This window comes from Artibeus jamaicensis, unplaced genomic scaffold, assembly GCF_021234435.1.
Source record: "Artibeus jamaicensis isolate MK-2021 breed Jamaican fruit bat unplaced genomic scaffold, CSHL_Jam_final scaffold_537, whole genome shotgun sequence".
In the NCBI taxonomy this organism is placed as follows: domain Eukaryota; kingdom Metazoa; phylum Chordata; class Mammalia; order Chiroptera; family Phyllostomidae; genus Artibeus; species Artibeus jamaicensis.
This window is the reverse complement of record NW_026522047.1, coordinates 3,911,128-3,982,161: the sequence shown is the minus strand read 5'-3', so window position 1 is coordinate 3,982,161 and position 71,034 is coordinate 3,911,128. Positions and strand designations below refer to the sequence as shown.

The 71,034-nt window shown below is 52.1% G+C and overlaps 1 protein-coding gene across 1 annotated transcript; it reads left to right on the top strand.

Annotated features, from left to right (window-relative positions):
- Positions 1-37,219: 37,219 nt before the first annotated feature.
- On the top strand, positions 37,220-44,781 carry MAD2L1 (mitotic arrest deficient 2 like 1). The gene is made up of 6 exons (XM_037129956.2): positions 37,220-37,500; positions 37,841-38,147; positions 38,929-39,075; positions 41,484-41,604; positions 43,255-43,358; positions 43,979-44,781. The coding sequence occupies exons 2-6, from the start codon at positions 38,075-38,077 to the stop codon at positions 44,149-44,151; spliced, it is 618 nt and encodes a 205-aa protein (XP_036985851.1). The 5' UTR covers positions 37,220-37,500; positions 37,841-38,074; the 3' UTR covers positions 44,152-44,781.
- Positions 44,782-71,034: the final 26,253 nt, after the last annotated feature.

The window sequence follows — 71,034 nt, the reverse complement described above, 5'->3', positions numbered from 1 at the left end:
AGCCTCTCCAGACCTGTGTGCCCCTGTTTGATGATATAATGATAAACAATTTAAAAATACTTACATATTTTAATCCTTAGCAAACTATGTTTATTGCTTTTATACCCAAGGTAATGAATGGCAGTTGAAGAAAATGTTTAAAAGGAGTATAAAACAAAAACTGCAGTGATCCCCACCTGGAGATACACCTGCCGACACCCCGCCACTAAATGCACGCACTTCAGCAGACGGACACAGAACACGTTCAAGTCCATCCGCCTTCTGCCTGGCTCCGAGCGCTTCTCGAACTATGGCTGCCACAGGGCTTCAAAAAAAGACAAGTTCGTTTGGCTGTGCTTGGTTCTGCCCCCTTTAAAGGAGAGAAGAAAGGTGTCTGCGCTGCCAGAGCTGGGAGGTTGATGCAAGGAGCAGATGACACAGAGCTGGCGTCTCAGAGACAGACTCCCCCGCAGAAGCGCGTCCCGGCCTCCATTCTTCTTGGCCCGTGACATTAACCGTCCCCGAAGCGTCCTGAGTCCCATGATTCATGTTCACTGAGGACGGGCCGGGAAGGTGCCCGAAGCCGAGAAAGATGAGTTGCTCCCTGAGTTCACACCGACCCCAAGACCTCCAGCACTTGTTTTTCCGGTGTGAGTGCTGTAAAGACAGGTGTTGTGGGACACCTGTCAGGGACAGGGATGAAAACCGTAACAAAGCGTGTTATCAGAAACCGAGGACAACAGAATGAGCCGAGAGGTCATCTGCCCTGTTTAGTGGCCCCGCCGAGCGCTGTGCCTGAGTAGGGGCCTCTGCCCCGCCCGGAGATGAGGGCTCCTCCGTACTCCCCGGGAATCCAAATGGAGCCAGAGTCCGTCTTCAGCTCCGCCGTAGTGTACCCGCTGCTCTTCCAGTCTCAGGTCCGACCATAAAATATGTTTATTTCCCAAAGTCTCAGAGGCCTTCGCTGTCTGCTGGGAAGTAAGGAGACCAGGGAGAAGGGATGAGCTAACTCGGTGAGTAACGGGATTTTGGGACAAGACCTGCTGCGTCCTTGTCACCAATGCGTCATCCCCAGACACTGACATCATCTCTGTCTCTTTGTACCGGACGCTGTTGTGCTTTCGGCCCCTGTTCTCACTTAGCAGACACATTACTTATGCAGAAAACTGGAGGAAATTGGAACAACAGCAGTTTTCCATGCACCGAGTGGGGAGGAAGTCTGCACCCCCAGTAGCAGAGTCGCTGCCCCCGCGCAGGGACGTTGAGCCGCCTGGTGACCCACGGGTCGGCTTCCTGCCACACTCGGGAGAGCGCAGGTGCCCAGGGATGGAGGCGCAAAACAAGCAGCCAACACCTTCGCTGTTCAGTGTCTAAAAATGCTGAGGAGAAACTTTAACTGAGAAATGGGATGGACGAACTGCCTCCGGGGCAGTTTCCCTTCGCAGGAGAGGACGGTGAGTGGAAGCCACGCACGCACGTGCGGCTCTGTGCGTGCTCCGCCCAGTGAGGGGTCAGGTTCCAGAGACCCGGGGGCGCCGTCCCCACTGGTGCTGCAGAGGCTCCGGCTCCAGGCCTGGGCCGGGCAGAGCTCTGCTCCCACCAGCAGAGGCTGCCCCCAGCCCCGGCCCTGGCGCAACGAAAGACAATAAGAGAACGAGGACCACCCGTAACTCTGCCCTCGGGCTCAGTGACATCCTGGGCAGCCCTGTCATTTTGACGGCCCCTCACAAGTGTTACCAACACCCCAGGTTGTTCAGGTGGAGTAGAAGCCCCTGTTCCTGCAGACTGACGGGAAACCACAGTGGCCCCCAGACAGTGATGGGGACCAACCTGTATTTACTGAGTTGCCCACCAGACACCCAGGACCCTGCTCGGCCCTGCTGGGCAACCACAAAGCTATGGGGGGGGGTGTCCTTCCTCAAGAGCTTTTATTTACAAAGATGAAAATGCCAGCGTGCACGGGAATCGGCAGGTCTCCAGGATTTCAAAGATACATGTCTGCCGGGGAAGGACTGGACTCGAAGGCCGTTTCAGTTTGTATGAAAGGGAGAAAGCATCAGGCTGGGGTTGGGAGACTAGAGCGTGTTGTCTATCAAAAGTAATTGTAATATCAAAGAATTCTCATACTTAGGACACATTCGAAATCAGTGACAGCTCCCTTTGTATCCAATAAGGATGAACTTACAATCAATTACGCAGCAATGACTGATGTTGGGGTGAAAGGCCCGACATTGGCCTTGGGCCCCAGGCCACGGAGGACAGGCCAGAGTCTCTTCCCATCGGCAAGCCGCCCGCCACCTGCTGCCCACACTCTGTGCCGTGTCCAGCGCTTGGGTCGGTGTGTCATGACTGCGCACCACCGTCCTGTTCCTATTCTTACACGCTTGTCCTCCCCTCTTTTAGATTCTCAAAGAATCAGCAACATGAAGCTAAAATGGATTTCGTTTACATTGATGAAGATTTTGATTAGTTATTGAAAACCAATTCTGTGCAGGCGCCTGTACTGAAGGCCCCTCACTGTTCTGCCTCACGCTCTCTGCTCTCCGTTTGCTGTTCACATCTGCTGCGCAAAGCGAAGTTCAAAAGGAAAACGGAGGTGTTCTCACTTCCCTCTTCCCTGACCTTTGGGGTGCAGGGTTACGGGCATTAATCACCCAGAGTGGTTTATGAAATTCGGTCAGGGAAGAATATTTGCTCTCCTCCTAGGCGCACTTCAATTCCCAACACCGATGACATCTTGCCATTAACTACGAGAAGGAAAATACAGCAGTGATCCTAAGCGGAATTAAAAGTGCCCTCCAGGCCCAGCACGTCCGTGTGGATGGAAATGTGAAGGGATTAGGACGTGGCAAAGGCCTCCCCTTCCACCCTCCGGGCTCTCCTGGCTGGAGGGCGCGGCCGAGCCTTCTCAGACCTGGTGGGCTTCGTGCTGTTCTGTGTGGTGGTTTCGGTTCTTTTAATAAGTTAACTATCACCACCTCTAAAGCGTTAGGTGGTGCAAAATGCAAATACTTTAGGAAGTAAGTATGAACGTGCAAGTATATGGGCAGGAAAGTGTGTTTTATATTTCTATAAGTACACATATTTTTATAAAGTGGCCAAGATTAAACTTTCAGTTCCAAAATATAAGAATTCTAGTTTGTCACATGCCTTAATTAGACACAAAGATATTTCTTCTTAAAGTAATAAATTATTGTAAAAACACTATTTGGATGTCATCATGTTGGTTATGAATGGTGATCTGAGACGCATGAAAATTCGTTTTAGTTGGATGAGTAGTTTCTATTTTCTCAAGCAAGCTCTCCAGCATTTACCTCATAGTTACACCCCCATAGTTAGAGCTACCTACAGTTTAAAAAAACAAAAAATCCTACCATTTTGCTACATGCACAGAAAAACCGATGCCTCGCCCTTTTCCGTGCGAAGCTGCCAGTGCGTGGAACAGGCCACGCAGCCGCGTGGAGGACCTGGTCACCGAAACAAGGGCTGCTTAAACCAACGGGCGATGTGCCAAGTCTCAGAACAGACGTGAACAAACTGGACAAGGCCCATTTTAAGACAATCACATAAAATTAAAAATTCACGAAAGAAAGACCTACTTCTGCACACCCTGCTGGAACCAGGCAGGCCCCGGGCAGTTGCGTGCTCAGGGGCCACTAGAGTTCACTGTCTCGTGTGGATTCTGCAGGCCGAGTCCAGCTTTCCAAGCAGCTCAGGGAGTGGACATCTGAATGTCCAGGGACGACCCACACATTCCTCCAACAGTGCCCAGCACAGGAGACCCAGGGACAGCAGACGGGGAGGATGGCAATCCGAGGACAGAACAAACACCCTCCTAGAGCCACGAGTCCGAGTCACCTGCTTTCCAGACTCCGGGTGAGGCCCCGCAGCACCGGCGCAGAGGGACGGGCGGGGTTTGCCCACGCTCCCGCACCCTCGGGGGAACGCCTCTGTGGTGTGGGGACAGCCCCCTGTGTGAGGGAGAGACAGCGCCTGCTTCCAGCGAGCGCTTGTCTAGCTCACGACTGGCCACGAGTGTGTGCACAGATGTACACGTGTCAGCCTAGAAACTTGTGCGACGAAGTAGATGTGTCTCTGTCGACGGAGACCAGGAGCCTCTGCTCTCGACCCCTCACCGCAAGCACACAGCCCTCTGAGCCCGTCTGCTGCTGAAGTGGGGGCACCAAACCACTGCCCGTCTGACCCACCGCGTGCTTCTGAGAAAGTGAGAGCAGGAAGGACCTCGTGACCTGCGAGGGTCACACAGCACAGGAGGCATCTCAGATTCGACTTTCACGACAAGGCTCTGCAATGAGCAAGGGCTGCACGGTGAGCATTGCTCGCATGGGAAAATAGGTCCCAGGAGGCCAAGGGACTCATTTGGGGCCACTGAACGCATCAGGGCTGCTGCCAGGCCGGTGCCAGCCATTGCGTCCCCATCCCCAGCACCCCGTGCCCTCCCAGGCCACCCTCCTGCAGGTGGAGTTCACTTACACACAATTCGACCGTCGCCTCTGAAATAGGGAGCAAAGGAGCCTGACACGCACCGGCCTGTGCTTTGGACATGAACCTGAGTGAAAACCAGAGGCCGCCCTCACCTGCAGGGGGTGGTTTATCCGTCACATGGAAGCCTCGGCCATCGCCACTGGGCGGTCCCGTTTCAGGACCCCCCAGGTGGGAACGGGGGTGAGTCTCATGCTCACTCGCTTCCTTCTCTGCGGAGACGGCCCCACGCCGCCAGCTGGCAGACTCCCGAGTGCGGTTCGCACTCCAGCTCGCGCTCAGAGCCGGAGACGCTGCCGTCGCCGTCGCCGCCGCCACCACCCCAGGCTGCTTTGGACGGCTTCCTGGGCTCCAGGCCCGCCGTGCGTAGTGGCCCACAGGGACAGATGGAGGGCCATGGGCCCGCCTCTGACGTGACCTTGGGCCCCAGGTTTGGGTGTCCTGTCTGGGGAGAGAGGACAAGCATTTTATGCGCAAGTGTATGGTCACACCAATGTGTTTACGGGTCTCACGCGCACACACACAAATGTGGAATTTTTATTTTTCACTTCAGTCAGGAAAAAACGTTTGTTAACTGGGCCGGCTTTGCCCCAGGTCCCGAGAATCTGGGTTTCCTGTTCGGTGTGTCAGATGGTGCCGGATTTTCCTCCTGGCACTGGGACCTCGTCTCGGCAGGGCACGTTCTGTGCAGTTTGGGTTCCCAAGTTTCAGTTATTAAAAGTAAGAGACAGGGAAGCAGTGAGGGTGGCGGGCAGCTGGGGAAGATGGGGAAACCGTGGCCTGAACGCTGGAGGCGGGCCCTGGGTCCGTCCCTGAGCCGTGCTGACCCTGTGTGGGCCCAGTCTCGGCCTGGCCGTCGGACCCCACCGGGTCCCAGCCGCTCGGCTTTAACGTGGGGGATCGACAGACATCCGGTCCTGTCCGCCCTCACCGCACTCTGAGCCATGACGCAGTGCAGGCTCCACTAAGCAAACCCCACCGGGCACCGGCACCGGCGCTGTGCTGGGTGCTGGTGATGACCGCCGTGTCGAACAGACTAGGAAGCTAAGCCCGGAGACACCGGGAGTGACAGACTTAGCCTTCGGGTGGAGCTGCCGGGGCTGCCAGAACAAGACCCCCACGCGGGGGCCCTGAAGCGCTGAAGTCTGTCCTCTGCACGCAGCCCAAGGCCCAGGGGCCCGCGGGTGGGCTCCTGGCATCACCTCCCCTTCTGCCTTGGCCAGGCCACCTCTCACGGTGTGCACCCAGCGCCTGTCCCCGTGCACAGAGAGGGTGCTCTCCGGTCTCTCCCGCGCTCGGCTGCACGAGGTCAGGGGCACTGTCCTCACTGGGGACGCCTCGCTGCCCCAGACTGAGGGACCTCGGAGGAAGCGGGCAGCAGCGGCGAAGTCTCCTGTGACCCAGCCTACAGGTGTAAAGTCACGCCTGTCACTTCTGCCACATTCTGTTTCTCTTTCGAAAACAAGAGTGTCCAAGAACTTTTGGACACAGGACAACCAAATGACTCCTGGACAATAATCCACAACACATCATTCAGATGTACCAAGTTTGTGATAAGGAAAGTAAGGAGCAGGAGTGTCAGACGGACAGACAGCCTAGCTGCTGAGGTAGAACCTGGGTCAGAAGGGCCCGGTGAGAAAGGAAGGGAGCAGGGATGCCGTGCTATCGGAGAGGAGGTCCGGGCGTCCGGGAAGGAGAGGAGGAAGCAGAGAAGAGCCTGTAAGTGCACATTCACGTAAGACCCAGGGTTGGTGTTCTGCATGCCCGCGGCAGTGACCTTGCTGTGGTCCTGGCTGAAGACGAGAGTAGAGGCCGGAGTAGCTCCTTCTGCCAAGTGGACGTTCGGTGTCCTCTCTCTTCAGCCGAGACGCAGGGAGACAGGTAACAGCAGGTGGATCAGGGGCGTGCCCAGAGCCGCAGACACGGCACCGGAAATGCCGCCAGCACAGCACCACCCGCCCGCGGACGGTCGTACCAGGTGTGATGGCTTTGACGGGCGGGCTGGAGACGTGTGTCTGGGTTGCCCAGACACAGCAGGTCTGTGACAAAATCGAAAAGCAAAGCAAGATGTGTGGTGGTTAAAGTGGACTGTGGGTTCGAGAAAGAAAACTCCAGCACGCAAGACGGGGTGGTTGCGAAGGACACGTGTGCCCAGTCAGCCAGAAGTGAGGCTGTGACCCCACCGCCCGCCCACGCAGCGCGGACGGGGGTCCGACAGGCAGCGGGGGGCCGGCCTGGCGTGCACCTCATCTCCGTGACCTCAGAGCTTCTCCGTGAAGCAAACCGCCCAGAGTCTAAACTCCAAGGTAAAACTTTCTGCTGAAATTCCTGCCAGACAAACCAAAGGTTGTCAGACAAAAAATAAATAAATAAGAAACAACTTTTTCCAAATAAAACTCCGGCAGGACTGTGAATAAATAGGCTCCGTGGGCTTCCGTTTCGGAGACCAGGCCTCGCAGCCGGCAGGGGCCAGCAGGGTGGAAAATGACGGCACCTTATAAAGTTCCCCCAGTGCACGGCCCGGCTGGCACACACCTGTGACATTTTTAGTTTGGCTTCTCGGCAGCTAAAAGGACACTTTATTTTATACGTTTCTCCAGGCAAAAGGGTTCTGAGTATCTCACCCGTGGGTCTCGGTTCCGCTTGGTTCCTTAAGCAGCAGGGCCTGGCCCCAGGCCCCGAGACAGGCCGGGCCGCAGCCACGGCCTTCGAGAGAAGCCGCCTTCTTCCCACAAAGTGGCCTTGTGACGTCTGTCTGTCTGGGTTCCACGCAGCTTCAATCGCTTCTTTGAAACATAATGAAGCGACAGAGAATGGACCTGGTGACCCTGTTTCACAGTGTGGCACAGCACAAGAGAAGAATCGAGGGCATTCAAAAGGGAGCCCACACTTTATGGGTTTTCCTCCCGGACCCCAGACACCAGCATTGTCTGGGAGCCGGCTCCTTCAGGAGCCCCCCATTAACATGCAAATCAGGCGCAGAGGTCCCAGGGGCCTGGGTCCCGCACTGTCCCACGAACCGTTTTTGAATCTGAGCTGTTTATTCAGAACCATAAATATGTGTTTCACCCCGTGAACAAATTCTGTTTGCTCCCAGAGTTCGCACGCAGCGGACTGCGAGGTCGGCCAGAAGACAGCCGTGCTCTGGGATGGGCCCCTGAGCCAGCGTGCGTGTGAACGGACCAGACTCTCACCGCCGGGGTTTCTCTGGCACACCCCAGACGGCCAGGGTTTTTTAAATAATCATTTTAGGGTAGGTTTTGGGTTGAAGTAATTTACTTGCCTTTTAAAAATGGAAACATAAAAATAGTTTTAGTACACACTGTTTGCAAAATCATAAAAGCCACACTGTTGCCTCCTAATGGATCACTTCACGATAGTGCCGGGCAGAGAAATGGTTCTGGACACGTCCCAGGAGGAGACAGAATGGGGTCAATGTCTTCCAGGCCCCGCCCCCACCCCTGCCCCCAGGTGGAGAAAATTATAAAGAATCGACTCTCAAAACAATGTTAATTAACTTTTAAAGTAGTTTGAGCAAGCATCCCAGCCACCAGAGTGGTGTTTAGGCCACATTTCTGGTGTGGTTTCCCGCCCCCTCCCCCGCAGTCCCTAACTACCCCTCCCCACCCGGGTCACTGCTCCAGGGGGTGGACCCTGAATTCTCTCCATTCCACCCTCACCAGGGACAGGCAAACAAGGGGCAACCCCGGCACCCCTCCTCCTAGGAGCCCAGACCCGGGTCCACAAACATGGGTCTGTTTTTATAACAAATCAAAGCTGAAAAAAAATGCACAGAAAACGCTAAGACTCAAAAGGACACCGCAAAGCAACCCCCGGGGATCGTAGGAGGGGGAAGCTGCCATGAGCCGCCGCCACCAGCCAGGGTTCCTGCTGGGAAGGGGTAAGGAACCTTCCCTGGGACTGCGGGTCACACTGGGGACTTGATTCCCCACCTGAGATGAGGCCCTGCCCGCTCCGGCCTCCCTCCCAGTTCTCCTGCCCTCCCTCTTCCACAGCACAGGAGGGAGAAGTGGCGGTGGCTGGGGACCTGCCCCGCAGGCTCGGAGGGAGACTGGCCTCCTGGAAATCGCAGGGACGCCAAGACAGAGGACACTTGAGAGTTCAAGGCTCTGGTCCTCGCTGTGAACAGCACTGTTACATCAGAGAACTTAAGAACCCACAGGTTTCTGTCGCTTTCACTCTTATATTTCTTAGATGCGAATCCTGAACAATTATTCCGTCAGAAGCATGATGGAACTTTAAAATCTTTCTGAAGAGCTTCTCAGCATGTCTTAAATCTCTTAGGTCATGGTGCTGTATTAAAGGTGAATTTAGGGGCAAATAAATAATGTTTACATGCCTCCCCCAAACTACTCATTTGATCTAACTGAATAAAGTGCGAATACTTATGTTAATATAATACTATCACACTACTCATAAGATACTAGAAAATCCTATTTTCTTTTCTATGAGTTGTTAGTTTTAAGCAGCTGACAAAATCCATTAAGTCTGAAAAATTGAATGAAAGAAATAACACTACCAAAACTTATAAATACTAACATCTAAGACAGTCTCGTTTTACATAAAAAGGCAGTAAAGTTCTCTTTAAAAATAAAAGTGACATCTCAAGACATTGTGTGGAAACGGGTTCCTTGCGGAGGTGAGGAGAGGAGGGAGCCTGTCCCTCGGTCCAGGGGGACCGCAAACCAGCGGTCCTCAGGAAGGGGGCATTGTGGTTGCGAGTCAGGACTTCAGAGCCGAGAGACTCTTGACCAACATTACTTTTGTGAAATTGAATTCTGGGAGTATCGTCCGCACTTTTGTGAATTTCCAGGAGCTCCTAACATGCGTCTCTCGTCCCAGAAAACGGTTGGTGAGCAACTGAGTGTCACACGGGCGAGGGCCGGCGGGGGAAGGGAGGGGTGGAGCGGTCTCGCTTTGTTCCTCTTGGTGATTATTTCTATGAAGTTTCCAGGGAGGCCCAGCCCGAGAGCACCTGGGACACACCGACGTTGGAGAAACTTATTTGTCAAAATAAGCCTCCGGTTTGTTTCTTTTGACTTTTCTACGGTAATCACAGTGCAGAGCAATCTGAAAATGTGGCCACACTTTTTGAAAAATATAAACACTTCTTAAACGATTTTATTTTGCATTTAAACGTATAGGCCTAAAGAAGTGCGATATTCTTTTGGATGTTTACGGCCTCTGCTTAGGTAGGATGGTGTGCATTATCTCTGATTTTCCCCCCTCAGGCAGGGTTTTTCTTTAAGGCACTACTGCCATCTGCTGGAGACAGATAAAATTGAAGCCCTGGGATGACTGTTTCCTGTGTGACAAGCCCAACCAGGGGTCGCCTTGCTCCTTAAAAAACACTCGTTATTCTTCCAATGTACCCATAGTTTCAGCTAATGCTTCAGATGGGCACACTAGGAAACACAGTGAAAAGTCACCTTGGAGTAACTGCTCGCACAAGCAGCTTTCCAGGGCATGCACTACCCGACGGAACAAGCGTAGAGCGTTCGGGGGATGCAAGACGGACCCCGAGAGACCCCGAGAGCCGGCCCTCAACTCAATGGGAGTCCCGTGGGTCGGCCGGTTGGGACACACACAGTGAAATTAAAATGCTGCAACAGAACAATAGTTCCGTCATTCAAAGGTGTGAAATGGCTGGAATGATGTACTTACACAAAGAATAACAGAAAACATTTGTGCTGAGATTTTGTTTTTAGAGAAAGGGGAAGGGAGGGAGAAATGGAGAGAAACACTGAGTGGGGAGCGACTGCCTCCCCCCATCACCATCCCACCCCGTCCTGTCCCGTCCCCCCAACTGCGGACCTGGCCTGCAACCCAGGCGTGTGCCCTGACTGGGAATCGAACCAGCGACTCTTCCGTTTGCAGACCAGCACTCAGTCCACTGAGCCGCAGCACCCAGGGCTGCTCTGACATTGTGGACAACTGCCTGCGTTTGCAGCTGAGAAAACCGATACTAAGAGGTTAACGTCTGATTCGAGCCTGTTGCGGCCCCTGTGCCACAGCTGAGCCCGGGGCCCAGGCTGACGGACGCTCTTCTCCTGATGCCTCCTTCCTGTGTCATCACGTCTTACTGAAGGTTTTCACAGGGCGAAGGGAAAAATATTAGCAACAGTGAAGGCATGTGACATGCTGTAGAGAGAACACCTGAAAGACTGTGGGTCTCCGTGTGGGATGACCGGATGCCGCGCCGGCGCCTGGGCACCTCCTTGAACCAGATCGGCAGAAGAGGACGTCTGCCCGCGCGCCGGGGCAAGCCCAGTGAGGGTTCGCACACAGAGGGGGCTGAACGCAGTGTGAAAGGAGCACCTTAAGTGAGTGGGAGACGCGGACACCCACAGCAGCGAAGGACAGACGGACAGAGGATAGCCGACTGAGGGCAGCGAGCGTGACCACAAGAAGCGGATGTCCCGTGAAAATATCGAAGACGTTTGGAAAGGGAGGAACAGGCTAGGGAATGATTTTTAAATGCTTTAAATATATGGAAGATTATTATATGAAGAATACAGCCTGCTTTGCCATGATGCAGTAGTCCCTTTGGGAGAGGTGGATTTAAACATCCGTGAAATAGTTTGGTTACATGACAAATTATGAATTACTGAGGATGATGCTGGGTCAAGATACGCCATAAACAAAACGTCCACAGCATCTCTCCTCGGAAATCCATCAGCCTCGTGATGAGCCCTGTGACCCAGGCAGACGGCGCCCGAGAGGGAAGATCCAGACAAATGCAGTGAGGCACAGCTCCGGAGTTCTGGCCTCGTCCGCATCGGCCGCCTCCCCCGTCAGTGACACAGACACTCACCGGAGTCGTTCCCTTTTCATTGTTCATATGTTTTTGTAAGGGCGGCCACCTTGTTCCCGAAGGCACACGTGAGTATGAAACACCCTTCAACGATGGGTGGTTCTGGGGGTGCTGGCCACGGCCGCACAGCTCGGAAGCCCACCCATGACTGAGGGCTGCTGGAGACCCGCTGTTGATTCTCTGCTCACGCACGGTGGTCCGGAGTCTGGGGAGAAGACCTCAGGCTAAAAGCGACCCAAATTTTTAGTAAAAATACGTAGGTTTCCCCTGAGGATCTCCTCGTGCCCAGATAGTGTTTTCCCACAAAATAAGTGTGAATGTTATGCGAACTCCACAGTAAATGGTGGTCTATTGATTTCCTTTCAAGGGGATTCCAAGATGTTGGAAGTGACAGAAGTTTGCGGTTGGTTGATGGGTATGTTCCGAACAGTGTAGTAGGCATTTTATCCAGATGAGAGTCCCACAGAGTTTATTAAAAATCAACTCGGCCTGGCCTGCCGAGTTCCTTGGGAAGGCCCTGAATCACCACAGAAAAATTCTGTTTTCTTTTCTGAGGAAAGTTTGCATTTTCTACCTTTTGGCTTTGCTGCTGTTCAGTGGTTACACCATTATCCAAATGGAAGCTTGATAAAATTATGATTTGGACCCTGCTTTGCAAATGTAGAATATTTAAGTGTGGTTCTTCAGGGTAAGTTGCTTCCATTTTATCTAATTTGTGTGAAAATAATCTTGACATTTCTCTCTTTTTCATTTTATTGTTAGTTAATGTGCAATTGCTTATATTGGAGCTTAGTAGAATTGTAATTCTTAAGGTACTATTTTATATTTACCGATTATTGAAACATGACTTACGAATGCACTATTTTATTCCAATTCTAGACATGCAAATGCAGCACCTGGGTTTCAGTTTTCCTGAGTCCTTGATCACACAGGCAGTTCAGCAAACAGGGACAATTGAGACTCAAGGGTCACGTTCCTATCCTGTGGGCCGATTTCGCTCTCACAGGAGACAGGGCGAAGTCTCAGCTCGAGCTGCGCCTGGGAACCAACCGGCCCTTCCCGCCGCATCTCGCCGTCTCCCTGCGCCGCGAGGCACCGGTGCTGGTGCGGGTACAGTGGGCAGTCTGCGCCCTTGAAAAGTGACCACGTTCAACCGTCTAGTTAAAACTGAAGTTTAAAACTGACACACCACCCTCTGAGAGCGCCTGTCCAGCTTCCACTGTCCCACCCTGAGCGTCATCCACTTTTCCCGGTGACGCATGGCTCACGGTAGGGACGCGGGCAGGACAGTGTTTGGAGCGCGGGAGACGCTGGCACCTGGACAGGCCGCCGACACGCGCCCCCCCAACCTCGCGCGCCCCGCACTCGGCCTGTGTGCGCCTCAGTGCGGAGGCCTTTGGACAGCTCGCTTCGTCGTCGTGACGTTCCTCTGGGGCAGGTCGAACACCTGCCAATCATTTAAATGGGGGGGCAGCCGAGTCCTGGGGAGGCCGAGGAGCTCGTCCAGGGACTCACAGCTCCAGGCGACAGGGCTCAGATCCGCACTGGCTGGGATCCCGCCTCCGCCCACGTGCGCACTGTCCCGGGTGCGGTGCCTGGCAACCGCGGGGGGCGGGGGGTGGGGCACTGTCGTGAAACTCCTTACACACTCGCGGTCTGAATTCCGGTGGCTCCAGGTCGTTTCGTCCAGGCTCTGGTATCTGGCTGGTTGTCAACACCTGTGACGCAGAAATTTGTCACCGACTAGCAGTCGTTATTCGAGAAGTAACGGCCTGGGGTGGGGTCCTTACACAGTTCCTTCCCTCTGAGGGCGCATTCGTGTCCGCGGGCTCTTTGAGGTGCGATCCGGTGGTTTGCCTCCTAATGAAACCATTCCTCCAAAGTGCCCGCTGACCCTCCAAACACGAACTAAGTATCGCGAGGTGAGACAGGGCCTCTGACAAGGGATGAGGTGGCCCTCACAGAGAGGGACCATTCCATGACAACGGGGTGCCCAGGCCGGTGTGGCTCAGTGGGTTGAACGCCCGCCTGCAGAGTGAAAGGTCGCTGGTTGGCTTCTCAGCAGGGCACACCCCTGGGTTTCGGGCCAGGTGCCCAGCTGGGGATGTGCGAGAAGCAGCCCATCGATGTTTCTCTCCTTCTCCCTCCCTTTCCCTCTCTCTAAATAAAAGTAAAATCTTTAAAAACCATTTAAAAACAAAACACTATGTAATAAATATAAGAAAACTGGACTGCGGTTTTCACAGAGAGAGAATATCCAGAGCTTTTGTCCCTCGAAGGGACGGACGAGGCTGCCCACCCGGAGCCGTGCCGCTGCCCAGCCCCCGCGGAACCTGCCCCAGACACCGAGGCCCCCGCTTGTATCTGGCTTATGACAAACGACTGGCTAGTCCATAAATTCACAAAGCTTTAGCAACGTTTTTATAATTCTGTCAGCACTTAAGGCTGACCTGAGGGTGACCAGGGAGGCCCCAGCCTGGATGTCAGACCTGTTCCTGGGAGAGCAGGGGAGACAAGAAGACTTCCCGGCCCGCGCAGGTACACGGGGCAGGGGGCGGGGCCAGCACCGGCGCCTTTGGGGACACCCTCGAATCAGCCCTTATTCCCAGAAAAAAAAAGGTTCAGTGAGACAGCCTCACAACACAGCGATTCCACAAAGATCAAAAATAGAGTCGATGATACTGTACGGAACCAAAAGATATTACACGTGTTGATTTCAATTTAAGAATAAGGCCAATTAACATGAGGTCAGAGGTCAAAGAATTAGAGAGTGTCACTATTGTGATAATACTGGTGCTTCTGAAGTTAGAATGAACGCATTTAGTTAGGAAACAACATAAAAACATTAACCCTAAGACATTTTTTAATGACTTAAAGGCTAGAAAACAAATCTTACTGCTCTTTTTCTGCCTGCGCACTAAGGGGAAGGCCTTTCTCATGTTACGAAGGGGCCGGGGAGCCGGGAGACACACAGACCACCCTGCCGAATCATTCATGAGCTTCCAGACTAAGGATAAACCTGTCTATAGATAGATAGATAGATAGATAGATAGATAGATAGATAGATTATTCTAAGGGACAGGGTAGAAGTGGCTAGTAGTGAACCTCATAACTTCTAATAAATACTCCTCAAGATGCCCAGCCACAAAATGCTGATTTGAGCTCGTCACTCGTATAGATTAAACAGAAAACCTACACACATGTGTATTCACATATAAACATAGATGCATGCATGTACACGCATATGCACGCACCTGAAATCAGAGGCGTGCAGTAGAGAAAACCACCTGCCTTTGGGAGACAGAAGGGCCTTTGTTTAAACCCATTCTTTGCCCCTGGCTGGCTATAGGACATTTGCAAGTCGGTTACATCCTTTGAGAATTAACTCAATACTTTAGGATAAGAAAAATGAACAGGATACTTTGGAATAAAATAAACCCTTAACTCAGCAGATATTTTCCGATTTGATGGGGAAGACCCACCCGACAGCAGCACGGACGAGGTTCACCCCGGTGCTCAGGAAGGGCCCCCCCTTTCCATGCGGTCCTGACTGCGTTTGTGCGGAATCGGGCGTTTTCGGTAAACGGTAACTGAACCAAGTTCCACTGTCTCAAACCCATCAACCCCCTGAAACGTCCCTAACACATCGGGCGCCTGCACAGAGCACACACAGGCGTTCTGACGGGCTCCTCATCCATCAGCAGCTTTGCACCGGGCCAGACTCCTCGCCGCGGTGCCTCTGGGTCTTCAGATGACCTGTGGTCTCCTTAACGGGGCCTCGGCGCCCATCACAGTCCTCCACGGTTCCCCCGGTTAACAGCCTAGTGCACTTGGGAAACTCCCACAGTTCGTGTCTCTCCAAGTTTGTGGTTAAGTTAGTGTTTTGATGATCTTGGCGGGATAGAGATGAACTGCGTTCTTCTTCTCTTCAGTTAATGCTCACAGAACGTTGCAGAAAGCTCATTTCCCCTCTACTTGAAATATGGAAGCAGCCAAGGGCAGTGGCCTGGAACTGGGCCGAGAGGAAGCGACAACCAGACACGAATCCACGGGGAGCCGGGCACAGGGCTCTCCCGATGTCAGTGCCGAGCGCTGGGTCCTGGGGGCGCAGGCCGGGCAGCCGCGGTGCGTGCGTGCGGCTCGCTGAGTGAAGGGGCTCAACCCGCCTGCAGGGCTCGCGGCCCTGCTCACCGTCAGGGCGGGGGCAACCCCTTTGTAACTCCGACTTCCAGTTTCTTCTATGACATGCCGTGTGACACCTGCTTCACAAGAGTGTGCTGAGGACTCAGGGGACACCGTGCGGGGCGTACCTGGACGCACCCCGCTGACTACGCGTCCTCTCACTGTCTTGGATCTGGAAACTACTCAAATGATGACGATCAGGCTTAGAAACTGGTAAACACTTTTCACTGACTTATATAAATGTAGCAGCAATTTTACGTCACAGAGAACATGCGCAGGGAGATTCACTTTATATTTGTTCTCTGTATTTATACACTAAGAAACGAAGAACAAGTCAAGCCTTCTGACTATAAACTGATGACAGACACTCCAGGCTGCCCAAGGCCCCTGCCACCGCAGAGGGTTCAGCTCACCGAGACGCCGGGGAGGCCCTGAACCGGAGCCCGGAGGAGACAGTGGAGGGGTGGGGCCGAGGGCCCAGCCCCATGTGTCTCACTGGCTGCGCGACTGTGAAAAAGTCACCTACTTCTCTGATTTTCATCCGGGAAGGAGCAACAGTGTCAAGTCAGATAATAAATATATGCAGCAGGATAGCCCACAGCTGACACAGGGAGCCCTTGATAAACCCTGTCGATTAACATTATCGAGTGGTCTTTTTCCTCCAAGGTAACAATCAGAAGAAAAAAATAGTTGTCCTCACCAAATGTGTTCCAACATGCAGTCCTGAAACACATAGCAGTGCGGTGTCAAAATTACCAGTATCTGTAGGACTTTCAAGTGAATGAAAACTCATCTAAATTCTCATTGACTTGGTGCAAATTACACTCCGTGTTCAAAAAGCATAAATATAAGAGTGTAAGCTTTCATAAAACAGCAGTAAAAGATGACAGCAACACCCTTAAAAATGCTTTAGGTTCCTAAATCGAAATCAAGTCCGCGAAGCTAAATAATTAGTGCTGAAAAACCCTCCGATTTTTGAAGTGCTGCGTCAGTCAGCTTCACTGCAGAACGAACGCCCCCGATCCCAGTGGCTTCCTCGGCGCAGTCCCTTCCTGCCCGGTTCCCCTGTCGTGGCTGCGGGCCCCGGTGTGTCCCTCATCCGCACCCAGGTAGGGAAGCAGCCCGTGTGGCCGCATCACCTTCTCCCGGACCAAGGAAGCCGAACAGCCAGGGCCAAAGAACAGGGGAAGGGACGTCCCCGGCTCCCACGCGAGTGGGAAAGGGACTCGGTTATCTCTGCAACTGGAATTTTAGCTCCACGAGGGCAGGGCCACACTGGGGTGCTTCCCAGCTGCGCACTCCGTGGTTATTCCACAGATTGCGTGTCGTGTTTGCTAGAAACGTTTATTGAGTGTGTGGCAATGGGACTGAATACAAAATGGGGGCTCTCGTTACATAATTCTCATTACATAATGCCCTGGAGGGGAGCAGCAGCTTCCACACGGTTTCCTGAGGGAGGAAGAAGCGCCTCCCCCCCTCCCTCCCTCCGAGTTGGTCTGCCCTCTGCTGCCGGCCTCTCCCTGCCCGGCCGAGCCCTAAATGTCCTTCCCGAGTCTTTAGCACATCACGACCACCCACGACCAAATGGGTCCTTACATCCTAGCAGCTGGAGATTTTCAAGCCGTGTTGTGTGTTTGTGCGTGTGTGAGAGTGCACACACACACGTGTGTGTCCTGCGTCACTTAGGACATGATTATGTAAGAGAAAGAGATAAAACACAGGGTGATTGTATTTTCCTACGATTTGCAACCTGGGAGATATGGAGAAGGACGTCACTCCCCCGTGACCTCCCATGTGATGGGGCCGTGCGGGGGGCTGTGACGAGTCGTGCAAACGGGGACCCCCCCCACCTGTCGAGCACAGTGTCTGTTGGAACTTGCGCTTGCTCAGCTCTGAACGTGAAGTGCCGGGACGCGGTATGAGGGCCGTGGGGGCGTGAACCTGAGACCGCCAGCGTCTGCGGTGAGCACAGATGCAGAGCCAGGACCCTTCCCGTGTCACACTCACACGCGTGCCCTGACCGCTCACTGATGTGGCACTTCTGCATGACGCCTCGCACACACACTCAGTGTTCCGCTTCCCTGAAAACCTTCAACTGGCTGTGTTCCAGATAGTGCATTTTTAAATTAGCTTTGTTAAATTATAAATTCTATACAGTGACATTCACCAATTTTAAATGTACACTTCGATGACTTACAATGCAATTTCGACATAGTTTTCCTTCAAACTAGATTTGTGACTTTATAAAAAACATTACATGATACGAAATGGCCGAAATGGCCTTATCTTCTAAATTATTTCAGCATGTACTTACGTGGATACCTTTTTATTCCGTCTTATCCTGGAATATACATGTTGCATTTTCACATGTCAAAAACTCCTTTTTAAGTGAATTTTCAAAAGCATATAGGTCTTTCCCTATTGAGAGTTATACCTCAGAGAAGCAGTAGAAAGATTAGACACACAGAGTTGTTAAAAATTAAACACAAAGCGAACATTCTGTACTTAATGTCTAAGCCATGGATGGGAAATTATTCACCGTTCCTCAGAAATGATAACTTTTTATGTTATAATTCTCGCCTTGAGGAGAAGCATGGGGGTTTCTAACTCCAGTCCCCAGGACACTTTATCCGACTCATCAAGCCGGACCCTCCCCCACTGGACCTCCCGGCCCCCGGCCCAGCAGACCCCCATGTGCACCGGCACCCGGCAGGGCCCCTCTGGGACCGAGGGTAGAGGGACACGGTCCCCGTCCTGCCCACCACGGGCGCAGAGCCACTGCAGCGGGCACTTCTCTCTTCACCTCCTTCAGTTCTCCTAAACTGTTCCTGTTTTCTGATAGACGTGAGAGGCTTACAAATAGTGAAGCTGGGTTTTGACACCGGAAACTTTGCATGGAGATTTCTCTAACCCCTCTCTGGAGAGCGACATTGTCATCTCGGCATCGGCCAACATTTTGATCCCATTTAATGGTTTTTCTGTGCAGTTGCTGCAGAACCTTACTGAAGGCTCGGTCGGTCAGTCCCTGGGGACTGAGCCTTTGGGGCAGACCGTGGCCGCGGTCACCTCCCTCCAGGAGCCGGGGACAGAGGGGGTCGGAGAGCCCTCACTTCCTCAGCTTGCCTACATCTTCAGACATGTTTGTATGTTTTAAAGTGGTCTCCAGGAGCGAATATTACTTCTGTAATGTCAAACACCATGAACATGCAAAATACAAGTGAAACTTGGTCATGAAAAGTTTCACATAAAACCGTCAGTGGAAGAGAAAGGCGGGTGTCCTGCAAGAGAGGCAGGGAGGAGGAGCCGGAGAAGCGGAGGGGCCGCTCCGTGGCCAGCTGGAGTTTCCTATTTTCACAGATTCGCTTCAACACTGCTCCCACTTGAGTTTTCCGAGTGGTCACTTCCATGTGACCCTCCCCTCACCGAGGGGCCATAGCCCACCCACACGGTGCCGGGGAGTGGCCGGCTTGGCCGGGCTCGCAGCTGGCCAAGCAGCTGCCCACCTGCAGCTCCGGGTCCCAAGGCGCCGCCCAGGAAGCTGGGAGCGTGGGCTTCAGTGTCAGCCCCCGGGGCCTTCCTGGACCCTGCTGGCGGTCCGTCTGTCCATTTTGTCTGTGCTGCTTCTGCTCAGAGCACAACCTTAGCCTCCAGCATCACCCCGGGTTTTGCAGTCTGAGCTCCGATGAGGCTGAGGGGACCCCTGCGGTCAGGCCCCCGGGGCCCATGCGATGCCCGTCAGGGGTGACACTCCTGCCTTCACGCCTACTCGATGTTCACTGGCCATAGTCTGGGCTCATGGGGGGAGCGCAGAGACCCCCAGAGTCCCTGTCTGCAGGGTGCGAGTCGGGGTGTCTGCTGCCCCCTCTGAAAGGCCCACCAGCAGAGTGCGGACACCAGCCAGGCGGCGGGCCCGGGCCTCCCCAGTGGGTGGCACCCAGCGCTACGTGGGTGGTCTTCCCTGCTTCGTCTGTCACTTCCTCTGGCCCCCTCCCCATGTGAGAACATGTAACAAAGCCCTTATTTCCCTGGGGGCGCTCGCTCCCTCTCTCACTTTGAGCCCTGCCTGAGGGTGGCGCAGACCTCCCGGGGAAGGCTGGCGGCCCACGCTTCCGGGCCACGCTTCTCGGCCCACACCCGCAGCTGCTGACGGCAGGAGTGCCCCAGGGTGTCCCCGCAGCAGAGAGCCATGCTGCCACTCAGGTCTGTGTCAGCGACTGCTCCCCACAGCCCACTGAGACAGAGCCCAGTGCCGGCCCTTCCTGCTCTGTGATCAGGAAGCAAACACAACCGAGACAGTAAACTCCAGAAACTTCACCACGAGGAAAAGCCGGGCATGGTAACAGGAAGAGTCGAGCACAAGGAGGAGATGAGGGCTGTGCCCTGCCGAGGACCGCAGTGGGGCCCACGGAAACGACTGGGTGATCGACGGGGTGGTCTGCACCGCGGGCGAAAACCCGGACAAAAGACCAGCGCCAAGAGCACAGACGGTGCACGGGGCTCGGTGGTGTGCAACGTGGCAGGGGAAGGAGAAGGAGAAGACACAAGAAAGGAGCAGCTCGGCGACAGACGCACCAGCACCAAGGAGGCAGATGCTTTGCTGGGATGGGCAGAGCCCTGCGGGCGGGGCAGCAGGGCGGAGCTAACACCTGGGGGTCGTCCAAACAGTGGCATCACCTGGTGGCTACGCAAGGGGCGGCCTGGGCCACCAAACTGCAGGGTCTGCAGCTGGAGCAACCTGAACTGACTTTCTCTCAGGTCTGGAGGCTGTGAAGTCCAAAGTCAAGGTGAGGGCTCCTGGGGAGAGCTCTCTTCCTCGCTTGCCATGGCCACCTCCTCCCTGTCCTCTCAGGGCAGAGGGCGAGGAGGAGCCAGTGGTCTGGTGTCTCTCCTGCAAGGCCGCTGGTCCCACTGTGAGGCCTGCACGGCCTCACGTGAACCTGGTTGCCTCCCGAGGGCCCCACCCCCTACTAGCAGCCTAATGCAGGTCGGGGCTTCAACATGTGGATGGGGCGGATACACCCCACCCCTTCCCACATGCACAGATGCAGACACGCACATGGGCGCAGCCAGGGCGGGGCGGGGCGGGAAGGTATCTTCCCACCCTTGTCACCCAGGGGGGTGCGTCACCCCCCCCCTCTGCCTGTGCAGGTGTCCCCGCCTGCTGCAGGGGCGCAGGTGGGAGGGACTGTGGCAGCCCCTGGGGCACCGTCCCATCCAGTCAGTCACCAAAACAGTCGTGATGACCACTGAGGGGGAACCGGTCACCAGACAGAGGTTGGGAGCACGGCCAGTCTGCCCAGGGCGCAGGGGCGGGGCTGGCACTCGTTGTAAGGAAGTCATCAGACACGGGACAAAGAGTGACTCACCAGGATGCTCACAGAGGCATTACTTCAAATTGCAGGACGAGCCAAAAGAAAAGTTGGACTTGAACTGAAGAGCCCCGAGCAGGGGGTGGTTAAATAACATGGCCCGTGAAGCGGACGCCAGCCCTCGGGTTTGCAGAGGAGAGAGAAGTGGGAAAATGCTCGGGACGTTGAAAACGGGCCCAGCTGCACACACGGCGCATTTCAGATCAGCGTCGCACCTGCTGCGTCCACAGTGGGCCGAGGCCAGACCTGAGGAAAGGACTCGGGACGATGCCAAGGACTTTCCACCGTGTCCCGGGCCAGGTGGGGAGAGAGGCAGGAAGGACCCAAGGGCGGGGGGAAGAGAGCAATTTGCTAACAGACAATAGGGCTTATGTTCCTCCAGCCGAGGAAATGGTCTTCGGGTACAAAAACTGCAACAGACAATAAAGATGCAGGAATTCCCACCCAAAATGGGGACACAGGCTGGTGGATGAGCGAGATCAGGGGCGACGGGTGTACTCGGTTGGGCCGCCGAGTCTGCACCACCTGGCGCGGCAACACCTGAACACACGGGTATGGGAACCGAGACACAATCAGAAGGGGTGAGGAAAGGGCTCAAACTCGGAGCTATAACATCAACAAGTTCTGGAGCTCGGATGCACAGCATGGTGATTGTAGCTAATAATATCCTGTTATGTCCTGTAAAGACGCTGAGAGTAGACCTTCGACCGACGTCTCACCACGAAAAGAAATGGCAACAATGTGACGGGGAGGCGCCAGCTAAGACTACAGGGCTCATCATCTCGTGATATGTAAGCCTAATACATCAACACATCTTATACCTTAAGCTTATACCATGTTATATGCCAATGATATCTCAACAGAGCTGACAAATTGTAAATCAGCAGATTTTTCTACAGGATCCAGATATGCCACCGTAGTCCAGCTGGTTCTGAGTGTGCTCCGCTCCCGAGAACCGCCTCCTCTTACCTGCTTTGCACCGCGTGCCGAAGACTCATCAGAAAATGGAGCAGTTTCCCCAGGATGTTGCCACATCTCAGCACAATTCCAGAGCTTCAGTTTTCAGGATTCTCTGTTGAATAACAGGAAGTGTGATGTAGAAATATTTCTATCAGAAATAGTAAAAAAAAGAGTAATCAGGTTTTGCACTGAAATATCTATGCTTCAATTATCTGGGGAATTTTCTGACACAGGACAAATCTTTCTCGGCCAATTCTGGGAAAATGAGGTGCTGCGTATTAATTTAGAAATATTCAATCGCAGAGTCCATGTAGACAGTGGCGTGGCTGAGAGGCAGTTCCGGCTTCCTCTTCCGACTGGGGGATCAAAGAGATTTCTAAGAAAATAACAGCCATCAGCCACAGCAATGGTGAACACTGCAGACGCTGCGTGTTGGGGGCCACTCACCACGCCCACCGCCTTTCAGGAAAGATGCCAGTCGGCGTGGCAATCCTAAATATAAACTTACAGAGGGCTAAGCCCTCTTCCCAACGCACTTCAAAGCTCCCGGAGACGACTGGCTGCCCGTAATAAACAGGACAGGGTAGTTTACTTCTGGCCCACAGTCAGGCTTTGAAGTTCGAGTTTAAAGAACATGTTTGGAAGTCGTTCTCAGAAAGAATGTTATTTATGAGAATGAAAGGAAATACTACATCCTCGTGAATTTCATTTTTCAGTCTCTCTGACAAATGCCTTCGTGGCTCCTGTGATACGATTCATGTTACTCCTTCAGAAAACACAGCAACAACAAAACTGTCTTTAAAATGAGCCGTCCGAAAATTCCACCATCCCACAACCGGTATCCACCTCGGGGTCAGGAGACGCCAAGGCTTCTAAGGGTACAATTACGCAGGAAGCTTGGAGGAGAGTGTGAGCAGAACACCTTGGTTAAGGGGTTCCTGAAGCTTACACTCCAAGTCCAATCTTAAGAGATACTTTCGAAGCCCTGCAGGGCCACGATTTGCCCCCCGAGGCTGCCGGCTGCTGCCAGCAGTGCCGGGGATGGCTTGCTGTCCCCAGAGTGTGTTCCTGGTGGCTGACGCTCATTCTGCACGTTTTCACGCGCGTGGACACCCAGTGACAACCCCATCAAGGCCACCTCAAGACACCGCCCTTTTGCAGAGATGCTCAAGTGGGAAGAAAAATGTAAATGTTAGCATCCCAAGAGCTAAAATGTGGAGAAATCTGGCTGGCAGCTCTAGTTTTGTGTAGGCCGCTTGCAGCAGCGTGGCTGTTGGTCTGAGCTGGTCAACCTGGGGTCCCACAAAGTGTTAACCCCACTGTGGGGGCTACTTTGAGCTTTAAGAAGGGTCTGGCCCTGGCATCTCTACTGGTGACAGCAAACCATCAGTGTATTTGTTCTTAACACTGAACTCAACGCATCCTGTTTAACAGGACAAAAGCCCCTTTCTCAGGCCTCGCCCCCAGGGCTGGCTGCACCCCAGAAGACATGACCGAGCCTAATTGTTTGATGAGTCTTTTTCCTGAGGACCAGAAAATTACTGGAAGTGCCCTGAGGGTGCAGAGGTCCAGGAACTTCCCAACGGGCAGCCAGGCCGTACCCCACCCACCCGGATGCTGCGCCCAAAGATGACATCGGAACAAGCTGCAGCCTGCGGAGACAGTCTGCTCTTCAGCCGCCCGTCACTGGTGAAAGCTCCCAGCCCCCACCCCTCCGGGCTGGTGCAGGCACCCGACTCGGCCCCCAGCCCCGTCCTGGGGAAGGAAAATCAAGCTGCTCTTCATGATTTCTCTCACAGCCCCGTGAAAGTCCTCTGAACACAGATTTCCTTTTAAAGCGCTTGCTTCTCAAAGAGTATAAGTAAATCTGGGATGAAGACTTTCTTTTTTCCTGGGAAAATATTGTCTTCTTCTTTCGAGTTCATGGACTGATTTCCGGAGATGAGGGTCAGCCTCTCTGAGGCTATAAACGGGGGTCCAGCGCGCAGCCTTGAAGGGAAAGCCTGGGCGTCAGACCAGCGAGGCGGAGACCCGCCGTGCCCTCAGGAGGCTGACCCTTAGCCCGAGAACGGCGGCGGCGCGGTGCTAATGACAGACAGTGCGTGTGGTTGGCGTTCCACGGATGTCCTTGTCGTGGGCACCAAGGTCGTCCTAGCCTCGCAGAGTAGTTTGGGAAGCACTCACTGCCCTTCAGATTCAGGGAGAAGACACGCAACATCAGCATTAATTCTTCTGTAAATGCTTTGTAGAACTCACCAGTAAAGCCACCTGGGCAAGGTTTATGCTTTGTGGGAAGAGTTTTAACTACAAATCCAACTCCTTTTAGTAGATATTTGACTATTCAGGTTATCTGTTTCTCCTTGAATGAACTTCATCATTTCATTCAAGATGAAATGAACTTCATCTTTCCAGGAATTTGTCGATATCACTTAAGATCTCTTATTAGCAGGAAAGAGCACAAAATCGTCCCTCCCCTATTACCTTTTCTGATTAAAATAGAACCGGCATATGATATTGAATTAGATCGAGGTGGACCACAGAATCATCTGCTGCGCGTCCACACCATAAATTGTTGCCATGATACGCCTAGTTAACGTCCATTGCCACGGTCAGGTACAGTTATTTTTCTGGTGATGAGCACTCTGAAGATCGACTCTCAGTAAGAACTTCCAGACACGCACCATTGTCACCCACAGCCACCACGCTGCACATAGCCTCCCGGAGTCCATTTACCTGACGACCGGGAGTGCCTGCCTCCTGACCGCCTTCGTCCGCGTGGTCCTCCCCACCCCACCTGCGCCCCTCTTTCCCGCAGCCACCTCTCTGCTCCCTGTACCCACAAATTCCTTTTTCGTTTGTTTATCTGTTTTTTAGGTCCCACATGTACGTGAGATCATCAATATTTGTCTGACTTCTTTCACTTACCATGATGCCCCTGGGGCCCTCCCCACTCCGTGTTGGAGAGAGTGGCAAGGTTTCCTTGTCTTTGTGGCTGCCTAATATTCCCTTGCACGCATGCACTACGCGGGCCCTGTCCGTTCACCTGTCAGTGCACACGCGGTCTTTCAGCGTCTTCACTACCATAAACACTGCTGCTGTGAACCCACGGTGCGTCTATCTTTTCAAGTTAGTGCTTTCGTTTCCTTTGGACATATATCTAGAAGTGAAATTTCTGGGTTGTATGGCAGTTCTATTTTTAATTGTTAAAAAGATTTTATTTATTTATTCTTAGAGACAGGGGAAGGGAGGAGAAAAGAGAGGGAGAGGAACATCAATGTGTGGTTGCCTCTTGTGCGCCCCCTACTGGGGACCTGACCTGCAACCCAGGCATGTGCCCTAACTGGGAATCAAACCAGCGACCTTTTGGTTCACAGGCTGGCATTCAATCCACTGAGCCACACCAGCCAGGGCCTATTTTTAACTTTTTGAGGAAACTCCATAATGTTCCCTAAAATGGCTGCACCGATTTACGTCCCGCCAACCACGCACAGGACTCCCTTTTTTCCACACGCTCACCAACACCTGGTAGCTCTGGCCTTTTTGATGACAGCCCTTCTGACGGGAATGAGGTCACTGCGACTTTGACTCATGTTTCCCTGGTGACCAGCGAGGGCCAGCAAATTTCCAAGTATCTGTTGGCCGTCTGTCTGTCTCCTTCCCTGTTAGCTTCTTAAATATCGGTGTAATCTACAGTGACTTCATCTCTTACTCCTGATCGTTCCAACGTGAAATTCCTTTTTTTCCCTGATCAGCCTGAGTTTTATCAATATTATTGATATTCTGAAGGAATTCATTTTTCATCGACTTTTATCTATTATTTTCTTTGTTTGTTTGCTTTTTACTTCATGGGCTTTTGCTGGTGTTTTCATTACCTTCTTTCTTCTGCAAACTCTGGGTTTCATTTAATCCTAGTTTCTTAAGGTCACAGCTTACATCATGGATGATCTATTTTCCCTAAAATATGCATTTGGTGCCATAAATTTTCTCTGCGTACTGTTTAGCTGCACCCCATAAATTTTAACTGTTGTGTTTTAGTTTCATTAAGATCCAAATACTTTTCAATTGTCCTTTTCACTTTTTTCTCTGAACCATGGTTTATATAAAAGTGTGCTATTTGGTTTTCGAATATTAAAGATTTATCCTCTTGTCTTTCTACTACTAATTTATATTTTAATTCCCTCCTGGTCATAAAATCTCTGTCATATGATTTTAATCTTTTTAACGTCACTGAAACGTCTGTTGTGGCTTAGCGTGCAATCTACCTTGCTGAATACGTGTGCGCCGCGGGACCAAGTGTGTCACACTGTTGTCAGTTGGAAGGGGCTCTGAATGTCACCAGAGTCAAGCTGGTTGACAGTGTTGTTCATCCCTATAATCTTCCTGACACTCTGCCATCTTATTCTATTAATTCTGTGAAAAGTTGGTGTCGAAATTTTGAACTAGAATTTTGGATTTACCTGCTTCTCCCCACAGGTCTATGAGTGTTGGCTCATGTATCTGGATGTTCTCTTATGAAATACGCTGTTATTTAGGGTGGTTGTGTGGCGGCTGTTAACAAAAAGTGGGGGGCTGCTTTAACAAATGCCCGACGAAGTGAAAGTGGCTTTGAAACTCAGTAACGGGGAGAGGCTGGAGGAATTTTGTGGTGGGTGATGCAAGTGTAGACAACGAGGGTGGTTCGGAGGACTCGGGAAGAGAAGAGAAGCTGTAGCCAGAGTTCCAGGAGATGAGACCGAAGGTTTGGCTGAGAGGTGGCTAAGCCCGGTGATGAGGAGTGAGCGGCCTGACTCCTCCGAGTGCTCATGGCCAAAGGTCACAGGAGAGAGATCAGTGGAAGAGATGTCCTTAGTAGAAGGAGCCAGAACTCGAAGCTCTGGGAAAAATCTCAGCCCATCGATACTGCAAACGTGAGAAAGCTGTCTCTGAAGAGCAGATCCTTCCCGAGTCCAGGAGCCCTTGGACACGTTCCTCCTCCATCACAAAAAAGAACAGCGTCGAGGGCCGCCAGCGAGCCCCGACCGTGTGACTCCAGATCCCCTTTTTAATTAGTGATGGCTCGATCCGAGGCTGTGCGAATAAAAGTGACATCAAAACACAGCCTCTCGCTTTTTGAACTGTTAACGAATGCCCCGTGGATCGGTTTTTTAATTGCACAAGATCAGACAAGGAAATGCCTCCATAAACTTGTCCCTTCTCAGGGAAAAGTGTTAATGTTATGTAAATTAAAATCTGAAAGTCCCTGTAGCTGAAGTCAGCAACACGGAGAGTTGTGCTTCGGAAAACAACTCATCGGTTGGCAGAGCCCGCCAGCCTGCGGAGAGCCCTGCGTGTCCCTGGCTCAGCCGCCTCCCATGGGCGCTCTGGGCTCCTGTCTCGGAGGAAGCAGGGGTTCCGACCGACTTCACAGAACCTGAGAGCCTGGCAGGGGAAGGGGCGGGGGAGCCAAAGACAAACCTGATTTTCTCCTCGTGAAAATTCTGTAAATCCCTGCGGAATGAAAGTAACTGCATGTGCATCCCCTAAAAAATCTTCACTCAGTGTCATCCAAAAAGGTAAATACGGCTTTAAAAAAGAAATGGGGGGGAGGGTTATGTAGTTACAGACATTAAAATGTAAACTGCGTAGAATTACTATTCTTTTAATATTTAAACGTTCAAAAGGCAGTTATAACCCCTATCTTTTCCTCCTCCCTTAGCAGCTTCAGGCAAAAACTTGGTAAAAAATATTTACATGCAGTGAATTCATTTCATAGCACATTATGAAAAATGATGGCTGTTTGTAAACGTATTTAATCCAAGGTCTGGTAATTTTTTGAATTTACTGAGAGGACATTGGTTAACACGATCATACACATTTCCAGGGTACAGTTCTGCATGTTCAGGCAAACTCTTGGCCACGCCCCCCTCTAGCAGCACAGTTAGAAGAAACCAGTGATCGCAGAACCAGTACCTGGTCTATGCTTTGGCCTTAGCTGAGGGGAAGCCACCAGCCTTCCAACGGGGGGAGGCGCTTTGCTCCGTCAAGAATTAATAGCGTGTATTATAGATACTTAATTGGTTTGGGTGAACAGCTAGAGCACTGAAGAAAAAGTAAAAAGAATAGGAGTGTTTTACATAAAGAAATGCAAAACCAATAATTGAAGCTAAAAAATAACCTCCTTATTTACTTGGTGTAGCATTGGCTACACAGTATCGCTCAGCACTTTTCAGAAGTGCGCCCCGGTTTCGTCTCCTCGGGAAATGTTTCCAGAGCACCGGACACCTGCCCCCCTCTTTCCTCTCAGTGCCACGTGGTCTGCTCTCTCCCCGAAAGGAAGCAGGTACTTCTGTGGCCCCCAGAGTTCTGTGAGGTGTCATGGAGGAATTCCAACGATCAGATTTTGGAAAGTGCTTATCTAAAATAATGTACTGAGGCCTCGAGGTCTCTCTGTTACATCTCAGAACAGCCTAGACGAGAGTTCCGCCTGCATGTCGGTTAAAGCGTGCGGATCGAGGAACTGAGTCCTGTCATTAAGGAGCACACGTAATAAATGGGAAGACCATACACCCTAGCTTTAGACGTCACCAAAATCACAGTCCAGTTCACATGGACAGACGATTTGCGTACAATTTTCAGTGACGCCCCTGGCGGGTCTGTAGACGTTCTCACTGCTGTCTCAGCGCTGCCACACTCTCGCCAAGAGGGACCTCGGCCTCCAGCTTCCACCGCGGCCGCAGGGCGTGGGCCGGACCCGATCCACGGAAGCTCTCCCAGGGCTTACAGGGGCTCTTCTCCCCAAGCCCCCTGCGCTGCTCTCTCAACACAAAACCGCTTTTGAACCCCGCATTCATCTGCTGAAACAAGGCATCTGCTGTTCAAGAGATTGATTACCCCGGGCCCGGCATAACTGGGAGATTAGATATGGTTCTCTCCTCGGGACAGCATGGCCTGCAGAGAAAAAACTCAGACCGAAAAAAAAAAAAAGAAAAAGAACAAACTTGTTTTCGACTCCAGGGCACTTTTCTTTCATCCAGCGTTCTGGACACGGAAACACGCAGCACCGCAAATGTCAGGCGATGGAACCGGTGCGTTTGGAACCTCGAAATCTTTGAGCTCGTGGTGTCGGTTCTGCAGGATCAGGGAACACACTCACGTTCATCACACGGCCACACGTTCCCCCAACTGACTCTTCTGTCACCTGCCACTGAGTCACGACCCCAAGTAACACACACACACACTCACGCAGACACACTGAACCCGGCCTTTCGTGCGGGCGTGCGTCGGTTTCTGTGGCCTTGCAGGTATCACCTGCGTCCCCCAAACACAGGCGTCCCTCAGGCCACGGCGGACTGCGTTCTTCTCTCTGGCCGATGACAGCCAGGCCTTTGTTGGTCCTCTCACCCGCCTGCCCGTGGGACACAGTGCGTCCATCCCAGACAGGACAAAGGACGCAGATGCGTACCCCAGGTCCGCCCTCTCCGCCCTGCGCGAGGCAGCCACACACTGGCCACCGCCAACGCGCTGGGCCAAGTGCGCGTTCCCAGGCTGTGGGGAGCGCGATGCTTTGTCTCCTCGGCAAATCAAGCAGCCGAGCCCATTGGGAGGCCGCACATCATTTTCTCCACAAAACTTCAACACGCTTCCTGCAGCCGAACTTCAAAACCGGATCTGTTTTGCAGGATGAAGACGTCTTTCTACTTACGTTCTTCCGCCTTCTTGAACTCTCGAGATGAAACCAAGCCCAATTGTCCTCTTTCACCGAAGAAAAGGGGTTTCAGGCGCCAGTGTCCAGGCAGAAGTGCAGGACTGAATTATTCATAACATATTTCAGAACCGAGAGGCCGATGTTGCTACTTGATCCTTTCTTAACGCTTTCAGTACCATTTGCATTAATTACTCAGAATTTCTACCTTCTAAAGCCTTAATTAACAAAATAATGTCAAGATGTTTGGAAACTACTCTAGAGATGTTTTTAAAGGGGTTTTTTTTTCCTCAACAGAATTTTTTATTTACAAGTACAAAAGGGGGGAGTAGGGTAAAACACAGGCCAGTCAAACACTGTCACACTCGTTTGGGACGGAGCCCCCACCCCTTCTGACTCTGGGTGGGTCTTACGCAGACTCTGCCAGAGCGACATGGAAGGTTCTCATAGATTCCGAGGGCTCCGGGAACGCACCGTGTGTGCGGATGCATCCACATTCTAGAACCAAGACTTCTTACTACTCATTTGCATCCTTTATACCTTTTCACTTCCTCTATTTTGACATTCACTGTTTTTTAGACACCAAGTCATTGTAAGAAAGGGCAGACATGGATAATTTATTAAGTAGAAAACCTATGTATCCAGGGAGAAGCCAACAGCAATATTTCGGCATGTTAAGCAAAGCACAGGATCCAACTCGGTATGTGACTCTGGTCTCCGTTCTAAGGACTTTCGAACCTGAGGAGCACCGAGCGGAGCCCTGGTGAAACTGGAAGAGGCCCAGAGGGTCCCTGGGGCTGCCGCCCTTGCCTTCCACTCACAGGTGCACCCGCACTGACCTGGATGTGCTCATCCATTCGTTCTAACGCCAGAAGGACACAATCGCTTCCGTGAATGTACGCCATAAAATGACACTGAACACCAGCAACCACTAAAGCTCATTAGCAAATGTTACGGGACATGGGGGCCACCTCGGGAATCGGGTGACCCGGGCCATCCCGGTCAGGACTCTGCACGGTGAGGCCGAGGCGCACAGGCTGAGCCTCTGACCTGCCAGAGCAGGGCCCTGGGAGACGCGGAAAAGGCCCAGACGAAAGGGTGGGAGCTGCAAAGGAGGCTGAAAACTTGGAGGAGCTGAAGGACCAGAAACCAAAGACAGGGAAGATAGGAAGCGGGGGCGGGACTGGCGATTCTGCATTAAGGAGGCGAAAGCCGCGTTCCTGGTAAGTGCGTCACTCCCTGCGGTTTCAACAGGGAGGAGTTTGCCCGCTTCTTGTCTAAACGGTCACTGTAGTGTCCCAGTCAGTCAGGTCAGCTCCAAGGATGTTACGAAGACGTCACTTTGATGGTCGTGTTCCTAAGTTCAAAATCCTGCGATGGCTGTCTCATGTCTCCCGGGAAAAGCCCAAATTGTCCAGCCTGCCACGCAAAACTCTCTAGAAAAGGACCCAGGTGTGACCCGAGGCCGCGAACACCGTGTCCCGGGGGACAGTGAGCCCGCGGGGCACTTACCCACGTTGGAGCCACTGAGTTTAAGTTCTGGGCCTGCACGTCCCAGTCCCAAAAGGTGATTTTCCTGCATGACCCAAATCGGACGTAATACTCTCCACCCCCCACCTGCCCTGCCAGGCCCTCTGGGAACCGTTTGCAGGTGCCTCTGCACTGCTGTCGCAAGGGCTGCGCACCTCCACCTGGCTCCCCTCCTCTCCCTCCTGCTTGGCAACTTTCTCACACTCGGCCCCCCACCTGCAATGGGTTTGTCAGGCAAAGAAAGGCCAGTCCCTTCTGCTGCCCCGAACAGTGGTATCAGCCGCTCTCGGTGACCCTGAGGAGGGACAAGCCTCCCTGTTGTGTCTCCTCCTTCGCTCCCCTTCCAACCCCGGGACAGCTGCTCCGGAGCCTCTCCCGCTCCTTCACTGGTCTGCCCGTCTTTGCCCTCCCCCGCTTCCCCAGACTGCCCCCACCCCCAGACACTAGAGCCCCTCACTCAGGGTCTCATGACCGACAGGAATCACCTGCTCTCCCAACTCCCCGCCCTGCAGTTCCTAAATCTCAAGTGGGAAGTGTCTTGTTTTCAGGCCCAGTCCCCGCCTGGGTCCCTAAGGCCTCCAGGGGCCGCCTCCAGGGGCCACCCTCTTCTGTCGAGCTCACTGTCTGCTTGTCCTCTGGTTCTCTCTCCTCTCTCCCCCTGGAAATCAAATCCCCAGGGCCAGTACACGCTCATGTCATTTCCCCACTTCCCACTTCTCGGATCTTCTTTGTGATGCATCGGTTTTAGTTCTGACGCCCCCAAAATACAAGAACAAACCCCAAATCTCAAGCACTAAAATAAGCTGAAGTTTCAGACTTGTAAATCACTCTTCACAAAAAATTAAACTCTAAAAGACTTTAAAAAATAATAAAGTGTATTAACCACGTAAATCTTAAAATAGTCATATGGTTAGTGAAAGCAAAAATCATTGCTTTTTAGTGATATGAGAATGCTCTAAAATAAATATTTCTTGATTTCATCTTTCTTAATCACTAACATCTGTGAGTATTTTAAACATTTACATGTGTCTGTACATATTTATACATTACACCTAATACTGTGGGAAGTGTTTACAATTTAGAGATGAACTGGATTGGGGCATGGTCATCGCTTTTCCTGTCACTGACGGGAGGGATACACCTCTTGAAAGAACGAGACCCTCGAGAGGAGAGGAGGAAGGGCGGAGGCATTTCCAGAGTCCCGGGAAACCTCTCCCCGCGCCCCAGCCCCCAGGAGACCGGCAGGGCCCTGGGGCACCAGGCTGCCCCTCACCCTTCCCTAAGGCGCAGCATCCTAGGGTAGAACCTGCCCCTTCTTCCTACGTCCCTGAGATGTTCGACTTCTGTGCTTCTGTGTTACAGTCGCATTTTGGGTTCTCTGGTTTTGGAACCAGAAGCTAAATGTTATAATTTTTTATTAATTCAATGGAGACTAAAGGTAACTGAAAAGTAATAAGACTCAACGTACAATTCCAAAAACAAAAAGGAACTGATCTTATTAATGATCTTTTAATTATACAAACTTATAAGTGCACCTCATTTTTAACAATACCAAAAATCTGTGACTACACTTAAACTCTCTAAATGCCAGTCTGCTATTTCTCACAGTAGGGTCTACAGGAATACTCTTGGAGCTACACTAAGTAAATAAAGCTTGATTTCAAGTTTCCTCTTATTTTTATGACAACATAGCACAGGTTTATTTAAAAAGGCACACGCTGGGTCATCTGAAAAACTACCTTAGAACAGAGACCAGCCCCGAGTTCGGTGCGGAAAGTTAGCCTCGCTACTCACGACCACACCGGGACAGAGCAATCACGAAGACCCCACTCAGTCTTCACTCCGCCCGCTCTCCAGCGCCGGGCCCAGCACTCTGGCGCTCAGGGAGCCCTTCTGTCGTTCGGTGGTGTTAAGTGGGTTAGGCGCCTTACTCAAGAATGAACATCGCCGTCCGACGCAGTTTGTAACCGCAGCACAAAGGATAGAACGAGTGTGCACGACTCACACGTGACCTGATAAATGTGGCTTCACTACTGTGTGCGCCGTTTGAATGAGGCACAGACGAGGCAGGTGATGAGAACTGTTCCAGTTGAAAAGGCCAAGTTCATCAAAACAAGAGAAATATATAAATGGGTTAAAGTACGTTTTCATGTTTTCACAGAACTTCTCATCCTGTACATGTTTATAAAGCGGTATTGACAAATATTTGAGAAAGACCTATATTTCATTTTTTTGTGTGTATGTAGCTCTTCAAAACATATTTTTCCACTTACTCAAAATCTTAGTTTTATCATTAGTTGGTAGATTTAACAGAACTAATTCAACTATGCTTTCATATTAAGCAATAATAAAAATAACCCTACATACAAAATATTCAGAAGCAACAAGCTAAAAATGTACTGTGGTCATAAATTGACCAAACTTAATGTATAATCATAAAATCATTTAACACATTAAATTTATTTGCATTAATTTAACAGCAGCCATGGCATTTTCATTTCTCACAGAGGCTCTGCATTGATAGCTTGCGTATTTACAACTGTTCTATTTTGAATTTCAGTTATATTTTAAAATATGCTGCACCATCAAACCCAGCCGATCGCAGACCCATTCTTCATGTACGTTACACACACACGCATTGCATTTCTCAGTCTCTGGGAAGTGACTGTGAGTATAACCTACCTTGCAAATTACAACTTTTGGGACCTAACCATGGTTGAGCTATCAAAAAACTTCAAAGTGACCAAAGTGACAATGTATCACTATTTTGAAAGAAGTATAATAAAATTAACACAATGAAACCCTAATAAAACATGAGAATGCATTCTGATAAAGGCAGCCCATGCTTCTCATAAGAACTGGGGACATTTATGCTTTCAATAATATGTAGCACTCAATCTTTACTAAAAGTAACATTTAACATCCTATGCATACAGCTGGGTCATTAAAACTACGAATCACGGCAGTACGGAGACAGGTCTGTGGGCCTCGCTAAGCTGCGATTCAACTCTGCCCACTGCTTTTCTGAGCAGGGGGGCGGCAGTCAGAGAGCCCTGAGGCAGAGCCCGAGAGGAAGACCGGCTTTGGGATCCACATGCTGCAATTTAACTCTCGGGCCCATGAAAAATATACACACGCACTAGATCTACAAAAATAAGCCTTAAGTAATCAGAGTAGGAAATTTATTATTACAATTCTTGCCTCTCACAAATGAAAAAATAGAGTAGAAAAACTTCAAGGCTTAGGACAGCATCCTTTTTTAAAATAAGCAAATTCCTCTGACTTATATAATTAAATGCCTAGGTGCACAATTTAAAAAATTTAATAGGTGAATGTCTTACTAAAATTATCATAAAGTATCTACTGTATCAGATTTAAAATAAACTACTCTATTTCAAGATATTGAGCTCGAAACTACAATAACACCTGACAATGTGGGAAGAAAAAACTTTCCTATGTCTATAACAATAATGATTCAAATACGTGAAATGTTTTTGTTAAAAGTTTAATATGCAACTTGAATGTAAATACAAACATGTTTTTCCAGGGTGCTGGTGTGAGTGCCCATGGGTACACATATAAATGTTTAAAAGGACACCAGTTGCTTAATATGTTATAATTCACTTTGATGAAGTGGAAACCACCAAATTCATTTTCCCTTCATTTTACTTTGATCTGAAGCACAGATGAACAGAAACTGAAGTTTTAAGATGTTATTTCGCATGGAAACAGCGCCACCTTCTGGCATTACTATGGAGTGTACCTGCCACTTTCTCGACAAGTTATTTAGTAAAACCTCGTAGTCTAAAATCAGTTACTTTTTGAAAACAATCTTTAAAGATAAGAACATTTTTAGCATGTCTTCGGAGAGATGTAATTTAAGAAGAGACGGGGCTAGGAACCCTAAACGGTGCCACTAGATCCCTGAGCGGACAGAGACTAACTAGAACCACTCCGCACCAGTTTCCTCATCTGTACGGTTGTTCGGCCGAGTCACTAACCAAGTCCCTTTCGGTCTCAAGTCACACTTGATTCTAGCTTTAGAAATGTTTGTGAGTGTTTCTGGTTTTGGCATTTTAATGTGGAACACAGGCACGCTTTTTCACAGTTATTCTTTTATTATTACAGATTTGGTTATATACTCTGCTTGAATTTTCCTCAAAAAAAAAAAAACCACCAAAACCTTAGCTTGTACTTCTCCTTGTCCAAATAGCATTTCCCTAAACAACACACATTACAAAGAACTGATTGAGTTGTGAATTAAAGTGAATGAATAAAAACAAGTTGTGTTTTTTTTTTAATCGCATAAAGATTAGGCGTGCACGTTTTAGATAGCGAGGGGCCGAGGTCAGACCAAGCACTCGAGTCCCTCCAAAGCTCCCAGAGCTTTAGTCTCTGAGATAAACAGGCCACAGCGCAGGCCTGGAGTCCCGCAGCCCTTCCTCGTGGCCCGCAGCTGTGGCCGCACCGGGCTTAATGCAGGCCCCGCGCTCAGATTCACCGGGGCTGAACCCCGTCCTCCCTCCACAGCAGTCGTCAGCCCGACCCGTTTCCACCGGTTCGGAGCATAGGCTCCGATGTATTCTTCGAGCCCAAACTCTGTGGCACCCGTGTAGCCCGGACTCCCGACTCGGAGGCCTGCACTGCTCAGACCCATCAATCTCCTCTTCCGAATGCCACGTAAGGGCCTCCCCCGGGCTCCTCCTGGGCGCGGGCTACAGCGCACCTTCTCCCAGAGCTCAGAGAACCGGCTGCCACACGCAATGGGGCGCGGGCCGCATCCGGCATTTAGGTGCTCTCGTGGCCAGACTGAGAACTGAGGAGACACGAGTGGGGTTGTTTAATAATGTTTTATTTACTGCGATGCATGTCAAGTGCAATTTCAATAAGCAATCCTTTTAAAACCGTATCAACGTGACACTGTTTTCCATGCTAAGTCCTGCAGCACATCTCAGTTCCGGCCCGCAGGTCCGAGTGCCCGAGCGCCCCCGGCGGCGGCTGCGGGAAACGCGCTGGACCAGCGGGGAGACGCCAGGAACCTACGTTCCGCAACATGCCCAACGCAGACTGGCTCGGTCGTTCTCTGTTCTACAGCCATTGCTGAATGTAGCCCTTTCCTTTTGGCGACCGCGAGAACCCAGAAATCCCGGGCACCTTCCATCCACTCGGATGCGTGTTCGAAGGTCCCTAAAAGCCGTCTCACTTATCCATCGACCTGCTCTCCAGCTGCACTGTTTTGGGTTCTTCCGTGAAGTAACGGTTCAAATGCTTGCGCGTTCCACACACATTTGCGGAGCCCCCGCTAAACGCCATCGTGGGCGCGCTGCCCGGTAGGAAAGACGGATCAGCCGTCGTGATCGCGAAGGTGACGCACGAGGCAGCTGCAGCGTGAAAGGGACTGGGCCGAAACAGCCCGCGGGCTGCTCTGGGATGTGCGAGAGCAGGGCCTTGGGGTCCCGGGGGTCAAAGGGAGTTTCCTTAACGCACCGGTATTTACTTGAACAGAGGATAAAGGTGACAGGGGTTGGAACAGATGAAACGGAATTTCTAGGCAGAGGACAGCGCCTCACCAAGAGATGCCGGAGCAGGCCGGCGGGAAAGCTGCACAGCCGGGCCTCCCATCGTTTCTTTGTCTAGGGCTTTGTATTTAACAAAACTAGGCTACAACCCCGCAAACTACAGACCGCGCCTTCTCAACCTTATTTCTTTTAGCTCCTCATAAGGCACTAAGTACTTAATGAATACTGCTCTCCATCTAGAAAACTCATGTATAGGTTTTAAAGCTCTAGAATCTGCAAACTATACTAACAATCATTTGCCTCCTCGGAGCGTTCCCAGTCCCTGCTACAAGGAAACCCACAGGTGTCCCCACTGTACTGAGTATGGGCACTCAGCTCCCGGGAGAGGGCCGAGCGTCGTGTGGGGCAGCGTGATGCAGAAACCCGCCTCCCGTCAAGGTTCCCGGGGGCAGGGAGTCACACACAGGGGCACACGCGTCCCGCTGAGACGAAGAATGCCAAACGCGCTTTGCTGGGTCAGGCCGGCCTGTTCCCCTTATACTGTTTGACCCCTAAATGGATCCAGCCTGACATCTACCGGCGTTAGGCGGCATCTGCAGACGGCCCTGCACTGGCGACCCCTGGCGGGCGCACCCCTCATAACCCGCCGTGTGCGCGGCCAGAGCCGCGCACGGGCGGGGACTTTCCGGGAGACGGCTGGACCAGCTGAGCCAGGCAGCCCCCGTGACCTGCCCAGGGCAGAGCGACCGGGCGAAGGCCCGGGACTGACCTCCGGGCAGGAACGACGAGCCCGAGTCCCGCCCACCACGAGTGGTCCCGGAGGAACCCCTGGCCCGGTTCACACCGCCGGCCGGTGTCCTCTGCTACGCGGCCGGAGCAGCGTCGCCTGGCGCTCCTCGAAGTAACACATCGGTCCGGGAAGTGCCCCGACCCATTTTACAGGTAATTTTTGTGGCCGCTTTAGGAGTAAACTAGTGAGCCGGGGGCCAGCTCCCGCGGACTCGGCTCCCGGACGCTGAGTCTCCGGACTCGGCCGTCCGCGCCCCGAAAAGCTATTCGCGTCCACGTGGCCCCCGGCGGCCCGGCTGCGGGCCCCGCGGCCCGGGCCCGCTCCTCCCCTCGGGGACCGCTGCACGCCGCGGCCCGGGCCACTGGCGACCCTGGGGCTGTTCGCGGCACTCTGAACACATCTTCCAAACGCTCTGGGGCGCTCCTGGGAGCAGCGTCCAACCCCGCCACCCGCCCTCCTCCCGCGATCCCACCCAGCGCGCTCCACCCGCAGGGAACCCACGCCTGGGGCCGCGGCCCACGACCCGGAACTGCCGACCACGCCTCCTTAAGCGCCCGCGCAACGCGCCAGCGCCCGCGAGGGCGGGCCGGGATCTGGCGCCTGCGCAGACGCGACGGCGAGCTGCGTCGTTACTTTTGAAACCAGTGGCGGGACCCGCTGTGGAGCCCATCGGAGCCTTGCGGTCGCCGAGTGCTGGGGCCGCGCGCCGCGGCCTTGGGCCTGGCCATGGCGCGGCAGCTCTCCCGGGAGCAGGGCATCACCCTGCGTGGGAGCGCCGAAATCGTGGCGGAGTTCTTCTGTGAGTCGTCCGCGCGGCCGGGCGGGAGGGCGGCGGGGCGGGGGCTCGGCTTCTGCGGGGGAGCGGGCGGCCGCTGGGCCCGGGGTGCCGGCCTCCTGCCCTGCGGGGAATCGGAGGAGGGGAGGAGGCGGGCGCGATGCTGTGAGGATGGAGGAGGACCCGGTGCCCCGGAGGCTCTGTTGGCGTAGCGGTCTCTTTCCGGGAGCGCTCCGGGAAGTGCCTCCCGCACCCCCCCCACCCCCCCACCCCCAGCGACCTAGGACGCCTTTCGGCGGGGGCGGGACTACCGGGAGCTCTCGCCGCCACCGCCGTCCCCGCCCCCGCTTCCGCCGCAGGACCGGGGCGGGTAGGCAGACTGCCCTCTGGGCGGTGCCCTGCCGGCCCGGGCGGGTTGTACCTGCTGCTGGAAGCTGGCCGGACTTGGGGAGGAAGAGGGAGGGCGGAGTCTGCGGGCGCCCACTTTCTCTGACATATCCTGAGCACAACAAGGTCTGAGTTTGGGCTCGGAGTGCAATGACAGGAAATTTGTCAGCGGTAAGCCGTGTGTTTGGCATTTTTCTTTTATCGCCGCGTAAATGGAGGTATATATTTTATTTAGAAGATTTAGACGGTGTTTAGTGGCACTTGATACTCTGCTTTCAGCAAGACACAAAAACACATATTTAGGCGTTCACAGCTTAATACTATTCGTGAAACCTGAAACCCTAGTCACATCTAAATAGGATTCATTTTCCAGTGTTACAAAACGATAATGGTTTGTCTTTACCATTTCTGCTTTCAGCATTTGGCATCAACAGCATTTTGTATCAGCGTGGCATTTACCCCGCCGAAACCTTTACTCGGGTGCAGAAATATGGACTCACCTTGCTTGTAACTACTGATCCTGACCTTATGAAATACCTAAATAATGTGGTGGAACAACTAAAAGGTATTTATTGGAAATAGTTGAGTTTTGCAGGCCTTCTGGAATCCACATTTTCTAGCGTCTTGGTGGTTACTTTTCGGCTTTGTACACAGAAGTGTGAAATTAACTGCCATCTCAACTAGTGACTCAGGAGGAAGCAAGTGATATAAATTGGTGTTAGGAATCTTGATACAGCTTAACAAAACTGTCTTCATCAACTTGCTTAGAAAGTGACATGCATTTTGTGTGACCAAATGGAGACAGTTGGAATTTTACATAGTTATGGTATTTATTGTGGGCGGGGAGACCTTTATATTCTTAATACAATGTATTTTCTCTACCTGCATGAAGTCTAAAGCTATCATTAAGACTAAGGAAATAAAAGGGGATTCAACCTGGCAGCTAAACATAAAAGTTAAAATAGAACTATTAATAGAACTATTAAATAACAGAGCACCCAGTAGAGTTTTTTTTTAATTTTTTACCTATTTCCACTTGTTTTTAAGAAATCCTGCTTAAATTTAAACCTTTTCTGAATGTTCTTTGGTCAAGAAGTTGTTTTGTTGGATCAAAACTTGTTTTGCATTGATTTCTTTCTCCTTCTAGAAGTCCATTACTTTCTCTTTCATGTTTCTTTCCACTTGGAATTCTCACTTTTGATTTTTCTGAGTTGTAGGATGTTTTTCACTATCTTGCCATTTGATTTTTCAAAGTACTAGTTCCAAAAAGTGCTACAGTGCTTTTTAAAAATTTCCTGTATCCTATTTTTTGTTTCAAGTAGCTTTGTATTTTAAATTACATCCTGTTTTGATTAACACGAGGGCTAACTGGCCCACAGCCCTTAACAGGGCTGTGCCCAGGTGGCGTGGCCCGGAGCCCGCAGCCAGCTGCAGGCACGTTTCCATCTCAGTTTGATGGAGAGGACGGACTTGCCCAAGTTGCGTTGCCAACATTTCACCTCACGTGCTCCAGACCTTCCTGCTCGGCACCCGCCTTGTGTGCTGGTAAAAACGGAGGACTCTCGCTTCCTGGAGGGAGCTAGTTCAGTCTGCCTCCAGGCCCAGCCCTCTGGCCTCCTGATGGGCTCTGCTTGTGAACTGTGTCTGTCTGTCTGTCTGTCTCTCTCTCGTGCTTTTGACTTGTTTTGATGTGAACTATTTCCAGTTTTAAAAGATAAACAAAATCACCACCTGCCCCAGACCTTCACACCCCACCCAGTCCCCTCCTTTTTGGAACTGAAACGCTGAAGAGCTGCGGGTCGGTGCCGGGGGTCAGCGAGGCCGCCTCCAGCACCCGGCCTGCGGGCTGTGCTGCCTGTGTGTGAGCTACGGGCGTTTGTACGTTTTTAAAGGGTTGTTTTGAAAAGAGCGTGCAACAGGGACCTGGGCGGCCCACAAGTCTTAAGTGTCACTGAAGTGTTTTCTTTCTCTTTAAAAGACCAGTTTAGGGCTCCGTCTCCGCCCTCTTCTCGCCGCAGTCTCTCCAGGTGGCTGTCGGTGCGCGGCCTCTCTAACGGCCTTGTGTGGACCCCCAAGTCCTCACTGTCTCCCGGCCCCTGGGGAATGGCCCCCGATGCCTTTGTGCAGCTCTCTCAGGGACGCTTCAGAGTCAGCGTGCACAGCTGAACCCAGGGCCGTCTCCATTTCACTCTTCCGTCCTCTCGGTGACTGGATTGGTCACCCAACCAGGGACATGACTCGCTCTTCTTGCTCCCTGTCACAGTGATCCAGTTAACCGTGACAGTTAAACCCCACCTCTCCTGAGCCTGGTCCTAGGTCCCAGCACTCCGTTTTCCACATCTCGGCCGGAGCAAGAGTTTGATGTGCAAATCTGGTTACATCACACGCTGCTTTAAACACAGCAGTGCCTTCCCGGATTCCTGAAGTAGAGTCTTGAGAATTTGGCCCACGTGACCTTGCGTGGTCGGCCCCTACTCACCTGGCAGCCTCACCTGTTTCTCCTCCTTCCTCGACTGCACTTGTTGGGGCATTTCGGTCCTTCCTCTGGTCAGATGCTCTTCCCTGTCCTCCTCCGTGTTTCACGCTGTGGGTTCTCGGAGCCGGAGTCAGGCCTTTGCAGAGTGAGAGCTCCTGGGGGACTCGGTTCTCCACGTGAAGCTCTCACTGCTCCGTGCACCTCACCTTCCGTGCACCTCACGGTCATCACAACTCTTATGTCACCTCTATTGGCGCAGTGCTTCGATCAGCACCTGTCCCGTGTTCTCACATGGACTGGGGTGGGAGAGCCGCGGTCCGCCGCTCCTCTGCACCCGGAACTGTCCCAGCTGCGCATACTGAACGTGGGGAGGGGCTGGCCAGGCCGGAGGCCCCGCGGAATGCAGTGGCCAGAGTCTGCTGGGGGCGAGGAGGGGGCGGGGAGGAGAGTGGCTTTGTGCCGCAGCAGAGCAAACCGGCGCCTGTCGTGCATTGCAGATTGGCTGTACAAGTGCTCCGTTCAGAAACTGGTGGTGGTCATCTCGAACATCGAAAGTGGCGAGGTCCTTGAAAGATGGCAGTTTGACATCGAGTGTGACAAGACTGCCAAAGACGACAGGTAAGCACACATTCGGTTGTTTCCACTTTCATATATGAGTCCTGTCTGGGAAAAAGTCCCGCCAGTGTCGGTATAATGAGAACAGTTTGTGCAACATCAGTGTGACCTGGCAGCCAAGGAGAGTGGACTGGAATGTGCGTGTGCGAACGTTGATGACTTCACTGCACTAGTCAGTGGGGGTGGTAGACACCACCGAGTGAGCCTGTGGACTGTGGCCATCGCATTCAAAATGACTGAGCAAGTAGAACAACAAATCTGTATGAAATTTTGCATTGAACTTGAACATTCCTCCGCGGAAACTATTTGGATGATTCAGAAGGCCGCAGCTGTGGGCAGCTGGTGATCGGCAGCTTCATCACGACAATGTGCCCGCTCAACATCACGTCTCATGTAGAGTTTTTTTTTGAGAAACATCACATCACCCAGGTGACTCAGCCCCCTGTGGCCCAGATTTGGTGCCCTGTGACTTCTGGCTTTTCCCCAAACTAAAATCACCTTTGAAAGGGAAGAGATTTCAGACCGTCAGTGAGATTCAGGAAAGGACGATGTGGTGGCTGATAGCGATTAGAACTGCGTGAGGTCCCACGGTGCCTACTTCGCAGGGGACTGAGGCGTCCTTGTTCCATGTACAGTGTGTCTTGTGTCTTCTCAGATAAGCATCTATTTTTAGGTAGTACATGGCCGGACACCTTCTGGGCAGACTTTGTATTTTTTTCCAAAATTTGTTTAGTAAAATGAGTTCTAACTATATTGAATTAGTTTCCTATAAAGTATAGTATTTTTCTAACCTGTGCTAATTAGATTTTCAGTCTCCTATGGAAAACCATCCTGCCCACTTTGATGTGTCATTGATGTGTCTGGGTAGCACCCTTAGTGACTGCCTTTAGTCTAAAGCGGCGAGTTTCCGGTGTGTCCACGTGGTATGTCCACGCGGTGTGTCCAGCACTGCACGTGATGTGCTCGACGGGCCCTTCAGGGACTTGGTCAAAGGCCTTTTCACCAAAGGGGTTACCCTGGACTCTCCTGGCTTGTGATGCAGCTCTAATGCCTTTCCTTTATTGCCACCGACACCCTAAGACACGTCCTGAGCTCTGCGGTGTCCAGACCCCCAGACAGGAAGTGCCTGGTTTGGTCCGCTGATGTGGAGCCCTGCCCTGGGCCTGCTGCCTGTGAACTTGGAACCATTTCTCATAGTGTAGTCAAGCTTGTTTCTAAAGCCTTTGGTCTGTGTTAGGAAATGTGTAGCTCATAAAACCAGTTTGAGGCAGCAGGGGTTCGGTATTTAAGCATTAAAGGATGAGACCAACTATGTGTTTTAGATACTGCCTGCTGTTTTCAGTTTCAGAGGTGGTGGGGTTTTCCTCATCTGGACCACCTGACAGATTTCCCAGTCATTTGAAACTGGGCGACCCGGTACTGAGACCAGCCACAAAACCAGCGGGGTGGGACGAGCGGGCTGGTGGAGACACACGCTGTGCTTCCTAGGAGCGGGTCCTAAGGATACACTTACACTCATCTAAAAGGGGGAAATAAAAGACCTCCTTTTTAATGGATTATTTGATTTGGGGGAGCATTCCATCAAATAAACAAGTTCACCAACGTTTGAAATAACTTGTTGAAACTAAAGGGAACTGACTGGTTTCTTTGCAGCACACCCAGAGAGAAGTCTCAGAAAGCGATCCAAGACGAAATCCGCTCGGTGATCAGACAGATCACTGCTACCGTGACGTTTCTGCCGCTGCTGGAAGTTCCCTGTAAGCCTCGCACAGTTTCTTACGGGCTTAGGTCTGTTGGGGAAAAGCCTAAGCTACTGTTCCCTTTAGTCAGTGTTTCCTTAGTAATATGTACTGTCAATGAGGGGAAAGCATTAGAAAGCAGAAGCTGTGGTATGCGTTCCAGAAAACCTGGAAATGCTACAAAGGCAAGGAATGAAAGTGCTCCGCAGCCCTCGCTCTTGACCGTCTGGCGGGGGTCCTCTCACTGTGGTTATTTTCTGCACACTCGCGAATGTGTCATTAACACGACCGATGTCACTGTGGCGCTCCCCCTAGTCACTCCCTCCTCCTCCGCTGTCCCCTGGACGAGCACAGGGTGCAGCGGTCCCAGGGCGCACGCTCGCTCCCCGGGGCTCTCACACGCGACTGTGCACTGTCTGCTAACACTGCGTAGCGGTTTTCTCCGTGAGGACAGCAGGACTTCATGTCTCGTAGGACAAAGTGGAAGGAGTGCAGGCGCTTCTGCACCTAGACTGGGGAGGGGATAACTGCTCAGAGACCGAGCCACACTCTTTACTGACACTGAGTGGTTCGGAACCGAAGACAGGGACCCAGGTGACCAGAACCTAAAGCCCTTTGATGATCTTATCTCCGTGTAGGTTCCTTTGATCTGCTGATCTATACGGACAAAGATCTGGTTGTGCCTGAGAAGTGGGAAGAGTCGGGGCCGCAGTTCATTACCGACTCCGAGCAGGTGCGCCTGCGCTCCTTCACCACCACCATCCACAAGGTGAGCAGCACGGTGGCCTACAAAATCCCCGTCCTCGACTGAGGGGGCGCCAGTGGCACGAGTGGGGTTCTCCGATGCCTGCTTCCTGAAACCACGTCAGCGACAGTCTGTGATGCGCTTCACTGCTTGATTTTCAGATGAGCCAAACCCAACATTTTATTGAACTGCATGATTGTTCCATCTTTTGGTACCTGTTTGACTTTCAATGTAATTTTTTCCATACTATTCAGAAGGGAGCCGCAGGTGGCATGGGCACCACCAGGTCCTTTTCTGTGATGGTCGTAACTAGACGGGAAAACTTGTGCTGTAAAGCTGAGCGTCTTTTTAATCCTACCTTCTGGTCGAGTAGCTTGAGTCAGACAGAATGCAGGTGAACATGAAACACAGCAGCAGAAGCCCGCCATTCGGAATCTTTATTTAGGACTAAAGTGACTGATCGGCCACCGCAACAAAACACTTCTATTAGGTCCTTCTGCCATCTGTTTCATTTGTATAGTTTCCATATTGAAGAAAATCTCCAATTATTTGATTTAATGTATATAATTTACACCCATAAAGCCACTGCTATTTCTACTGTTTAAATTTTGGTGATACAGAATTCCTAATGTCTTTTTGTTTATAAAATCAGGCTCTAAGTGACAGTGATAAATAAAGTTAGATGTGTGTGTTTTAGCTCTGGCGCACACTGTCTGCAACGGCGCCGCGATGTTCCCGTCCACAGCACTCAGGTGCTGTGGGGGCCCACGGCTGACACGGTCTGGGACCAGCAGCTCGTCGGTTTTCAACCGTGTGCAGTGTGACGAAACTGCGTCCTGCCCGCCCTCCCCGAGGATGTGCATCGCCCCTCGGTCCAACCTCTCCACGCTGCAGGCGGTCCCTGCCTATCAGTCACCAAGGGGTGGTCTCGGGTCCTCGGATGGACTGTCCTGGGGCTCGTGTCACCCTCGTCCACTCCATCACGGCCCCGGAGCAGCTGAGGGCAGGTCAGGCACGCACACCCAGGCACACCCACAGCCCCGGGTGTCCTCGGGGGCTCTGAAGGCTGCGGTGCCCTCCCCAGACCAGGACGACTGTGACCGCAGGCGGCTCCTGGGAACCGCGAGGTGGTAGGCGAGCGAAGGCCGAGAAGGTGAGAGAAACTGGTCAGTAGCCTCTCGTAAGCCCCTGTCCGGGGACCTGACCTGCAGCCCAGGCGTGCGCCCTGACCAGGAGTCACACGCAACCTTTCAGTCTGTGGGACAACAGCCAGCACACCGAGCCACACCGGTCAGGGCGGGAGGTGGGTAGGTCCTGAAGGACGTCCGACGGACTGGGCGGGCTGTGCGTGCACCCGCTGTCGCTTCTGTTCAGTGGTGGCCTTGGGACTCGGTTCGGTTTGGCCTGTGTGGCCTGCAGCGCCGCGCCCCACTCGGCCTGCGGTCGGCCCGGCTCTTCTCACATCCCAGCCCCGTGCCTTTGGTTTCATTCACACCCACGTGTCCAGCTCCCACCCGCTTTTCCAAGGTCAGTGCAAGGCAAACTGCTAGAAATTCTTTTCTGTTCTAAATCTCATTTCGTAAGAATTCAGTCTGCTGTGTGGTTGGTTTCAGGCACTGTTCCAACCTGTTCGTGTGAATTAATCTAACTGTTACTGTTAAGCACACGTGGTCTGTGTCCATTCATTGAAAAATTGGGCCCTGGGCATCGTTCACGTGCAGCAGGCTGGGTGTCAAGTGCCAGGATGCAGGAGACAGTCTCGGCCTTTCCAGAGCGCGAGACCTTCAGGAGGGGGGAGCCTGGCAAAGGACCACAAAGGGTCAGGCTTGGGTCTCCCCGCGTGTGTGACTCTTCCCTGCCCGATGGCCTCCTGTCGCTGACCAGGTGTCTGCTCGTCGGTGAAGGACAGCGTCCCACCCCCTCCGCCCCTGTGCTGGACACGCAGCTGCCCGAGTTGGGTGGAGGATGCAGTGGGCCCCGCTGCGCCGTCGGGGTGAGGCCCGCCCACAAGCCTGTTCTCCCTGAGTGAGCAGCGGCCACGCAGAACCGGAACCGATGTTCGATTAGGTGTGATCCAGGGTCGGGTCTCCCAGCGGCGTGCCCCGTACTACTGAGTGGACGCAGTTCTTGGGCCTCGTGACCTTAACATTGCAGATACAGGTTGAGAAGGAAAGCAGAAGTAGAACCCCAGTGACAACGTGGGAAGATTGACCTCTCAGTCGTATCTGGGGAGACAGGTTAAACTGTGGAGAGTGTTGGCCGCTTCTCTGCTAAGTGAGATGGAGAGAGATGAGCTGGTCCCTCCCCCGCCCACTCACCGGCAGTGACTCGACTTTCCTGACATTCACGTTTGTCCAATGACCCTAATATTAATATTCAACAAATATTAAATTTAAATTACAAATTCAATGTAGTTTGTGATTTATTGCACCTTTATTGTCAATAAACCCACAAACAAGCGCGGGCGAGGATGTGGAGAAAGGGGACCCTGGAGCACCGCTGGTGGGAGTCCGGACTGGGGCAGCCACTGTGGAGAGCAGTATGGAGTGTCCTCGAAAATCTGAACATACAACCGCCTTATGACCCAGCAAGTCCACGTTCGGGACTTTATCAAGCAGCCAGGAACACCGGTCGGAAGGCACGTGTGTCCCGTGCTCACCGCAGCGCTGTCTGCCGTCCCCGTGCCACGGGAGTGGCCCATGTGCCCCCAGGGCCCCCAGCAGACGAGCGGACGAGATAGCCGTGGCACATCAGCACGACAGTGTCACTCGGCCGTGAAAAGAAGGGCAGTGCCTGACGGAACCACACGGGCGGGCTCAGACCGACGCCCAGGTGGGCGTTGTGCTCCGGGACATACGTCACAGAAGGACAGATGCTGTGTGGCTTCACTTAACTGCGGAATCTGAAGAACAAAATAACCGAACCAACCAGACTGACCAGACTCCCCAACGCAGAACAGACTGGGCGTCACCGGAGGGGAGGGGGCTCCGAAACGTGGAGAGAGAGGCCAAGGGAGGAAGTGCAGGTCGCTGGTTAAAAACTGTCCTGGGGACGGGCGTCAAGCCCGGCACGGGGAACACAGCCCGCAGCACCGAGGGGAACGCCATGTACGTGTGTGACCGACCAAGCTGTACTCCTGAAATCAGTACAAGATAATTCCGAAAATACAGTGGAATTAAAAAATTTTAGAAAGTGAAGGAAATAAAGGTTCTGCAGAGCCGATGAGTCAGTGCTGGAAAGCCCCCCAGTGACTCCGATGCGTAACTGAATCGGTTACAAGCCTCCTGCTTCTCAGAGAAAAGTTTCCCAGTCTCTGGCCTCCACGCCGGGGGTTAGCAGAAAACGGCAGCAAATCGGGAGCCTGGGTGAGGTCCGGAGACGAGTCCGCCTGCACATCTTTCCGTCCTTGTGCAGATGCTCACAGAGGCTCTGAGGAGGCCACACGGGGCCGCCCCGAGCCTCCAGGGTCTCAGTGCAGGCACACACCGCCAGGCTGGCGGGTCGCAGTCCCTGGAGGCCACCAGCTTCACGCTGCTTATATGCTAATTTGGTTTCAGGAGGAGACCCCTTAACAGAATCTAGAATGACTCAAAGGACTGCTGTTCCGGACCCTCTGCCTCTTCCAGCTTATTTCACCCTCTGCTTTGTGTCTCCCGTCTAGAGAACTCTTCCTGTCTCTGAAATTCACATCCTCAAATTGGTCCCTTCACAGGAAGACGACATATCCCCTCCAACACACACTCTCCCATGCACCCATCCGTCCATCACTGTCCACCCACCTACTGTGTGTAGAGAGGTGCCTCGGCCAGCCTACCTGTCCTTCACCCACCTGCCCGCGACACACGCATCTGTGTGTCTGTCCCCACTCATCTGCCTGTCACCCCTGTCTCCAGAGTTCCTGTAAACTCACATCAAGCCAGCTCCTCCAGGAAGCCTTCCTTGCCTGCCCTCCGCACGGCCGAGCAGGGGCCGGGTCCCTGTTCCACGCCTCATCTCTCCCTGCGGCTCCTTCCAGAGCCAGGCCTTACACAGCTCTCCGAGGCCCTCCTCACTTGATTTCTGTCCCCCCTTCAAATGCAGGATCCGTCAGAGGGGGGTCTGGGGCCTTCAGCACAAATGTTAAGTTCCTCCGACGTGCCAGTACCTGTGAGAATTAAGTGATACATCAGATATAGACTTTTTCCTCGAGGTGCTTAGGGTCTAGTAGAAGAAGAGAGATGTATTCAAGGAACTATTTACAGAAGCCTGTAAGGGCATTGACAACAGTCAGTCCTCCCCAGGTGTCACAGAGCGATGTCCCAGGGAGAAGAGGCCATGTGGCCTCCTGTGGCAGCTGGACCTGCCTCCTGTCTCACTGTGGCTGCAAAGTCGCCCCCACCCACTGCGCAGCCCCTCCTCCTTTACGTCGGGTGCTTTCGGCAGCCTGCTGCAGGGTCCTGATGCTGAGGGGGAGGGACACGTGGCAAAGCAGCCCGTGCAGAGGTGCCGGCGTCGTCGACCTGAGGGGCCTGCGGGTTAAACCCACAGTGGGTCTCACCACGCAGCCAGCACAATGGCTGCAGTAAGAGTGACAGCACCAAAGGCTGCCGCGGACGTGGGAGACCGGCGCTCGTGCGGGGGGACTGTCAGGCGACACAGCCCCTGGGAAACGGCAGTTCGTTCAAGAACGAAACCTGCAACCACCACGTGGCCCAGCAGTTCCACGCACGGACACCCAGCCCAGGGGGGGGGGCTCCCACAACACAACCCTGTGCACCATGTCTGTGGCGCTCCGATCTTTCACAGCCGCACGCCAGAGCCCGTGCAGAAGTCCTGCGACAGCTGCACACTGAGACACACGGTCGCACACCCCAGTCGGGGGCACCACCCAGCGACACAGTAACTGCCTGCTCACACCTCAGCAGGGGGCCCAGCAGGAGGAGCTGACCCATGAGGCTCCAGACTGTATGGTCCCATTGCCATGACCTTCGTGAGAGTCAGGGAGGTCAGAGGAGTGGTTGCTGGGGGGGAGAGAGGCGGACAGGGTGGGAGGGGCGGGTGTGTGGCTGTAGAAGGGGACACAAAGGATCGGGTGGGGGCAGCCGTGGCTCTGCCAGCGTCTACATCCTGGTTTCAACCTGGCCTGCAGTTGAGAGAGACGGCACCGTCGGGGCAAAGTGGGCAAAGGGCAGGTGGAGTCTCTCTGACAACTGTGTGCAAATGCAGAGCCTCCGAGTCGAAAATGAAATCAGAACTCTGCGGACGGAGGCAGAATCAGGGAGACGAGTCCGTCCGTGGGTCAGGTCTGGCACGGGCCCTGGAACTGTGACGTCACGCTGGCCGCAGTCAAGACGACCTGGGGACCCGCAGGCTTCCTGGAGTTCTTGACAGTTTTCTGCCAAGTGCTGAAGACGCCTCTTCTCTCAGTGCCGAGCGCTGGGGAGGGGAGACGTCCGCGTCCCCCAGACGGCGTTCGGGTTTGGGGTGCTTACTCCAGGCTCTCCAGCATAAGGCCGTCTTTGAATGCACTTTTAAAAATGCACTTGTATTTTCCCCATTACCACTTAGTCCCCTTGTACCCCCACCGCCAGCAGTCACCACACGGTGTCCGTGTCACGGGTCCTTTTTCCTCAGTCCCCCCACCCCTGACACCCACCACCCTGCCAGCTGTCACCTGCTCTCCATCCAGGAGTCCGCCCCCCGTCCATTGTTAGTTTGCTCGTCAGATTCCACGGCCTGTGGAGCTCAGGAAGGGCTGGAGCAGGAAGTGGCAGCCTCTCTTCTCGTTTGGAGACTGGCTGCTCACATCCAAAGCCACGCAGGTCGGTGCCACACACGCTTGGCCACCCGCCCGCCCCATAGACGACTCAGTTCACTTCCTGTGTCCCATCCGAGTGTTGCTGCAGCTGCTCCGGGAGCAGTGGAGGCTCGGCAGTTTTGCCCACAGGCCTCTCTCACCCACGTCGTCGTTGTCTGCGCACATGCGGCTCCACAGAGCAGGGGCCCCGGACGTGAGCCCGCGTCACCTGTGTGTGGGCTGGGCATGTGGGGCCCCCCGGGAAGTGCCAGAGGTGACCTCACCAAGAGATACGTGGTCTCCGTGTCAGGGGTCGAAGGCGGACTAGGCAGAAACGGTCAGAAAGCGATTCCCTGCTGACCACGTCGCCCACTTCCTCAGTGTCCGGAGGTCACGGGGAGCCCTCCTGCCTGGACGCCCTGGGGCACGGTCCCCACTGGGAGCCCGAATGGCGGTGGTCGCCCTGCCACACGTGCTCTGAAGTACACGCTTCAGCCCCAGGTCTCTGGGCGCGTGGGGGTCTGGGACACATGGACGGCCCCGGAGTGCCTGCTGTTCCCACCCGGAGACGACGCACTGGACACGTGAACAACAGAGAGAAGGTTGGGAGGCCCCGTGGAAGACCCAGGGTTGGAGTGTGACAGCCGGGTGCAGTTCTCAGCCCAGTCACCGAGGGCTGTGTGACCGTGAGCCCGGGGTCCAAGGGCTGTGTCACAGGTCACAGTGCTGATGGCACCAGCCGCTCTGGCTCTTCCCTGGCACGTCCTTGGGGGCGGGGAGACGTGGGCCTTCCAGCCAGCGTGGCCCCTTGAGCAAAGGGAGATACCAGCTCCCATCCTCCTCTGCTGGGGAGAGGAGACAGTTGTGGCGGCCCAGGGCACCCTGTGGGGCCATGACGAGGCGGGGGGGACGGTGCTGGCTCTTCCCCAATCCCCTGGAGAGCAGGCATGAGGCGGGGGGTACATGAGGGCCCACTGCTGCTGGACAGATGGACGTGTCTGTCCCCACGGAAAAGCCCAGAAATCTCTGCCTCTTGAGATGCAGAAACTTTTTCACTTAAGAAGTGAATTTCAAAGGTTTCGTCTATTGGATGCTTTATAAGTTTCAATAAGATGGCATATGCCATTTATACCTCAATAGAACTGGAAAAGCTCAAAATCAGAAACACAGGAATAAGTAAGTACAAAGTAATGAGAGAGTACACGTCTTTACCCCAAACATCCTGTGAAATGGGATCAAAAGGTTTCTTGCTCCTTGAGCAGAAAAAGCTGCCTCCGACGGGGCTGAGATGAAAGATGCTGAGAGCGGGGTGGAGGGCTGCCTCTCCAGGGCTTCCCCGCACCTGGGTGCCCTGTCTCCAACTGGATACTCTTTTGATTGATACTCTTCAAAATCTTCAGTCCAATAGTGAAGCCACTTAGACATCAGAGGGATGCCCATGGCGCCCGCTCAGAGCAACACTGTTCAGAATCCTTGCAAATGACTGACGTGGCAAAGCGCTGAAGGAACCGGCAGAGGAAAGAAGAAACTTTCCCCGGCACCCCAGCTAATCTGCAGGGCCTCAAGTGAGTAAATTTATCTTCCACAGACCAGATAAGAGGCCTTTGAAACCTTGGAACTCGCTCTTCTTTGTCTCCATAAATCCATCCTTGTGTTGGACGCAAAGTCTGTCCATCCCGGTCAGTCGGTGGTGCCCCCGGCCCTCGGCGCCCTCCCGGTCGGGCCGGCCTGTCGGGCCTGCTGATGGCCAGCCCAGCGCGGCTCTGCCTCTGCAGACCGTGCAAGGGTCCAGAGTTTAGTTCAGTTTACGATGCTGGCTCACTAGTTTCTATATTTCAAGTTTTTAGAATGTTTTCTAAAAAAAAACAGTGGTCTTGAGAAATCACTGAGGGATATCCATCAGTGTAGCAACATAATATGAAAAAGTCAACCCTGGCTGGTGTAGCTCAGTGGATTTGAGCTCAGGCCTGTGAACCAGACAATTGTGGTTCGATTCCCAGTCAGGGCACATGCCTGGGTTGCAGGCCGGTTCCCTGAAGGCCAGTTCCCAGCAGGGGACGCACGAAGGGCAACCACACATTGATGTTTCTCTCTCTCTCTCTCCTTCCCTTCCCCTCTAAAAATAAATAAATAAATTTGAAAAAAAGAAAGAAAAAGTCAAACAAAATTACTGGGCTTTTATCCCAAGCACATTCAAAAGCCTAAACGATGTGGGAAACATTCTCAAGCTTCTTGAATGCAAACCCGTCGGCACGATCGGCATGTTCTGGAGACGGGGAGGAGGCGAAGTCGCGGCCGTGACTGCGGTCCGTCCCCAGCGGGGGCCACTGCCCTACGCGGGTGAAGTGCAGAAGGCAGGCCTGGAGCGGTGCAGACACCTGAAGTCGGGCCACACACCTGACTGCGTTTTAAACGGCAGTTGCTCTTTCTCGGCTGTGACCCTCTCCTTCCTCAGCTGACAGGCGTGTTCTCCGTGGTCTCCATCCTCCCACACGCGCCACACGCCAGCCACACGGAGCAGCCGGCGGGACAGAAACGGACCTTCCTTTGAGGTCGCCTGGGTTTACTCGCTTCAGAGCTCGCCCCGCTGCCGGAAAGGACTCCCTCCCGATGAGCCACTCCGGGTGGGGCCTCCCTGGTGAGGACGGAGGTCCGTCCAGGCCGAGCTCTTCTCGCCCCTGTGCTGTCCAGATCCTGAGCCCCAAGGAGTGCGCTCAGCACACAGTAGGTGTTGACTTTCTTAATACATTCAAGGCACAGGACACGCTGGGAACATTACCTCATGTAAGTCTCAAAGTGATCTTGAAATGTAACCACTACCATCCCCCTTTCACGGTGAAAATCAAGGAACGAGGGGACGAGTCTCGAACCGAGCAGTGGAGAGGAGGTCTGAACTGAGGCCTGCCGTGCGTTCTGCTGGGGGCCGTGTCCCTGACGTGGGCTGCATTCGCAAACAGGACGACCATCACGGGCATCAAACCGAGCGGCAGGAAGTAAGAAACGGGGTGCTAGAGTGGAAGCCAGCAGCCCCCGGATGCCCCCTCTAATCCAGCCCACCTGAGAGATAAGGTCTCCACTCAGGGCTCCGATGCCCCCTTCTTTGGGGACAGCTGCCTGCTCAGGTGGCACCAAGCACACTCTTGTCCTCTCCGTCTCAGCCGCTGACCGCGGACCGTGCACGGCTCCCTGCAAACTTCCACTACGGTTTGCCTCTGACAAAGGCCGTGTGGGATACATTCCCTAAGACCCAGCTGGGTGCCGAGAGCCCCTGGAGCTGAGAGACCGCAGAACTCGCTCCCCGAGCCCCGGGTGCCCTCGGACTTTACTCCCCCTGCGGCTTGATTCCAATCTCCTTGGACTCTCAGCGTGTCTGACCCCCTTGGTGTGAATCCCACCGCCAGTTGGAGCAAACACCGTGGTTATCTGTTGCCTGTAACTGACAGGGGGCTAGTTTTGAAAAATGTTAAAGATACTTAGTTAATGCCTAGTATAGCTGGTCAGCGATATATTAGGTTTTTGAATGTCATTAACCACATTAAATGCAGAAGGAGGATAATAGAATTTTTTTTTCACTATAAAATTCCTGCTACTTGTTCCAACAGCCAATAGGTGGGGTTACCTCTTTTGAAAAACGAATAGAGGAAACACTCATACAGTGAATTTCTCAAAGTAATGAGGCATATTAAACTCACACGGCATTCCAGATTTCTTCATTTAACCTCACCAAAATTACCTTATTAAAATGACCTAAGCCTTTTGAACTAAAATAATGGGAATTTCTCGTGACATCCAAGCAGATAGTGATGCTGTGATGTCCCTCTGCAAACGGGTGGCACTTCTTCTAGCAGTTCGATGTCCCGGGGAGTCACGGAAGCTGTTCCGCCTATTTCTGCAACACACGTAGTGAAATCCAGCCCCGGCACACCCCCCGGTCTCTTCTTCCCCATTGCGCACACCTTCCCAACACGCCACCGGCTGCCTCGGCTCCGTCCCCTTTTCTTCTTCACTGTCCACCCCCACCTTCCCCCCAGAGCTAGTTTGCAAGGCCAGGCCATGTTCACTCTGCAAGGCCTTCCTGAGACTCCTCCTCCTCCTCCTCCTCCTCCTCATCATCAAGTGCGGTCTGTGCACGTTCTGTCTGAGCCCCACGAGCAGAGGGGTCTCTCCTTCCACTCCGGGTCTCACCGTGAGAGTCCCGCCGGTGCTCTCGTGACCTGCTCTAGCCGTGATTTCCGGTTTGCTGCCCAGAGTCACCTGGGATCCCAGTGCTGTGCGTACGGCCAGGGCCACGTCTCATCTATAACGGTGAGAGTGTGTTCAGCATTCGGACGGTTTCTCATTGAAAACCGACATTCGGTACATAATTGTAAACTAAACTTTCAGTTCGGAAAAATGCGAGGAATACTGGAAGTGGTCTGAAGATAAAGAATTTGAAAATCATCACAATACTCTTCACTGTAATAACACAATTAACTGTCCGTAACTCCTATAGAGTACGGGAGCCTCTATGGTTTAGGTGCACAGTGGTTCTTTATTTATGGTTTTTACTTTTTAATTTATGGTTTTTTAAATTTGCTAAGAGTTTTTCAAAGTAGTTTCACCAATTTCCGTCCCAAACGGCAGCAGGCGAGAGCCCCGGTTGCTGCAAACCCCACCAGCACCTCCCACTCCCACACCGTGTTGACACGTGTGAACGCCAACCCGCACACGCCTGCAAGGGAGCCGCCCGCTCGGGCTCCGCTCCGCACCTGGCGACACCTCCGCGCCATCCACCTGCTTCCAGGAAGAGATGAGCTCACGCTGAATGAAGAGGTGCATTTCCAGAAGGCAGAGGACAAAAAGCAATAAAAAGGGACATATTCTAAAGTATCTTTCATTATTGGAGAATACAATTCTCCAATTTTCAAAGAGCAAAAATTAATATCTAATTCCAAACTGTGTCACCAATCAAATCCCCCCCTGCAGGTATGTCAGGTGCCAGCACTGATCTACGTTTGGTTTTCAGAGGAACATTCCGACTGTGGTTTAGACAAAATAACAGCCGACGGTTTCCTGTTTTGTTGGGGTGACGTGAAGCACTCTTTTTGTGTGTAACTCCAAACTCGAAAGTCAGTCTTCAGAACTGCACTTACACACACGCGGCCTAGGGAACAGCTCTGTTTGCCTTTCAGTGTAAAAGACCTTTGTTCTTGAGCAGTCACACACGCGCACACACGCACAGACACACCTTGAAACTGAGCTCCAGCCAGGCCCCCTGCCATCTGTCCCTGGGACAGACCAGGAGTGTGACGGGCTCTGCCATGGACACCGGCCGTCTGCAGCCCTGGTGGCAGCGGTGAAGCTCCGAGGCCCTGGCGGGAAGGCGCTCACACGCCCCTGCTCAGGTGGCCCCGCGTGGGAGTGTCAGCGGCTCCAAAGCTACAAGGAAGGGAGGCCTTGGTTACACGCGGAGAAGTTTCCTTTTCAAGCAGAGAATGTTGCAAGTGTGTAAGCCCTTACACACAGGTGATGCCCAGCTGCGCACACTTTGGCATTGTGCATTTCTGGAAAAACTGTGAGATTTTTGTAGATATCAATCAGTAAACGGGTTGTGAAAAGTTATGTTCAACAAATATAGAAATTTACTGTTATATTAATTAGATAACTTTAGTTCTTTAGAACTAACACAACACTACTCCCAGTAAGTTTAACCACAGAACTGAAACAGGCCCCTAAGCTGAATTACTAAATGGAGCATTTATGATATGTAGCTAGCCTAAGCAGAATGTGCTAGAAAAAAATCAGAGTATGACTTCATGAAATGTTCCAAGGCAAGAGTTATTTCTACAAATCACAGAATGAACTATTAGTTTTCTCTGTTAAAAACACATGAGGATATTTAATTGGTTTAAGTTGTAAAAAAAGACTCACACAAAAGCCACCCATTAACTGACTCACTAACTAACAGGCACATTTCCCGCAGGCACTTTTCCATGTCTAGTAGCTCATTCGGTGTTACAAAAATGCCTGGTGCTCCTCAAACTCATCAAAGTCACTAGTTAGGAATGTGTTCGACGTCACCGACTGTTCCTCACAACGCGAACCCGTCTCTCCTGTCACCCAGCACCACGGACCCGCTGCAGCACCTGCGGCTGCGACCAGCCCGCTCTCTGACCCTGGGCCCCGCGTCCAGTGGATGAGACAGTGGGCACCACGGTGCCCGCCTGCTCTTCCGGGCCCGCGGCCACCAGCCTGAGCCCTCCCGGCAGCGCCTAGACCTCCACTCCGGATCCTGCCTCCTGGCTCCATGTCCCACCGCACGGCATCCGCCGCCTGAGAGCTGCGTGGGAAAAGGCCGAGCCGCAGGCCGTGTCTGCCATGTCCGTGGGAGATGACGACGATGACACGCCAGCAAATGTTTTCCCCTCGAGACTAAATGGCCTTGGTGTGAATTTGGTGTGAAAAGTTGCAGCTTCTCATCTGAAGGTTTTCAAAGGCTTGCAGAAGTTCCGTTTGCACGAACTTTTACAGGGCAGTGCGCTCCACTCGTGCCTGGGTATTGATCAAGTGACTGTTCGTGTCCTTTGGACAACGGGCCAAACTCTGCTCAAGGGTCCGGGAAATGGGCAGGACACAGCCCCGAGCGGAGGCTGACGTCTGGGGGCGCTCGCACCGCCCTGTACAGGTGCCCGTCCTGACCGGCAGTGACGCGTGAGCCCTGGGAAGGACCCCCCGGCCTCCCCGAGGGACCGCCTCCCTCCACCGTTCCGTCGATTAGCGGTGAAACCACAACCAGAGCCCCCGACTCAGAAACAGACTCTTTGCTTCGAGTTTCACTTTATCACATTTAACAGCAATTCTGAAATTTTTAATGGCTTTTCCTTAAACTGGAGGCCAAGGCAAGTGGACTTATTTGTATATATTCTGGAAGTAAAGTAAACAGCACTCTGCTTCCCAGAACTCCCCGATCCCACGTCTCCTGAAGGAACCCAAGGGTTGCTGAACTTGAGCTATTTATGGGAAAAATTATGTTTTCTCTTCTTTTCTCCATCTCTATCCACCTCTAGCTATTCTTCTTTCCATCTCTTTGTTTCTGCATCGTTTAACATGTAATAAAGTCCATTCTCACAAATGAATAAAACTCAAAATACAATGACCTTGTGAGAAATCTCATCCAAGGCCGTTCCAGCCAGGCAGTAACCAGGAGCTGCCGCATCGTCCTCAGAGAACTCCATCCGGCAAAGCGCGGCACTGCGCCGGTCACTTTCCTCTCCACGGGGAGACCGCACTCACACCAAGTGTCGCAGTCGCACTTCAGGTTTTCATTCGGTTTACGTTTAGACCCTAAGATGGTGACAGGTGACTGTCCCTGCCTCTTAGGGTGATCGCAGGAACTGAACAAGACAAGGAAGCCAAGTGCCAAGCTCAGAGTCTGGGACATACTTAGTAGGGTATCAAAATAAACAGTGCTTTCTGCTTTATAATAGCAGCCTTTCAATTCGATAAAAGTAGGAAACTCTGCTTCATTGAAATGTAGTAAAACATAAAAATAGATGGAAAACAATATAACCTATTTCAAATTACTTTCTCTAGGCTACTCAGGAATTCAAAAGAAACAGATGAAACACAAACATAAAAAGAAAGAAACGAATGCCCTGAGTACTTGGAAGAAATGAGACAGGTTAGGATAAGCTCCAAGTTTGTCACTGAAAGCTCAGGCCACCTGTCATTTTCAGAGCCAGAACGTAATCGGGGGACAGTCAGACACTCGGGGAGCACCCAGGTGTGCTCCCTGTTTGGCAGCTCTGTTTTTAACCGGGCATTCAACACGTGTACGTTACTGATCGCTGCTGTGTACCAGGCGCTGGGACGATTGTCAGTGGGCATACGAGTTAACGAGAAACTCTCTTTGTCCTCAGGGAATGACCAATCGATCCTGTGGTGAAGCCCCAGGTGGTGGATGAAACCTGAGAGGCGTGAGCAGCACAGGCGCGCAGGGTGGGGGGGGCGCGGCTCGGGCTCCTGAGGGCAGATGGAGAAGGTGGGTCTGGGCCTCGCTCGAGGAGGAACTGGCGGTGGGGGTTGTGTGACGGGGGCGGGGGGGGGGAGGGCCGTACTCCAGGCAGGGGCAGGCAGAGGGACGGGCTGAGAAGGGGACGGGACTGCGTCTCTAGTGCAGGCCCGTGGACGGGCGGGAACTCGGGGCGATCCCAGTGGGGGTGTAATCGTCCTTCCTTCCAACGCCCCTGCTTTCTCATGGGAGTGAGAGGTGCTCAGAGGTGTTCCAGCCACATGCAAAAGTTCCTAAAGGCAATTTACTACCCATCTCGATACAAATTATTAAACAAGCAAAGTGGAAGTGACTGAAAAGATGGCCAGGGTGGGCTTCGAGGGGCGGGAGGGGTGAAAGCAGGGGAGGCACGCTTGACAGAGGCGGCGGTCTTGGAGTAAACGGGAAGGGGCCTTCAGGGAGATAAGACGAACTCAGAGGCCTACACCATCCGACCTCAGGACTTACTGTAAGCCACAGTTACTGAGACAGCAGGATGCTGGCCGAAGAATGAACAAACCGATCCATGGTAGCAGTGAGAGACCCCAGAAATAGACCTGTGTGAGCCCCGCCAGCTGATCGCTGAGAATGGAGCAAAGGCAGCCTGTTCAGCAAAAAGTGCTGGACAACTGGACAGCCAAAGAGGGAAAAAAAGTAAAGCTAGACACCGACCCGACACCCTTCACGACAATTAGCTCTATGTGCCGTGGGTCACAGGCCTGCATTTAAAATGCAAAACTGGAAGACCCCCTGGAGACGGCACAGCAAACGGTCCCCACGGCCGGCACGGTGACGGCGTTTCTGATGGAGCAACGAAGGCATAGTCCGCGGAAGGAATCGCTGAGGAGCTGGGCGTCATCACCATCGGAAATGCTGCTCCACGGAAGACAGTTCCAGGAGAAGAGAAGCCACGCGGGAAAAAGGATCCGCAAATGCCGCATCTGATAAAGGACTATCACCCAGAATTTACACAGGATTCTTAAAACTCGACAATGAAAAAACAATCCAATTAAAAAAGGTCCTGACCCCTCACCGAACGAGACGCACGGAGGGCAACCAAGCGTTTGAAAGGCACTCGACCCCACGTGTCTACGCCAATGTTAAGAGGAGGTGCTGTTGGATTGAGCATAGGCCTTCGAACCAGACAATCGCGGTTCGATTCCCAGTCAGGGCACATGCCTGAGTTGCAGACCAGTTCCCAGCAGGGGACGAACGAAAGGCAACCATACATTGATGTTTCTCTCCCTCTCTCCTTCCAAAGATAAATAAATAAAATATTTAAAAAAAAAAAGAGGAGGTGCTGTTACACGCCTGCTGGAGCGGCCAAAATCCGAAGGCTGACAGCAGCGGATACAGAGAGGACCCAGAGCGACAGGAACTCCTCGCTGATGGCAATGCAAAGTGGAACAGCCACTCTGCACGACAGGCGGCCTGGCGGTTTCCCTCGAAACCGAGCACACTCCTACTGTGCAATCCGGCAGCCGCACTGCTCGGTGTTTGCCCGAACGGGTTGAAGTCTGTGTGCACACAAACCCGGACACGGAGGTTCCCAGTGGCTTCATGTGCAGCCCCCAGGACTGGGGAACAGCAGCAGAGGCGGCCCCAGCGGGTGAACACACACACGAACTGTGGCCCGTCCAGACGACGGAGCGTCATCAGTGCTGGAAGACATGAGCTGGCACTCTGCGAAAGGACAGAGAGGAGACTTAAATCCATGTTGCCAAGTGAAGCGAGCCGGCCCTCAAGGGCCACCGCAAACTGCAGGCTCCGGCTGCACGCGCTCCGAAAGGCGCACAGCTGCAGAGTCAGCGAGAAGGGGAGCGGCTGCCGGGGGCGGGGGTGGGGGCAGGCAGGACATGGAAGGCTTGTAAGGCAAACTGACCGTGTTTGAATATCCTGTGAAGGAACTGATACTTAAGTAATTTAGTGATAAATTAATTTGCTAGAAGAGGATAATATATAATATATTGAACTGAATATGTGATTAGATTAGAATTTTTTTCTAGCGCTATCTAGATGAAAAGAGAATATCATCTTAAAAATAGAACCTTAACTAAGGTCATACTTAAATATATATCTTCTTTTTGACCCGAATAAAAGTTAATTTTATTAACTGTGCAAAATGCACTTCAAAAGCATTACCACCTTCAAACCTCCTCTCCTCACCTACTTCACGTGTATCTGGGCAGACACACTCCGAGTATATGACAATATTTAGGTATTTAACTATAAGGATCGAAGCTGAAGACCGAATATCGGTACACAGGAATGGAGAATAACTTGAAAATCCATAAATCGCATTATTTGTGGTTCCACTGTAAAAAGAAGTCATCACTTTCAACATGACCTATGCCTCCATTCAAAATGTTATGATGATCTCCAGTGACGGCAGACGAAATGACAAGGGCCCAGACGCAGGCAGAGGAACACAGGAGGGTGAGCCCAGCGCTTGCCGCTTCAGGGTCTCCTGATTCCTTCAGGGGCCGTGACGGGCAGTGCCAGACACCAGAGCAGTGGGCTTCGGGCAAGGCGGAAGGCAGGCAGGTTGGTGGTGGTTACACAGGTATCGCTTTGGCACAACTCGCTGAGCAATGCATTAGTGCTTTGTGCGCCTCTGTGTGTGTGTGTTACACTTCAAAGTAAAAACAACCATATTGAGAAATCTCGATGCTTCTTGATGTCCTTAAATGCGCTTCGACAGACACACACAGTGAACATCTTCTCCACGCCCGTCGCTGCGGCTGCGCCTTCATCGAGCTGCCAGTCTAGGAAAACCTCGGCGCCGTGAAAGACCTCGGTGCGAAGTTCCCAAAGGGGGAGTCTAAAACGCCCCCTAAAAACGCCATCACCGTGCCGGCCGTGGGGACTGTTTGCTGTGTCATCTCCAGGGAGTCTTCCAGTTTTGCATTTTAAATGCAGGCCTGTGACCCACGGCACATAGAGCTAATTGTCGTGAAGGGTGTTGGGTTGGTGTCTAGCGAAGTACCCGAAGGGGGAGTCCAGTAGACATCCAGAGGTGTGGAGTCAGACTCTCGGACCGCCTGGCCACTTCCTAAAAGCAAGACCCATCACTGCATTCACGAGACAGAGACAGGTTCACGGTTAGAAGACTTTTCACCACTCAGGGTGGAGCTGACAGCGAGGGCTCCCAGGGAGTGCCCCACTCGCCCTCCTCTCTGGGGTCCCCAGGGTGGCCACCCCACCGAAGCCCCTTCAGGGGCGGAAATAACCCCACAGGTCGGGGCGTGGCCACGTCGTTTACGCTAAACAGTGAGTCCCGCCCCAACACAGCACACAGCCCTCGCAGAGAAAATGCGGAAGAGACTTGACGCGGGGAATTTAGAAATCACGGCAATGGGACGAGTGCTTGGTTATTAAGACATTACCTAGTGCTGAAGGTCACAGAACTTCTTGGGCACTTGATCTTTTTCACCAAACGCAGTTCAGCAAAATGAATGAGTCATTTAAATGAAAAATTCCTGCACCACAGGACAACCTTTCCCGGGTTCAAATGTTTCTTGGGGCTCAAGGCTGATTTAGAAAGACAGGAACATTTTATGAAGACAAACTCTATTATAAATTCAGAGAAAACTTTGCTTTGCCAAAACATTTTGTAGTCTAAAAATTAAAGTGTAAATGAGCACACGGGATATTTTCACGATCGCAACGCTACGGCCGAGTCTCTGTTCGCTTTCTGGTACGCTGCAGGAGCCCCCAGTTTTCTCACCAGTCACATTACATCACCTTATTTTTCCATATGTGACTGTTTTTGTTGTTTAATTTTAGAAAAATGTCAGCTTCTTATTTTTCAATTATAATACCCAGAGGGAGTTAGTGAAGCTGAAAATTTCATAATCAAAATCCCTTTTCTCCGACACAACTGAACAATGTTTCTTTCTGTTATATTCTGGGTCCAAATATTATTTCTGGAGAAAAAATAAATTCAAATAATTGCCTTAGATGTTATCAGCAACCGAAACCACGACATGGGAGACTCTCTGACAGCTTTGCTACTTTTTTTTAATCCTTACCAAGGATGTGTTTATTGATTTTTTTTTTTTTTTTTGAGAGAGAGAAAGGAAGAGAGAGAGAGATGGGTTGCCTCCTGTTCGTGCTCCTGGCCGGGGCTCGATCCCTCACAACCTTTCGGCTCCAGCACAACGCACCAACAGAGCCAAATGGCCAGGGTGAGATTTGCTACTTTAAAGATACCAAAACCCCATCTGGCTTTTTGGGTAAACGCTAAAAAACCAGGGCATTGCCTGGAAATGCCAACCGTGAAGAAGGACAACGTGCCTGCCTCTCCCGCATGAGAGTTAAAGTCGCACATCGTACTGATTAGTGTATCACCTGGCAAACCGATACCAGAACAAGGCTGAGTCATGTGGTTTGACGACGCCCTTTTTCTTCCTTTTCTTTTTCTTCACTTGTCTGATAGCAATCTTGCCATTTTCTGGAGCGTTCTCCTTCAGCAGCAGCGACTTGGAGCGGGGCGGGTAAGCGGGTGGACTCCAGAACCACAAGGCCCGGGTGCCAATCACAGCCTCATCGCCTCTCAGCCCCACGCCGCACCTCTGCGTTTGCATCTATGAAGTGGGCACGCTGATGATGTCATCCCGCCTGCCGGGCTGTTGCCACAATGAGTTCATGCACTTAAAGCCCTTAAAGCGCTGTCTGGCGTGCTCGTGATGCTACTTATCGCTCTTACTGTCTGCAACTCCGACTTCATGCCGGTGTAAGAAATAGCCTATCACTCACATTGGTTGTTTTCAAATAAGCATTATTTTCATTATTTATATTAATTTCATCTCACTCATACCTAACAGTTCTTGGGGGAAAATCAATTGATCTGTCAGAAGGGACAGACTATTTTGAAAAACAAATTTATTAAATAAAACCACTTGACTGACCACTTATAAATGAAAGTGATCTTGTTTCAGAAGAGTGAGCAGAGCAGGTAACTTATTATACACTTTCAGGCCCCACTTTGAGTGTCTACTAGAATTCTTCAGGGAGCTATTTATGCAAACAAGAAAAGTTAGGGTTAAATAAAGAAAAAAATAAAAGATACAATGTTGAATCAAATCATACTTGCAATTATAATATGCATCTATTCTAACTTGAAAACGTTTGAAGTATTATCTCTGCAAAAATTTGAAAATTCAAAATTTTCTCGATCATGAATTAACAGCAAGTCTAATTTCTAAATATTAGAAAAAACCATTAGAATGATGTAAAGTTAGTCTTTTCACTTTATACTGGTTTCACTTGTAAAGCTAAAAGTCCTCAGGTTTTAACATTGTATTCTTGTTAGAATCATGAACATTTAAAACATTCCTATTAAATGGAACTAAAAAAAGCAAGTCACAGGATGGCCTTGAAAGCGTAAACTTATCTTTTTCCGAGCGAGGCCCGAGGAGTGTATTAAGCAATGCCAGACGCAGGTGCCGTTTTAAAATAGTTTTGGCACAGCAGCTGGAAAAACCGAGACTCAGAACTGACTGTGTTGCGTCCGCACGGAGCCGGAGCACTTTTGTTTTGCCTAAGTGCACAGATGGCGATCGGATGGATTATTTTAACAAGAATTCCGAGAGAGAACACCAAACTTGGTCCTCTACTAGCTGTACAAACGCCCCGCCTGCTGCTCTCTGAGAGTGACGCCCTTCAGCCCGGCTGGCCCCCCGCTGCCAGCGTTGAGATAAAGCCAGTGCTCCCGTCAGACCGCTGGGCAGCGAGTCTCACTGCAGGCTCTACGCCGTGAAAAAGACAAAGTTTTTATGAAGGCAATAATCCGCTAGGAGTAAAGTTTGGAAAATGCTTAAGAGGAATGTGCACAGCATGAGTACGACCGCTACTGGGACTAACTTCTAAATATAAGTTGCTTGTCATGAAAATACTCTGCAGTCATCAAGACAATGAATGCTTTAAATTAAAAGATACACAAATTTCATTATATATCCTAATCTTACACACTTAAATTTCCACTGTAAGTATTCTCATGAAAGGCGAGACAACCCTTCATCTACTACTCTCTGAAGTCAAGAAAGGAATCTTTTGCGCTGAAAGAGCAGATGAACAAGCACATCCGATTTCACTGTGTCAGAAACAGTCACTACACCTGCATATGTCAAAGATAAAACTTCACAAGAGAAACCAGAGACACGCCCACCCTAAAGCACGCGTTAGCCTCGCCCGGGACATCTGCACCCGCCTCCGTGGACACGCTGCCAGCGCAGACTGGGAAGGGCAGCCGCCGACTGGGCGCTGCGGGGGCCAGGGTCCACGGACGGTCTAAGTTCAGGGCATAACACCTGTGTGGAAACTTTCTGTCTCACACCACAGGCAGTTTGATAAAGGAAGCCACACACGGACCCCCTGAGATTCGTCCTCAAGTCATTTGGCTTTCAGAACCCCACACCACGTGCTCAGGCACCCGTGCTTTCAGAGCCCGGGTGCAGCGGGTGGTCAGCGCAGGGCCTTGACGATCGCTCCAAACGCTGGCCCCAGTGCAACACTGGCCGGAGCTCGCGGCGTCCCCAGGTCTGCGGGGCCGCAGTTCTCCCGGCTCCTCCTCCTCCTCCTCCCCCTCAGGGTTCCTCAGCTCCGGCGCAGGGACAGTGAAAGCTTTCCTGCAGCTGCCTTTGAGCGACAGCCTTAAATTCACCAGAAGAAATAAGAGGCAAAACAACAAAAGAAAAGATGACTTTTCTTCAAGTACCAGAACCAAGGAAAATTCCAACTATACCATTTCCTTGTATATCCAGAGCCCAATCTTTCAAACAATTCCAAAAAGACATTTTCTACACCTGATTTTGATGGAAAGCAAAAGAAGCAAATTTTGATTAACTTATGCTATAAAAACTAAAAAAAAAAAAAGACTCAGGGGACCCTTAGCATTTCCCTGCACCACAGGCCGAGCTCAATTATCCAGTTGCAGGAAGGAAAAGAGGGGCCTCCCTGGAAGGCACCCAGGCTTCCGGCAGAGCCACAGGAGGCCGCACTTCCCCCCAGAGTGACCGTCCTCTGCTGCCAGGCACGCAGCCCAGACCCTGCGGCCGGGCGAAGAGCCGGCCCGGCACTGCCAGGACCCTGATGTGCGAGGGTGGGACACGGATTTGTGTCGGGCAGAGAGGGCGACAGCTCCAGGCACTGAGAGCGACAACATTCCTGCACACGACTGCAAGTGTGTCTGTGAAACAGTTTTTCAAAGCATGAATTTATAGTCATACCATCTCATCACCCTTCAAAACGTGTGATCTTAAAAAAGGGATGCTCTAGTGACGTTTTCAGTCCTCGATTATAAGTCTCCTGCAACATTTGAGGCCCAGTCGGAGAGACGTCTGCCTTTATGAATTCGGGATACAACCAATTTGTATGTGCTCTTGAATCTCAAAGGTTCCGCTTAGATCTTTAAGCTTATTTTTAAACACTGAAACAGGACCAAAGAAATGGAAAAGTCAGTGTAACTAAGGGGTTTTCATGCCTTTTAAGAACAGTGATTGAGTTTTACAATGTCTCTTGAGGAAACTGCTATAATACTGATGAAATGGTAAATCCAGAAACCAAATGCAATTCTGCAAATGCTGAGTGTTTGTGGTCTGAGCAAAGCTCTACAGAGAGACACAGATAAGTCAAACCTGTCCCTTGAGTATCTTAAAACATAATGGGAAGGATAAACCAAAATCTCAGATAACTATAGAAAGTTACAAATAATATGTTATAGAGTATAGAATCACAGAAATGGAGATCACATGGAGGGTTATCCATGGGGAGGGAAAGGGGGGAGAACAGGGGGAAGGTTCCAGGAATGAGAAGCATAAATGGTCAGTACAAAATAGACAGGGGGAGGTGAAGAAGAGTGCGGGAAACGGAGAAGCCAAAGAACTTGTACGTGCGACCCATGGACATGAACTACGGGGGTGGTGCTGGAGGAAAGGGGGTGGGTACAAGGGAATTAAAGGGGAGAAAATTTGGGGCAACTATAATAGCATAATCAACAAAATATACTTTTAAAAAAGTGGATAAAGTCATTAAGAGGTCCAGGCAGGATTTAAGGATGAGCAGAAGGTACAAGAGGAGTTCAGAAGGAAAACAACAATCTTATTATCTACCCTTTTTCCGGAGACTTCAACATCTCACTTAATCTTTACCACTCCCCTGTAAGTCGGTACTTTTGTCCCAAATTCCCAGATGAAGTGAGGCACCAACCCAGTGATTAAACAGCGGGCCCAGCGCCACCCAGTCAGCGAGGTCCCCAGCTCTGCCTGCTCCACAGCCCCCACGGCTGTCAGGGAAGGGGTCCGGAGCACGGCAGCCGGGAGAGGATACTTCCAAACACAGGTTCCGCAGAACAAGCCGGTCTTCTGATGCCCAGGCTTTCTATGAGGAGACGGACAAAGGGGGAGCGAGGCGGGCAGATTAGGTATGTTTGGTCCCTAATTAAAGTAGATCAAATTGGCAGAACTCCCAGTCACAGGGGTGGAATATAAAAGCCCCTCTCTCATATGACTTTGACTCAAAGCCCAGTTAGAACAGAAGAGCTTTTTTTTTTTTTAAATAAGGAAGACATTTCTGATCCTGGTATGGACAGAGTGATATCTTGCCAGGAAACTCCCCCAGAGATAGTAACTGTCACAACCCAGACACGCTGGGTTACCTAAAACGAGCAATTACCCACAGGCCCCAGAGAGCCACCTGTGGCCAGTCTCGCACGCTCTGTGGACATCTGAGTGGGGTTCCAGGGGAATTTCTGTCCCCACTGCTGTGAGGGAGAAGCCAGGTGCTGCTGGCGTGTCCCACACAGGACAGGTGCCAGTGGACAGCCTCATGTCAACCATAGATGCTGAAGAAAGCAGGAAAGCCACCAAGGGAGTGAGCCATTTGGAGATGTCCATGCGGCCTACCCGCGTCTTTCCCCGGCCCTGACCCCCACGCCTGCGGCACAGAGTCAAAGGGACATGGAAGTCGAAGCGAACGAGACGAGACCTCAGACCCGAAACCCTCGGTCTCGGAACTGACAGTTCGCAGGACACATTGACAGCCCGAGTCTGGAGGATGGCGGCAGTGGCGGCAGTGGCGACAGAGGGAAGGGCGGGCAGACCTCGGCACGGGCAGCCGCGGACACCGAGCGGGAGGGACAGAAGGAAACCCACCGTGAGGACAAAACGGGGCCTCGGCTCCCGTCACGTAGTTGAGCTCGGGCCCAACGCGTGCACACGCAGAATTCCAGAGGGAAAGCAGAATGGAATAAAAACTTACTTGCCTAACAAAGGGCTGAACATTTCCCAACTTTGTCGAGACAAAGAACTTCCCAGACGCCCACCATGGCCGACGAGCAGCAAGCAGAACAGACGGAGGCGAGACCTCGCCGGCCTCCCTCAGAAAGGCCTCCGGCCACTCTTCAGGAAATCTGCAAGACAGAGGTGACATCAGTGTCTTCATTTGTCAGATCAGGAAACTAACACACGTAACAAGAACCAGTTAAAATGCTTCTACAAGACTCCGGGCCAGGGAGCGGCCCGCCCACGACGGGTCGCAGCCATCGGGCCGTGGAGGCCCCGCTGCCGCCCCCTTCCTCCGCGGCCTTGCGTCCCTGCCCGCAGCCTGCCACGTGCCCCTGAGCCCCGAGGACGAAAACGAAAGCAGGGGACGGACACATCCTCGAGCACGTTAGAAGACAAGGAGACACCGTGTGCAGGGGAGACTGCTCTGACCCCCACCGAGGCGTGTCTGCTGAAGTGACTAAATTTCGTGCACGGAAGGGGAGCGTGGAAATCCAAACAGAAAAAGCGTCATAAGTGAGTTAGAAAACCTTAGACGGACCTCGGGCTACTGTACATCTGGGAACAGAGTATGTAAGACTCATTCAAAAAACCTGACGAAACCCAGCCAACAAAGCACAAATGAAAACTTAAGTACTCAAAGGGGGAAATTCACAGTAAAACGGACTATTCGTGAGCTCAGAAAATTTTATAATTCCATTAAAATATAGAGTTAAGGTTAAAAAATTGGATATTATGATTAAAATATGAAATATAAGGTAATAAACTGGGGGATCTTAAAATAGTAACGCCAAAATTAGTAATCAATACTTGGAAGCAGGCAAGAGAAAGTCGGAATTGGTGTGGGGGTGTCGGTCAGCCATCCACTGTGCTATGTAACAAGTGAGCTGCTGAAAACCATAAACATTCTCTGCGTCACAGCGTTCGGGGGTCTTACTCATGGAGGAGGGGCACCTAGACCGGGCTGGGAGAGCCACCTGGCTTCCGCCACGCCCCGAGTTCCCATCTCACCTTTCACCACAGGACAGACAGCAGGGCCGGCATCAAGACGGCCTCCCGGGGATTTTCTCTGCCTTCCGTTTCTATGACAGTCATGTCGTGTCTTCAAAGGGGTCCATTTAGAGCGTGAATCTTCTAACTCGCCCCGGGCTTCTCCTCCTCTAGCCTTAGTTCTGGTCTAGAAGTTGCCCTCTCTTCCCTTCCATATGGGTTTTTGAGCAGAAGCTGTGCTCCTACCCACCACTCGCTCAAAGGAGAGGAGCGTGACTTTTAACTGGAAGGCCCCTCTCACAACGGGACGCCCTGCACGGCAGGAAACACAAGGAGTGACTTCCCCCTCTGGGCCCTGCCACAGTCGTCGAGGAGTCTGCCTGGGCGTGGCCCCTGGCCATCGCCGTGTGGCAGGTGGCAGGTGTGGCAGGCCGTCTGCCACTGGGGAAACTGACACACTTCCCCGACTCGGTGACCCGAGAAAACACAGTTTAGTGTAACTGTTAGTTTTATGGGCCGAGAATTCAGGCCAACTCCGGCCAGGTGATTCTTCTGTCCCTTGTAGCATTGACAGAGGCTGGTCTGTGGCAGTCGCCTGGCTGGCTGCTCCTGGGTGTCTAAGACAGCGCTCCTCGTGTGTCTGGCGTCCTGGCTGCTGTGGCTAGAAGCAGGGGCTGGCTGGGGCTATCGGCGTGGCACCTCCCCAGCAGCAGGCTCAGGTGGTGAGGCAGGCAGCTCAGGGCTCCCAGAAAGCGCTCTGGGGGCCCAGGGACAAGGGGCAAGGCTTCTTAGGACCTAGTCTTAAAGGTCCCAGGAGTGTTGTCCAATGTTCTCTTCATTACACAAATCACTACGGGAAGCCCAGAGTCCAGGAAAGGAGGACTGAACCCTGCTCCTTACTGAGAAGAGCAGCCACCTGCTTGCAGCCATGCTGAGTCTCATTCCTGGATTCACAAGAGCCGCACATGAGCGCAGGTGTCACGACGCCAAGTCCAAGTGTTAACCGTGACTGCGCGTCCCGCCTCTTCATCTCCAGGTTGAGATGTGCTCAGACGCTGTTTGGACACGTAACCAAGGTTGCATGTGTGGTTTCCAAGACCACTGTATCAACAGTAAGATCAGACTGTCACACTAATCATCTAACAGCAGTAAATGCCAACTGTTGTGCGTACGTATCAGGAGTTTAGCACAGTCCACGTGAACTACCGTGTAAAGGAAAAAATAGACTTCCAGCCAAGATGGAGGCATAGGTAGACATACTTTGCCTCCTCGCACAACCAAAAGAAGGACAACCACAAATTTAAAAACAAAAAAACAAGCAAAACTGCCAGAAAACCAAACTGCATGGAAGTCCAACGACCAAGAAGTTAAAGAAGAAACATTCACCCAGACCGGTAGGAAGGGCGCAGATGGGCAGCCGGGTGGAGAGGATGCCTGGTAAGGCAGCAAGCAGCTGGTGGTCCTACACTTGCCAATAAACCGGTGGGAACAATTCGGGGGCAAGACAGACCACCAACCCAGGGTTCTAGCATGGGCAAAATGAAGCCTCAAATCCTCTAGCTATAAAAACCTATGGGGGTTGCAGACCAGCAGCAGGAGAAACCCCAGCCTCACAGAAGAGTTCGTTGGAGAGACTCACAAGGTCGTAGAATATGCATAAGCCCCAGAAGGGCCCAGTCTGCACCAGAAGGGAATCAGCACCAGAAGGGCCCAATTTGCTTGTGGGGGTGGAAGAAGGAACTGAAAGTTGGCAGAGAACTGAGCGAGCAGCACTGTTTCCTCTGAGACCCCTCCCCCACAGACAGCACCACAACGCAGTGACCGGGGTTGCCCCGACCTGGCCAACACCTAAGGCTCTGCCCCTTACTGTGTAACAGGTGTGCCAGGACAAAGAGATATGGCTGAAATGAAAGAACAGATCAAAACTCAAAAAAAAGAGAACTAAATGACAAAGAGATAGCCAACCTATCAGATGCAGAGTTCAAAACATTGGTAATCAGGATGCTCACAGAATTGGTTGAGTATGGTCGCAAAATAGAGGAAAAAGTGAAGGCTATGCGAAGTGAAATAAAGAAAAATCTACAGGTAAACAACAGTGAAAGGAGGAAAAAAAGGTCTCAAATCAATGGTTTGGAGCAGGATGAAGAAGTAAACATTTAACCAGAACAGAATAAAGAAACAATAATTGAAAAAAATGAGGAGAGAGTGAGGAACCTGTCAGACAACTTTAAACATTCAAACATCCAAATTACAGGGGTGCCAAAAGTAGAAGAGGAAGACCAAGAAATTGAAAATTTATTTGAACAAATAAGTTAGGAGAACTTCCCCAATCTGGCAAAGGAAACAAACTTCCAGCAAGTCTAGGAAGCTCAGAGAGTCCCAAAGAAGTGGGACCCAAGGAGGAACACACCAAGACGCATCATCATTACAGTACCCAAGATTAAAGAGGAGAGAATCTTAAAAGCAGAAAGAGAAAAGGAGGCAGTTACCTATAAAGGAGTTTCCATCAGACTATTAGCTGATTTCTCAAAAGAAACCTTACAGGCAAGAAGGGGCTGGAAAGAAGTATTGAAAGTCATGAAAGGCAAGGACCTACATCCAAGATGACTCTATCCAGCAAAGCTATCATTTAAAATGAAAGGGCAGATAAAGTGCTTCCCAGATAAGGTCAAGTTAAAGGAATTCATCATCACTAACCCCTTATTATATGAAATGTTAAAGGGACTTATCTAAAAAAAAAGAAAATAAAAAATAGGAACTGTAAAATGACAACAAACTCAAAGCTATCAACTACTGAATCTAAAAAAAAACTCAGCAAACAACTAGAACAGGAACAGAATCACAGAAATAGAGATCATATGGAAGGTTATGAA

Bases quoted from the DNA above. Each gene is read 5' to 3' on its own strand.
- MAD2L1 (XM_037129956.2), top strand. From the start codon at position 38,075: ATGGCGCGGCAGCTCTCCCGGGAGCAGGGCATCACCCTGCGTGGGAGC. The intron at 38,148-38,928 runs GTGAGTCGTCCG...TTCTGCTTTCAG, and splicing joins AATCGTGGCGGAGTTCTTCT to CATTTGGCATCAACAGCATT. The intron at 39,076-41,483 runs GTATTTATTGGA...CGTGCATTGCAG, and splicing joins TGTGGTGGAACAACTAAAAG to ATTGGCTGTACAAGTGCTCC.